At 38.6% G+C, this 72,089-nt stretch overlaps 1 protein-coding gene across 3 annotated transcripts; it reads right to left on the bottom strand.

Annotated features, from left to right (window-relative positions):
* Positions 1-20,389: 20,389 nt before the first annotated feature.
* LOC125412383 (cytochrome P450 2J4-like) lies at positions 20,390-70,345 on the bottom strand. 3 transcript variants are annotated; one of them, XM_048453117.3, is made up of 9 exons: positions 70,001-70,345; positions 38,489-38,651; positions 35,989-36,138; positions 35,446-35,606; positions 31,105-31,281; positions 28,683-28,821; positions 25,064-25,251; positions 23,045-23,183; positions 20,390-21,254 (listed from the first exon to the last, which is right to left on the bottom strand). In XM_048453117.3, the coding sequence occupies exons 1-9, from the start codon at positions 70,208-70,210 to the stop codon at positions 21,076-21,078; spliced, it is 1,506 nt and encodes a 501-aa protein (XP_048309074.3). In that variant the 5' UTR covers positions 70,211-70,345; the 3' UTR covers positions 20,390-21,075. The 3 variants fall into 3 exon arrangements, with proteins under 3 accessions (XP_048309074.3, XP_048309073.3, XP_048309075.3); XM_048453116.3 differs by lacking the exon at positions 70,001-70,345 and adding an exon at positions 45,393-45,666; XM_048453118.3 differs by lacking the exons at positions 23,045-23,183; positions 70,001-70,345 and adding an exon at positions 45,393-45,670.
* Between the last annotated feature and the right edge of the window lie 1,744 nt (positions 70,346-72,089).

Here is a 72,089-nt window from a genome sequence, read left to right as displayed (position 1 = left end):
TATTTTGCTTATCACCATAGATCCTTCATCTGGCGTTGGATGGCGATACAGACGGAGACCCACATTGGAGCACCGGACTGAGCCCCCCAAGATCCAAAGGAGGAGCAGAAGGATGAAGAAAATGACGAAGGACTGCGAGGGATGCTATCACCCACTGATACAAGGGGTCGGATCTAATGAGAGTTTACCAAGGGCAGTTGGACTGCGACTGAACGAGCACGTGATCCAACCAGATTCTCTGAACGTGGCCGGATTCTCTGAATGTGGCTGGCCTGGAGTCTTTCTGAGAAGCCATTGACAATGACACTGGGACTAGTTTCCTCTGCATATACTGGATTTTTGGAATCCAGTCTGTTTGGATACTCACCTTCCTGGACCTGGAGGGAGGGGGGAGGAACTTGAACTTCCCACAGGGCAGGAAACCCTGACTGCCCTTAGGGACAAAGAGGGAGGAGGAGAGGGAGGGGGGAGTGGGAGAGTGTTGGGAAGAGGGGCGTAAATGGAAACTTTTATAATTTAATAAAATTACTTTCAAAAAAAAAGATTCTCCTGTAAAAATCTACATATCATTACTTGTAAATTTAGGTCCCAGGATTAATGACCTGATCTGTCTGAAACCCCCTATGTGACTGTGACAAAACCACTCCTTGTCATGAAGCACAGCCTTTCTAACCTGGAAACTGTGGTAATTTGAATACTATTGTCCTCCACAAGCTCATAGAGAATTGCACTACTGAGAGGTATGGCTTTGTTATAGTAGGTGGTATGACCTTGTTGGAGGAAGTGTGTCCCTGTGGAGGTGGGTTTAGAGGTTTCATATATGCTCAAGTCACACCCAGTATCTCTGACCATTTTCTGTTGCCTGTGGGTGAAGATGTAAGAACCCTCATCTCCTTTTCAAGCACCATGTCTGTCTGCATGTTACCTTGCTTCCCACCACAACAATAATGGATTAAACCTTTGAAAGTGACCACCCCAATCAAATGTTTTGCTTTATAATAGTTGCTGTGGTCATGGTGTCTCTTCACAGCAAGAGAAACCCTAAGTAAGACAGTAATTATGTGAAACAATTTCTTTCCTCCTTCGGTGAAAGGCTGGGCAGGTGTGGATTAGTTGTTCATCATGGAGCATGTGATTTAAAGCTTGGCCTATGTGATGGATAATCTTGATTACTGTGGTGGCTGGATTGAGAATGTCCCTCATAGGCTCATATATTTGAATTCTTATTCACCATGGCATAACCCTCTTTTGAGAAGAATTAGAAGGTGTGTTTTTGTTGGAGGAGATGTGTAACTGGAAGTGGTGTTTGAGGTTTCAAAAGTCACATCAAGGTCAATCTCTCTCTCTCTCTCTCTCTCTCTCTCTCTGTGTGTGTGTGTGTGTGTGTGTGTGTGTACGTATGTGTGTTTGTGTGTGTGTTACTGTCTCAGTGTGTCTCTGTCTCTCTATCTGCCTCTTTCTTTCTATTTCTCTTTGTCTCTCTGTCTTCTTGTGGGTCAGGATATCAAATTCTCAGACACTGCTCCAGTGCCAAGTCTGACTGCTTCTTGATAATGGACTAATCCGTTGAAAGTATAAGCAAGCTCCCAATTAAATGCTTTCTTTTATAAAAGCAGTCTTGCTCCTGGTGTGTCTTCACACACACACAGTATCCAAGTCAGTGGCAATCTTGACTGAGAGATGTCTAGAAAATCAAAGCCTGTCTGTGAAGACATTTCAAAGATGACACACAAGTGGGTCATTGAACTAGAAGATATACCTGTCCTGACTAGGGCTGATAACATCTAGTTGGGTGGCACTTGCCACTTGGCAAGCCTGACTTTCTGAGCCCCTGTGACTGTGTTCCTGTGTCTGCTCATGACCTTCACACTCCAGCTCTCTCCAAGCCTGCAAGAGACTTTTGGGGATTCAGGCACAGGCTGCATCAGAGGTCCTTCTTTGGACTGGGCAGCCACTAGGTACTCACTTCTCTTCCTCTCCAACTTGCCAAAGGTTATTTTGTCATCATGTACCTGTGGCTGTGTAAATAAAATGAGTAATATTACCGCACGCTGTTGGCGCAGTCATCCATACATAATCCTGACCAGCATTGGTTCAAAGTTCATGCTTGAGAAGAAATTCTTTTTCTATTTTTCCCCTTCCTACCTTCTCTCTTTAGTTATTAATTTCTACTAAGGGCCAAATTCACTGGGGGAAGTTCTACCCTTAAGCACATGGTCCCAGGTGTTATAAAAAAGCAGAGCTGATTAAGCCATAGAAACAAGTTATTTTGCCTCTCTCCTCCAAGTTCTGTTCTTCACTCCCTGTCTCTCGGTTCCGGCCTTGGTTTTCTTCAGCCTGTGATGAGGAAGTACAAGCTAAATAAATTCTTTCCTCCTCAGGTTACGTTTGGTCATGGCTTTTATCACAGCAATAAACAGCAATCTAAGACAGGGAATTTCGAAGACTGAGGAAGATCAGAATACTAGAATAATTGTCAAGATCAAACTCCTTCACAGTCCCCCGACATTTACCCTGGGGAGTGCATTAGATGTAGCTTCACTAATATGTTTCTCATAATATCAGTGAAGAACACATTTCTTCAAGGGTGTACTGTTGGTGCTTGTGTCTGGAGACTGCAGTCACTCAGCGGGGAAGCTTGAATGATATGGCAATGCTCACCCAGATTTTGTAACTTGAGTGTATGTAGTTTGGTTTTTGTTCTTGTGCTGACAAGGACTTCATCTATAGACTTGATTGCCAATGGGGGTACTATTGGGAAGTAGTGGAAAAGTAAGTGGGTGTTTATCGAATATAGGTCATTTGAACCTGGACCCTGATGGGAGATCTGCAGTCTGGTAGCATCTTTTTCTTGCTTCTTGCCCACCATTAGGAGGCCACATTCTTCAGTCACATACTGCTAGTGAACGCTATGAATCAAACATAACTTTCTCCTAAGAAGTTGTTCATCACGGATATTGTTTTAGTGAGGGAAGGCTGACAAATACAGCCTGGTCTAATGATTGCTTTGATTCTTTTCCTTTCAATGAAAAGCAGAAAAATGACCTAGTGTGTGAAATACAAGAGTTGACAAAGGCCATCATCAATGGTCTTCAGTAACTCTGCCTTTGTGTTCCATGATGCCAGTTGTAAATTTTAAAAAATTCTCTTATTTAATATTATAACATTATTTATATCAATATAATTATATTGATTATATAAATGAATAAGAAGCTACCAATTTGCTTGCCATAACATGGGAGGACATAAATCAGGAGAAAATGTAAAATTTTAAATTAGTTTTCTATCTTCTATAATAACATACAAATAATAATTGTACAGATAGTTATCTTTTCCAAGAGAAGAGAAGCTGTCTAATATAATATCTACAGGGATATAAGTTCTATATAAGGATATAAGTCTTTATAAGTTCTAGAAATTCTGAGGGAGAGCAGCTACAGACCAAAGATAGGGTTGTGGTGGAAAATCCAGACTGCTGCTTTGCCAACCCAGAGGGCTTTTCAGGTTTGCCTCTTGTGGTCCTCACTGAGCATCTCCAGGTAACTGAATTTTATTTACCTCTATCAGAAAGAAATGTGGAAAGTAAAACATCTGACTGCCCTCCTGCCTTGGCTTCTTGTTATTTGCAATGGACTTCCCAAAGTCTGTAGGACCTTCTATCGCCTGGAATTTGTGGCTTTTATGGGACACCAGAAGTCATGGGGTGACAGCCCTTAGCCTGGAACCGACCAGGGGCATGTGCTTCAGATTTGTGTCTTGGAATCGTCAGAAACATCATTTGAATGGCCAGGATAATATGCATGGTGTGTTTGCCAAGAGCAACTGATCCACTGATCTGACCTGGAAATCTCTCAGGAAAATAAACTGTTTGTAAAGAGTATAGTTTCAGATACTTGTTGTACAACTAGATTCTAACTAACTACTGATACATAGATCATGAACTCAGGGAATCCTCAAGTGGAAGGGCCTATAACCAGGAAGATCATTTATCATAAATATAAAATAGAGAAATAACTAAAATAGGACTGAAAACTTAATCCTGACCTCTTTTGTCAATTCTTTGGGTGAATGGTTTTGAAAAAGAAAAAAAAAACCTTTTCTCTTAATTGGAGTTTGCTTGTCACATTAAATAGACATTAATACCATGTTCCTATTGGATTAATAACAACTACTTTGCCTTGATGACTGCCTGAGATAATTTGTCTGATAATGAACCATCTAATTAATGGAGAGTAATTCAACCCTCAGAAGCAGAGCACCAATGAGTTTTTAGGTCTTACTGTGTTTATTTTATAGCTGCTGTGAATAGGAGACCATTTTGAAGGTGATAAGACATGAAGACCTTTTGGGGCCAAAGTTTCCATCAGAGGCAAGGGAGAGCCTGAGCGATGAGAGTGGTTTGAAGCAGTGCTCTGTCCTGAGAACACTGGGCTACTAACAACAGCTGCACTGGATGTGGCCTTATGGAGATATTCAAATTAGTGAGAGGTCTCTATGAAGAAGAGGAGGGAAGGGATGAGGCAGGATTCTGACCTGTTTCCTCCCCATTACCACTCACCCACTGAGAATGGCAGAAAAGATTTCCTCTTCCTTAAACTGTCCATTTTCCAAAAAAATGCTCTGGATTGAAGATGTCTGGAGTGGCCCACTCTTTGGGGTCCCTATGCAGAGCAGTCAAATTGGTCAGGGTCATGGTTCCCTACAGAAGACAGCATAGAATCAAGGCTTGATGTGCAGAAGAGACCCAGATAAGGGATGGGTGTTCCCAAGCTCTCACTCTTTCCACCATCAGCACCTCCAGAAATCCTGTCCTTAGTCCAGAGAAATGATGGATTGTGTCCTCAGATTACAATGCTATTAGTCTGCTATTTATTTTAAAATGTTGGTCTGTTGGAACAGGTCAGCATGTGCCTAGGCAGAGAGCATCTGACCATTCATGGACTGATAATCAGACAGGGGTGAGTAACGATCAAACCTTCCTACAGTGAGGATCATGGAATGTCTGGAAAAGAAAGTGATGAGTCTTCCTTACTATTTTTACATTCCTAGCCCTCAGTGTGAAGGCTAGGAATCCAGTCCATCAGCATGGTTAGGAGCATATCAAGCAAGCAGAGTAATCAAGCCCAGTCCACCAGGCTCCCTGGTATGGTGTCTGGACCCCTCCAGAGTTTACCTTTACCTCATACTGAATCATCCACCCCATCAATGACCTGATCCATTCTATTAATCTCTTCTAATTTTGTAATGGCAATTACTGATCCCCCATCAGTGTTCTCATAGATCTACATCTCATCCACGGCTGACAATGAACTCTGCCATGAATAGTTAACCACAGCACAGTCCCACTTCTCAGTATGTTCCAGTCAGTCTCAGTATGAAGCGGTATTATCTGATTCTCCAGAAAGAGTTTCCCCCATTCCCTGTGCTACCATAGCTGGTATTTATTTTATCAAATACGATAGCTTCCCATTCATTCCTATCCCCTTGTAAACATGGTTTCCTTTGTCATGAACAATCTTCCTCTCCCAATATTGTCTAAGTGAAGTCTAACACTCTTTTTATTCTCTGCCCTAGCATCTTTTTCTTTAGAACCTCTCTTGTTGCTTCCCATTCTGTGCTCCTCACTCCAGCCTGCCTTCCTGTAGAAACCTAGGTATTTCTCCTTGTGCATTCTCATGATTTATAAGCTGACATTTACAAGTTTATTTTGTTCAGTATATTTTAAGGACAGAAAATCTTCAGGCTTGTAAGTAATCAAAAGTATAACTGCTATATGAAATGGAAATCTGTGCATGTATGTATGTATATATATATATATATATATATATGCATATATACATATATACTATGAGGACTGCCCATGACCTGTGCTGGGCTTCCATTACATTGTACCCATGTATAGATTAATGCTACGAGACATTAACAATTTTCTTAGAATCACACAGTTGGCAGAGATGCAGCCTCTTCTGGAACTAGGTCCATGAGAGGTCAAAGCCACAGTTTGTTGTCTCCCTTGGTGCTACATCCATGGCTGTCTTGCCAGTGTAGCAGAAATGCTGACTGGACAGGCAGGTGTTGCCGGAGGATTGGGATCTGCGCTCCACGGAGATGTGTCCCTGGCTGTCCCTTGGCAATCAGTTGTGGTTTAATGTCACCTGAGTTGCCATTTGTACTGACTTGACCTGGCTGTCCTTGGAGCCATATGTCTGTCTTTTCCCTTGTCTGTGTGTTCTTTGTGATCCTTGCATATTGCTAACAGATCAGACTATTCCAGGCAGTTGCGGATACAAACAAGACTGCTGAGGACATTTTTGAAATCTGCTCCAATATTAATTAAAGCCTTAAAAAAGTAGCCAGTTCTAAGAATTGGCAGAATCATCATTAGGACAATTCCTTGATGATGTGGAACAGAAGGAGTTAATTTTTCTAGGAAAAAACCTTAGAAGCCTTAGGCATTTGCCTGAGAAATATGTACAGTTGTAAATAGAAGGCCTATGAAACCTTTCTTATGGGAAGAAAAAGACCTAACCTAAGCTGACAATATCTGATCCTGAGAATTGAGAAAGGAGGAGAGTTGAGGTTAGTGATATAAAGTAAACTTCAGAGAGATTCAATACTATGTATTAGAAATTTCCTAGCAGAAAGCTTTCCCAGGGAGATAGTAACCTTTTTCTTTCTCACCCAGGCACACAAGGTCACTTAGCTCAAACCAGCTAGCCACCTGCAAGCTGATAAAGATGGTTTAACTCAAGGGCAATAATCTCTCTGAAGGCAAGAAAAAAGAGTTTATTTTACAAAATATGAGAGAGCAGAAGTCCTTGTGCCCAAGTCAAAGCATCTTCAAAGATTCTTTTTGTAAACTGTTTTATGCTGTTCTTTTCTGTTTTATGATTTGATGATGTATACCTTTGCCAAGTTCTTTGTTTTGTAAAAAAAATATATAATCCTGCACTGAAAAAAGTAAAGACTCAGCAGCATTTTCAAAATACATTGAGAGTGACTGTCTGTCAATTTCCTCTGCCGTATCTTGAAATCTCCTGTTCTTTGTCCTGTTCCCTCATGGTCTGAGTGGCTTCCCTGAGCCAGTCCGTAGCACCTTGGATATTATTTGGTTAGATTGTCAGTGTCTAAAGCTGCTGTTGAGTTGAAACTGTCAATACACGTTAGAAGACATAATTGAGGAGGCCTTTCTCTGGGGTTAAACAAATGAATTGTACTTGTGTTTATAGAGTAGACTCTTCTTGTTACAGCTCTGAAGACTTTTCTGGAGAACAATACATTCTGAGGATCTAAGACAAAGTATTGCAGATCCACAGAGGCTACCAGTGGCAGGTAATCTTGATTCTGAACTCCTGTAACTGATAATTGCTGAGGAGATTACAAAAAAAACACCACTGATAACAGCTGTGAGGATTTTTCCAGTGCTCATTAACTAATGGCAGTAGACTTTCTCTGACTATGTTTCACCAGCTCCCTTGCTGAAGAACTGGATGGAACAAATGGGGTGGGATTCAGCCTCCTGTAGGCTTTCTTTCTTTTCCTGGTCTGAGGACTGATCTGCTGAGTCACCCCCTTGTTGCCATGCTGAACTGAAAGCTCAGGAATTTATTTTGTCACTGCCAAGAAGTGTCTGATCTTTGTTCAGTATACAGCAAACAGAGAGAACAGAAAGGATTGTGCCTTGAACAGAAGCAATGAGATGTGGTCAGGAGCGCTCTCTGCAGAAATCCTGAGGAGATCCTAAGCTGAGCTGTGCACTTGGTCTGTGAACAGAGGGAAAACAAGACGGATCCATGGAAAAAAATGTAAGAGAGATCTTTCAGTGTCTAAGGAAGCAAGTACTAGGCAGTACAAATAACCTAAGTAGTTCTGGATCTAATGTCTTCTGAGGCTGTATATTGTAGTGGAGAGATCTTAGGTAAACTTAATTTCCAGAGTCTCAACTGTCTAGTGTTTAGAGTGGGGACCAATCATTGTGAGAAGGGTATTAAGACCTTTTACATAATAAGCGTCCTCAGCACATGATTGATTGGCAACTATCAGCTTTTATTTCTCCCTTTCATATAATTAATGCTTCACTTTGTTTCGTTGTGTGTGAGAGAGAGTTCTCAGCAATGAGAGAGTACACAAAAGCTGGAAAACACCTGTGAGCACAGATGTGGCAAAAACTCCTGATATCTGTGAAATCACGTTAGCATTGGAAGATGCTAGAATGTCTTTCAGCTAATAAAGCAAACTTTTACTTTATTTGCTAAAATCTGAGTAGATTCAAACAGGGAATCATCTGTTCTCTGCTCTCCTCTAGGCACATAAACACCATTAAGACACAATGGACGGGAGCTCCTTTTTTTTTTTTTCTCCCTAGGAACAATCTCTCCAAGTATGAGTTATTTCTTGGGGGCCTAAATACCTTTTACTTTTAATGCTTAAGTTCCTCAGAAAATGCCAAGGATGAACTATACCATCAGAAACTAGGAGTCTAAAGTTACCTTAGGCAGGTGGAATCCAGCCAGTGTGCTGACAGCTGTCACTTCCCTGGGAACATTCAAGGCGATGATGTTTCCCATCCTCTGCACCTCATGGATGACAGCATTGGTGTAGGGCATGGAGTTTTGGTCAGCTGTGCCTGGCTGCCTCCCATGACCAATCACTCTGTCAATTTCAGTGTGTACTCTTTCTGCAAGAAACGGGGACTCTGTTAGTTTAAACATTTAGTGTTCTTTTCTGAAGACAGAGAAATTGTCCTCTTACATTTCATCCAGTATTCATATAGAGAAACGCCATGTTCCTCAGCTCTTCAAAGGACTGCTTTGTAAAACTGTCAGCTGTGCAATTTTCCTTGTTTTCACAACATAGCTTAGCTTTCCACCTACCCTGAACTGATTAGCTGTATTCAGCATGGCCAATCACATAGCACTACCAAGTCAGGTTTCTCCAAGGAGATTTCTATGCTGAAAAAGATTGATCTTGTATCATGGTTGGCAAAGTTTTAATGTATCCTGGCATCATAAGGAAAAAGAATTTTCTGCTGTTTTTGCCTATTAGAATAAAAATTAAAAATCTTCTATTTTCCTATTAGTGCAAGACGGAAGTCTTTAAGAAAGCTTATAAAAGCCAGTTCTCTTCTTGTGTCCTCTGGGTGCTGGGAATAAACTACAGTTTTTAGGAAGTCCCTTTACCAGCTACCCCATCTCACGAACTTCTCCTGTATCTTTTTTTAAATGCTCGAATGTCATTCAAGGCTAATCACCTCCTAACATAACTCAATTTGTAATTATATCTCAAGAAATGAGTTTATAAGGAGGACACAGTATTCCAAACTACTGAATACCCTTGACTGTGATTACTTAAGGAGATGTGTCAGAGAGGAAGGCGGAGAGCAAGCTGTCAGTGCGTGTTGTTTGCTCTGAAGCCACTTTCATTCTTCCAGCCTCAGTGTCCTCATCTAACTACAAAGACTAAACTTCCTCATTTTAAGGATGTTTAGATAATTACATGAACTAACATAAACTTAATAAGTAATTGAAATTGCTCACTGTCCCCAAATAGTTTACCCGTTTTCTATATTAATAGTAGTTTAACTGCTGTCCAGCTAAAAACGTAACACCGTAATTTCCCAGATTTCTTTGTAATAAATGTGAGGATGTGATTATGTTCTCACCAGAAAAATGCAAGTAGACATGAAATTTTACCCAGGGACAAGGTCTGAAAAGATGGATCTATGATTCTCCTGTTTCTTTACTGTGGATACAAAGGTGGTTCTCATGGGAACCACCTTGGAGAGTGTTGATCCTCACTCCCAGTTCAGTTTGGTCACAAGCTGAAAGGGATGTGAAATAATAAGCCCATTACAGGGTCTTGTTTATACATTTTTTTCCTGTGAGGAAAAAATGTCTACTAGTGTGTTGTAGTCCATAAGACTTGAGCGGGAATGAGTATATAACAAAAATTATCACAATAGCCTAATTTGTATTTGAGGTAGACTCTTGCTTGTAGCCAAATAACCTCAATCCTTTACTACTCCTGCCTCAGACACTCAAATATTATAATCAGTTGTGTGTTCCACTAATCTCAAATCTTCAAAGCAATGTTTAAGTGTGTAAACCAATAACTATTAAGTTTGTTCATATTAGTCTGGATGTACCAAGGAATTTTCAACTGAAACTGAAACTTAATGTCTATTAAATACACTCAGGTTCCTATTCCTGATTTTTTTTGTCTAGGAAATTTGCTGTCCTAGATATCTCATTTGTACTGTAGAGGACAGTTGGCACAATTTTGCAGTTAGTCACTTAATTTAACACTGGGTCCATAGAGATTATCTATGTTACAGTAGTTATCACAACTTCTTTTCCTCATGACAGAATTGCCTCTCTAGCTTCTGTATGTTATGCTTTACCCATTCATGGTTCATCAGTTCTCTGGTTGCTATTATCACATGAATCCTGTCCATATTGCAAAATGAACATGAGTGCAATATCTGCCATTGAAGTCTAGTGATATTCTGGAGCCTCTGCTACAGGAGTCATATCTGAACCTCAATAGCATTCAAAGTTTTTAAAACTTAAATATTCAAATTAGACATTCATTTTAAATTGTAACCCAAGATGCAAGTTATAAAATTTTTAATAAAAATATTTCCCAAAAGCTGAGGCATCTGAATACTTGATACAAATCCTTGGCACTGTCCTTAGAGGTTATGGAACCTTTAGGGGGTGTAATCTTGATGGAAGAATATGTCACTTGGGTCAGCATTGAATGTTAATAGCTTTGACCCATTTCCAGGTTTTTCTATGCTTCATGTATGTAGTTGAGATGTGACATTTTAGTTCCCTCCTCTTGCTCTCTGTCCCATAGCTTCCCAACATTTATGGAATCTTTTCTTTGAACCACAAACTAAAACAAACTCTTTCTTTAATAAGTTGCTCTTGGCAATGGAATTTATCTCAGTCATAGAAGAATAACTAATACAGAATTGGGGTTACTACTGTGAAATTTTGTAATGCCTTAGGCTTTGTGTTATTTATTCTAGAGAAATGTGGAAGACTTTGCAACACTGGAGTAGAAAACTGATTCATTGCTGTAAGCAGAGATTAGTGGGTCATTTTAGTAGAAGCCCGAAAGACAAGAGTGTAGTCTTAGATCATGAGATTTCAGAAGGAAATAATGTCTTGATTAGCAACTGAGTTGTAGGCTACAAATGTGATATTTTGACCAAGGATCTGGTGGACATTTTCTCTTGGCCTAAGAACTTCCCTGAGGCTAATATAAAAAGAAATGGAGTAATTTCTTTGGCAGATAAATTTCAATTGGTTTGGTTATTACTGGTTACCACATGGTTGTCACTGGCTATTCTTTTGTCTATCTATGATTAAAATGATCAAGCTGCGTAGAATGAAACTAAAAATATACAGCTTGGAAAGAAAAGGAACACTAAAAACTTTATGTTGCCTGTCGTAGACTGTTATTTTAAGATGTATTATGTTTGCTTATGTTGTGGAACATTTGATTTAGTGATGCAAAGATGTGTTGCATTCCTTTATGCTGTGTTTGTTCAACTCTGTGAAGCTGTGATTCTTTGCTTGTCTAAAACTCATGATTGGTCTAATGAAGAGCTGAAAGTGAGACAGGAGAAAAATAGTCGTGGCTGGCAGGCAGAGAGAAGAAATAGAAGGAGAAACCTGGGGTAGGGATCAAGGAAGGAGGATCACAATCAAGGAGCAAGAAAAGAAGGGGCCAGATGTCCAGCCAGTGGAAGTAGATTACAGAAGTAAGGAAAGGAAAAGCCCAGAGGCAAAAAGTAGGTGGGATCATTTGAGTTCAGAAAAGATGACAAGAAACACTAAGGCTGTACATTTATAAGTAATAATAATCCACCCTGTGTGATTTATTTGGGAGCTGGGTAGCAGACCCCTCAAAAAAACAAAAAGCCTAAAGAGTAAAGAGTAAGACTATAAACCAACAACACTTTGGAATACCAGCATGTGTCTGTATTTCCATGTAGAGCCTCAGAAGCTGAAAAAAAAATACGACTCTTTTAAGAAGCCCTGCTGTACAGTAGAACACTTAAACAGTATTTTCCCCACTGAATAGTGTGAAATGATGGGTCACAAATGCTTGCTATATTTAGGGAAATATAGAAATATAGGATAAAAAACAGGTATTAATCTCAGATATTTTTCATTGGCATGGATTTTGCAGCTTAGATGTGATTTCTCAGCTTTCTGTTCCTGCTTCCCACTGCCGTACTTCATGCATAGCTATAGACTCTGTCAGTCAAAAGATACTCTCCCATATATAAGTTAGTTCTAGCTAAAGTATTATTATATCACAATAATAGCATACATATAAGTAAATATAGAAACAGCATTATAAATATTCTGCATCAAGTAAGAAAAAAGATTGGTTATAAAGTTAGCTTCTTTAGTAAAGTGATAGCTTTGCAAACAGGAGGGTCTGAGCTTGATCCCTAAAATTCATGTAAAAAAAATTATGGTATGGTTGCATGCACTTCCAATTCCAGTGTACTGGGAAGAACAGACAGGTAGATTCGTATGGCTCATTGACCAGGCAGTCTTGTTTACATGGTAAGTTCCAGGCCAGTGAAAGACCCTGTCTCAGACTTGGATGGGGCCCAAGAAATGATCAATTTATCTATGTGATGACACACTGTAAACACTATTCTTTGTGACATCATAGAGCAAAATAATTGACTTGAATATGTTACAGTGAATTTATGCTTCACTTATATATTCTTTTTAAATTTTTATTTATTTTTTAAATTTCACTTTACATTCCACCCACACTTTTTCCTCCCACACCTCATACATCCCCCTCATAAATACATACATGCTCCCAGAGGGTAAGGGTTCCCATGGGAAGTCAAAAAAGTCTGACACATTGAGTTGGGGCATGATTAAGCCCCTTCCCCCTACATTAAGACTGAGTATGGGAATGGGCTCCAAGAAGCCAGCTCATGCACCAGGGATAGATCCTGGGGTTCCTCAGATAATCTAAGCTTCATGTATGGAGGGCCTAATTTGGTCTCATGGAGAGTCCACAGCCATTGGTCTAGAGTTGATCTAGAGTTCATGACTTTCCACAAACTTGGTTCAGCTATCTCTGAAGATTTCTCCACCATGATCTTGATCTCCCTTGTTCACATATCCTCTCCTCCCTGTCTATGATTGGACTCCAGGAGTTTGGCATGTTGCTTGATTGTGGATCTCTGCATCTGATTCCATCAGTTACTGAGTGAAGGTTCTATGATGATAGTTGGGGTATTCACCAAAAGGGGAAGGCCAACTCAGGCACCCTCTCCACTCTTCCTTGGAGTTTTTATAGGGATCATCTTGTGGATTCTTGGGAATTTCTCTAGCACCAGGTTTCTCCCTATCTCCATAGTGGCTCTCTATCACTACTCTTCCACTCCATCCCTCTCCCTTCATCATCATCATCATCATCATCATCATCATCATCATTATTTTATTAATTAAAAATACCAATCCAAATTCCCACTCTCTCCCCTCCTCCCACTCCTTCCACAGACCCTCCCACCTCACCTCCCTCAAATCTTAAGAGAGGACCATGCACCCTGCCCTGTGGAAAGGCCAAGGCCCTCCCAACTACAACTAGGTTGACCAAGGCTTACATCCAAAGAGAATAGGATCCCAAGAAGCCAGTGCATACTGTAGAAACAAGATGTAGACTGAAGGGCCACTGATATTTATCAGTGGATTTATCTCTCTCCCTTCTTGACCATCCCATTCCCTAGTATTCTCATCACCAATCACCTCTCCTTTACTGTCCCCCTTGCTCTCAGTTTACCCAAGAGATCTCATCTAATTACCCTTACCAGGGTGATCCATGTGTCCATCTTATGGTCTTTCTTGTTAACTAGCTTTTATGAAGCTGTGGATTGTATTCTCGTTATCCTTTGCTTTACATCTAATATCCACTTATGAGTGAGTATATACCATGTTTGTCTTTCTGTGTCTGTGTTATCTCACTCAGAATGGTGCTTTTCTAGTTCCATCCATTTGCTTGCAAATTTCCTGATGTTATTGATTTTTACAACTGAGTAATACTCCATTGTGTAAATGTATTATGTTTTCTTTATCCATTCTTCAGTTGAGGGGCATCTAGGTTGTTTCCAGGTTCTGGCTATTACAAATAATTCTACTATAAACATTGTTGAACAAGAATCCTTGTGTTCTGATTGAGCATCCTTTGGGTATATGCCCAAGAGTGTCTTGAGGTAGATTGCTTCCCAATTTTCTGAGAAACTCCCATACTGATTTTCAAGTTGACTGTATAAATCTGCATTCCCACCAGCAGTAGAAGAATGTTCCCCTTACTCTACATACTCTCCAACATAAGCTGTCCTCAGTATTTTTTATCTTAGTCATTTGGACAGGTGTTAGATGGTATCTTAGCATTGTTTTAATTTGCATTTTCCTGATGGTTAAGGATGTTGAACAATTCCTTAAATGCTTTTGTGGCCATTTGGGATTCTTCTGCAAAGAATTCTGTTTATATCTGTACCCCCTTTTTAATAGGATTGTTTTGTGTTTTGATGTCTAGTTTCTTGTGTTCATTATATATTTTGGAGATCAGCCCTCAATCAGATGTGGGTTCAATGAAGATCTTTTCCCATTCTGTAAGTTGTCATTTTGCCTAATTGACCATATCCTTTGCCTTATAGAAGCCTTTTAGTTCAGGAAATCTCATTTGTTGCTTGTTGCTATCAGTGTCTGTGCTACTGGTATTATATTTATGAAATGATCTCCTATGCCATTGCATTCAAGGATACTTCCCACTTTCTCTTCTGTCAGGATCAATGTAACTGGATTTATATTGAGGTCCTGGATCCATACAAACTTGTGTTTTGTGCATGGGTAGATAAGAATATATTTGCAATCTTCTATATGTTGACATCCATTCATGCCAGAACCATTTGCTAAAGATGCTTTTCTTTTTCCATAGTACTACTTTGGCTTCTTTGTCAAAAAAGCAGGTGTTTATTGATATATGGATTAATGTCAGGATCTTCAATTTGATTTTACTTGTTCACATGCCTGTTTTTTTATGCCAGTACCAAGCTATTTTTATTATTACTCTAACTCTATAGTAGAGTTTGAGGTCAAGCATAATAATGCCTCCTGAAATTTCTTTGTTTTACAGGATTTTAGCTATTCTGGGTTTTGGGATTTTGATGGGGATTGGAATGAACCTATAGATTACTGTTGGTATATTGATCCTACCTATCCAAGAGAATGGAAGATCTTTCCATTCTGTGGTATTTTCTTCCGTTTCTTTCTTTAGAGACTTAAAGTTCTTGTCACACAGGTCTTTCACTTGTTTGGTTAGAGTTAATTCACAATATTTTATATTGTGGCTATTTTATATTGTGGTATGTTTCTCTGATTTCTTTCTCAGTAGATTTATCATTTGTATATAGAAAGGGTACTGGTTTTCTTTTTTGAATTGATCTTGTATCCCGTCACATTACTGAAGGTGTTTATCAGCTATAGGAGTTCCCTGATAGAGTTTTTTGGGGGCACTTATGTATACTACCATATTATCTGCAAATAGAGATAGTTTGACTTCTTCCTTTCAAATTTGTATCCCCTTGATCTCCTTTTGGTGTCTTAATTTCAAGTACTATAATGGATAGCTATGAAGAGAGTGAATGGCCATGTCTTGTTCCTGATTTCAGTGGAATTGCTTTCAGTTTCTCTCCATTTAATTTGATGTTAGCTGTCAGCTTGCTGTAAATTGCTTTTATTATGTTTAAATATGTTCCTTGTATCCATGATTCTCCAAGACTTTTATTATGAAGGAGTGCTGAATTTTTTTCTAAGACTTTTCAGCACTTAATGAGATGACCATTTTTTTCTTTCATCTTGTTTTTATGGTGGATTACATTGACAGATTTCTGTATACTGCATGAACCCTGCATCTCTGGGATGAAGCTTATTTGGTCACGGTGGTTGACTTTTTGATGTGTTTTGGATTTGTGAGGATTTTTTGCATCAATGTTCATGAGGGGGATTGCTCTATAGTTCTCTTTCTTTGTTGCATATTTATGTGATTTACGTTTTAGGGTAACTGTAGTCTTGTAAAAGGAGTTTGGAAATGATCCTTCTGTTATACTATTGTACGGAAGAGTTTGAGAAGTATTGGAATTAGCTCTTCTTTGAAAGTCCAGTAGAATTCTGCACTGAAATCATCTTGTCTTGGGCTCTTTTGGTTGGGAGACTTTCTATGAATGCTTCTATTTCTTTAGGTGCTGTTGGTCTATTTCTGATGGGTGGAAGTCCCTGTGGGGTCATAAGCAATGTGTAAAGCTTGGTAATGGGGCAGCTCATTGCAATTCTCAAGAAAGCTCATGGCAGCAATTTGCTAGATAGTCATTTCTTAGCAGAGTATAAACCATCTTAAGGGATAATATCTGAGAAGATTCTTCTGAAGGTTCAAGATATTGGGATAGTAAATTTTTGGTAGAGGGAAATCCCAATACCATACTTAGAGGCAAGAAAAAGAACAATGCATTGGAGAAAATATAAGTCGGGGGGGGCACTATGAAAAGAATGAGTAATTTATTCTGAACAGACAGAGATAACATCAACAGGTTGCCAGGCAGGGTATTAAGGATCTGAATGATGTTCAGGCCAAATAGGAAGGCACTGCTGGAAAGGAAGGATGGACTGAGTAGATTTTTATAAGACAGTGTAGTTCTGTGCTGGAATCTAACACAGTGACAGCAGAATTCTCTATTTACTTAAATATTGAAACTCTAAAGTTTAATTGATACTTTTATTTTGTATATAGTTACTTCACCTAAGGAGAAGGTCAAGGAAGGGCATATAGGGCCAACATCTGCCATTATGAGGACCCCATGCAAAACAGCAGTGGACCCTTTACTTCAATTGATATTTCTGGTGTATTTGCCCTGTTTTTTAATCACTGATCTACCAAAATGATCAGATCTTTCTTTAACCCATGCATGTTACTTGATAAGTTAAAATTGACTGTAGATGTGATTAATTGCAGAGAGGAATATTAGCCTGAATTATCCTTATTAGAGAGAATATCTAAATTAACAAAATCAGAAATGAAAGGGGGAGGCATAACAACAGACAGAGGAATTCCAGAGTACCATTAAGTCATATTTCAAAAATCTGTACTCCACAAAATTGAAAAACTTAAAGAAAATGGACAATTTTCTGGATAAATATCACTTACAAAAATAAAATCAAGACCAAACAAGCCAATTAAATAGGCCTATAACTGCTGAAGAAATAGAAACAATCATTAAAAGTCTCTCCCCCTCCACAAAAAAAGTCCAGGACCAGTACTGAATTCTACAAGATTTTCATAGAGGAACTAATACCAACACTCCTCTAATTGTTCCACACAATAGAAACAGAAGGAAAATTGCTAAACACTTTTTATGAGACAACAATTATCCTGATACTCAAACTACATAAAGGCATTACTAAAAAAAAGAATTACAGACCAATCTCAATCATAAACATTGATGCAAAAATACTCAATAAAATACTGACAAATTGAATCCAAGAACACATCACAAAAATATCCACCATGATCAAATCGGCTTCATCCCAGAGATGCAGGGATGGTTCAACATACAAAAATCTGTCAATGTAATCTATCATATAAACAAACTGAAAAATAAAACCACATGGCCATCTCATTAGATGCTGAAAAAGCCTTCAACAAAATACAATTTCTGTTCATGATAAAGGTCTTTGAAAGAACAAGGATTCAAGGAACATACCTAAACATAATAAAGGCAATATACAGCAAGCCAACAGCTAACATCAAAGTAAATGGAGAGAAATTCAAAGTGATCCCACTGAAATCAGAAACAAGACAAGGTTTTCCACACTCTCCATATCTATTCAATATAGTTCTTGAGGTTCTACCTAGAGTAATAAGACAACAAAAGGAAATCAAGTGGATAAAGATCAGAAAAGAAGTCAAACTCTCACTGTATGCTGATGATTTGATAGTTTATATTAGCAACCCTAAAAATTCTACCAAGAAACTTCTACAACTCATAAACACTTTCAGTAATGTAGCAGGATACAAGCCAAAAAGAAAATCAGTAGTACTCCTTTATACATATGATAAATGGGCTGAGAAAGAAATCAGAGAAAAAATCACCCTTCACAATAGCCACAAATAGCATAAAATATCTCGGAGTAACTCTAACCAAACAAGTAGAAGTTTTCACCTGTATGACAAAAACTTTAAATTTTTGAAGAAAGAAATTGAAGAAGACACCAGAAAATGGAAAGATCTCCCATGCTCTTGGGTAGGTAGAATCAACATAGTAAAAATGATAATCTTACCAAAAGCAACTGCAGATTCAATGCGATGCCCAGCAAAATTCTTCACAGACCTCAAAAGAACACTACTCAACTTTATATGGAAAAACAAAGAACACAGGATAACCAAAACAATCCTTCACAATAAAGGAACATCTGGAAGCATCAAAATTCCTGACTTCACACTTTACTTCAGAGTTACAGTACTGAAAATAGCCTGGTATTGGCAATATATAGACAGGGGGACCAATGGAACAGAATCGTAGACCCAGACATTAATCCACATACCTATGAACACCTGATTTTTGACAAGCAAGCAAAAAATATAAAATGGATAAAAAAGCATATTAAACAAATAGTGTTGGCATAACTGGATACCCACATGTAGAAGAATGAAAATAGATCCATATCTATTACCATGACCAAAACTCAAGTTCAAATGGACCAAAGACCTCAAAATAAACCAGCCACATTAAGCCTCATAGAAAAGAAAGTGGGAAGTAGACTTGAATGCATTGGCACAGGAGACTACTTCATAAATATAATCCCAGTAGCACAGACAATGAGAGAAACAATTAATAAATGGGATCTCCTGAAACTGAAAATCATATGTAAAACAAAGGACATGGTCAACAAGAGACAGAGGATTGATCTCCAAAATATATAAAGAACTCAAGATATTGGTCATCAAAAGAACAAATAATCCAATTAAAAATTAGAGTACAGAAATAAACTGAAAACTCTCAGCAGAGGAATCTAAAATGGATAAAAGACACCAAGGAAATGCTCAACATCCTTAGTCATCAGAGATGCAAATCAAACTCTGAGATTCAATCTTACAACTGTAAGAATGGCCAAGGTCAAAAACACTGATGACAACTTAAGTTGGAGAGGCTGTGGGGTAAAGGGAACAATTCTGCATTGCTGGTGGGAATGCAAGCTGGTCCAGTCCCTTTGCATCTCAATGTGGCAATTTCTCAGAAAATTAGGAAAATCCCTTCATCAAGACCACTTTTGGGTATATACCCAAAGGATGCTCAATCATACCACAAAGATATGTGCTAACTATGTTCATAGTAGCATTATTTGTTATTGTCAGAACATGGAAACATCCTAAATGCCCCTCAACTAAAGAATGGATAAGGAAAATGTGGTATATTTCCACAATGGAGTACTACATAGCAGAAAAAATCTAGGAATTTACAGGCAAATGGATGAATCTAGAAAACATCACATTCTGTGAGGTATCCCTGACCCAGAAAGACAAATATCACAAGTACTCACTCATAAGTGGCTTTTAGACATTAAACAAAGTAAACCAGCCTACAATTCACAATCCCAGGGAACCTAGACATTAATGAGGACCCCAAGAGAGATATACATGGATCTAATCTACATGAAAGTATAAAAAGACAAGATCTCCTGAATAAATTGGGAGCATGGGGGCCATGGGCAAGGGATGAAGGGGAAGGGAGAGGAAGGCAGGGTAACAGAGAAAAATGTTTAGCTTAGAAAAATGAGAGTGGCCAGATTTGTAGGGCTCAAGCACCTGTCACATAACAAACACAAATCACCACTGGGAAATGAAATAATTCCATCCTCATGAATTGCACTGTGCAGTTATGAAGGTCATAAAGGGTGTTTAGAGTCATATGTATTTTTAAATTTTTGTTTTGAACATTTATTCTCAATTTGGGAACACTAATGCCAATTTATTTGAGGATTTAAAATTTTTTGTCCCAATTGCATCAAGAATAGAATATCTGCTCTTAAATGGTAAGGCCTGCAGCTTCTCATATTCACCACTGATATATGATGAATAATATTCTACTGATAAATAGCAATAAATATTGAATATATTGTCATGATCCTTGATTTCAAAATCCAGTTACATCTGTTCTTACCAAGTAGAGAAATTGATTCCTATCATTTGGCTTCCACATTTACAGAGACACCGTGAGTATTATAAGCATTAGGAAAATAATACAATTTTACCAAGTAAGAAACAACAGGCTGCAGCCTACAGAGAGGGAAAAGGTTTTACAAGCTCCATATTTAATAGAAGACCAATATTCAAGATGTATAAAGAACTCTACAAAATCAATGTCAAAAAATCTAAAAACCTAATTTAAAAATGGGGTACAGATCTAAACAAAGATGTCTCAAGACAGGAAATTCAAACAGCTGGTTCCCAGGCCTAGTTGGAGGTAGAGTTATATAATTGGAGACACATCTGTTATTTGGGACAGTCTTCATGGCCTCTTAGTATAGATGCAACCAGAAAGTCAGTTCTGATACTTCTTTTCTCCTTGTACCACTTTAGACCAATATCTCAATGTGCCGGAAACTAATGCATGTCTACAACATGAGGAAGGAGGCAATTTGGAGGCACAAGTCTTGAGGTGTGACTCTGATGCACTTAGCATTTTTAATTCAGCAATTCGTTTTCAGTGCATTTTCCTTATAGGAGGAATCGTCATTCCCCTTGCAACTTTTAGATGAAAAGATATCCCATTGAGATCATAAATGATTTTCCCACCACCAAATTAGAGGTCAACAGTCCAGAAATTTGATTCAATGTTTTTAGTTCAATTCCCTCACTATTTCTTGAGTCCCCTTCTTTCTCTGACATCACTCTCCTCTCATAGGAGCAAGGCCCGCAAGTTTCAGGACATCCACCATTTCTTCCTGTACTCTTTTTCTCCTTTCTCCTCCAGCATCACAGTCTGGGGACAGCACAGAGGCGGTGACTGACTGGAGTGACTGTGAGGCCCATTCTGAACTTCAGGCTCAGCTTCTCATTGACTGGGGGCTTGAAGGTAAAGTTTTGCAAAAGAGCAGTGAAGAAAATGAACAGCTCAGACCTGGCCAATTGTTCTCCCAGACAAGCTCTCTTTCCTGTGGGACCAAAACAGAAGATGAGTCATTTTCTCAGCTGGTTTTAGTGCATGGAGGGACTGATGTCCACAACTTCCTACTGTAACTACTGAGCTGGCCATGAGTTTTGTGTTCATCTGATTATGTCTAACACCTTCCTGATTTGGCTATTAGCACCCCATTCAAGGTGGCATTTTCTGATCTTGACCCAACAATATGTCCCAGACTTGTATATTAATCTTGCCATTTTCCCAGGTGTCCTGGTTCCTTGCATTGACTAATGTTAAGGAAAGACTTAGACAAGAGGCATTGTCACAACTCTGGAAGCCATTTTCTAGGTCGCTTCACACCATGCATAATGAGCTGAGTTCATTAATCAAATTGTGTGTATAGACACATGTATTTACATGTCAGTCTCTCTAGTGAATTTCTGAGTTCTCACCATTCTTCTTAGATGGCCCAGGACAACCCTAGCATGCCACTGTTCTCTCCCTCAGTGAACATTCTCACCATGTATCCCAACAGCACTGCAGATATCTACACAGTCTCTAATGCATCTTTAATCCCACATTTAAGTAGATGTGCTTGTGCATATGTGTGTCTATTTGTGTGTACACACGTGTGCACATCTATATAGAAGTTAGTGGTCAGTTATGGGCGTTTATCCCCAAGTGCCATCCACTTTATTTATTCATGTATTTATTTATGTATGTATTTATTTTGGAGACAATTTCCCTGACAGTCAGGCTAATCTGGCTGGCTGGTGAGTACCAGGGTCATCCTCTTGTCTCTGACCATCGAGCAGAAAGAGTACAAGCATATGCTGACATCCTCAGCTTTCTGTAAGGCTTCTGGTGATCAAATCAGGACATTATGCTCATAAAACAAGAAATTTACCAGCTGAGCTACCATGTCAGGTACATCAAGTAATTTGCTAATAGCTTCCTTTATTTCTAAATAATACATGTTAACTGAAAAAAAATAAGAGGAAAAGAGTAATAATTAAATTCCAAAGCAAAACCCAAAGCCTCAGAATAGTTGTGCTAAATAAATAGAAGTATACTGAGATGTGCACACTGGCCATGGGCAAATTCTTTTCTTGTTTGGCATTAATTTTCAATTTTTTTCTACTCTCCAACTTGTCAAGGCCATCTTGGCACTCTGAGTCACTGTGAATCACACTAATACTAGTAGCACATGCTGTGTACAAAGTCTGATTGTTTTACTTTATTTCCTCTTCACCTTTCATTTCCTATCCATTTCTTTCTTCGTGCCTTCCCCTCCTCACTTGTTGAGTTTCTTTCTCTTCCTAGAACTGCTGAGTCTAGGGTCTTGAATATTCTAGAAAGCATAATGTTTCTGAGATACACCCCTGTTTATATAACTGTTAACTATTTCATTTGGAATAGGATCTCTCCAGTTTTCCCAGGATGCATTTCTCCTCACCATTGCCTTTTAAATTAAGTCTTTTTTCTGTAAGAGGGTATCCCTCATCATAACTTGGGAATCTGAAAAATCTTATAAGGTTTTCACATGTCCACCTTAGTGAAGAGTCTGTATATATGGGTCTCCATTCTTAGTGTTTTGAGAAAAAAAAAACTGAGGCAAGCTAAAATACCCGGGTAAATCAAGGCAGAGTGAGAAATAGGGTGGGTCTTAAGTAGTGCCAAGGCTAGGGAATTCTAGATAGCAACCAAACACAAAATTAAGTCAACTTGGGCCATCTGGAGAAGTTTTCATTAAAGTTTACGCAATGAGAGGAGGCAATGGCTGGGCGGAGCTCTGAACTCTGTCCTCTCATGACAACTCACCCATTGAGAAAGGCAGGAAGGATTCTCTTTTCTTAAACTGTCCATTCTCCAAAAAGTGCTCTGGATTGAAGGTTTCTGGAGTGGCCCACTCTTTGGGGTCACTGTGTAGTGCAGTCAGGTTGGTTAGAATCACGGTGCCCTAGAAATGGCAGCAAAGAGTCAAGGCTTGATATACAGAACAGACCTGCAGGAGGTAAAGGTAGATAGTTCTTGAGTTCTCATGCATGACTCTCCCCACTTAGTGCCTTCTCCTTTGTCAACATAACTTTGCATTGTCTGTGAGTGCCTTCTGGGGATATTCTAGTCCACTTGGTTGCTCTTTAATGCTGGATACAAGTCTATAGGAAGAAGTCTGTACAGGCCTATGGAGAGACATGTTAGCATCCAAAGGGGAATAAATCAACCTCCTCCTACCTTAAGGACTTGGGCAGGTTTATGAAGTGAAATGATGAGCCTTCCATCTCTGCTTTTCCATTTTTAGCCCTCACTGTGGAGGACTCTGAACCCAGTCCTCAGGGTTAGGAGCACATCAAGAAAGCAGAGTAAGCAATCTCAGTTCACTGGGATCCTTGGCACCATGCACACTCTCAAGAGTGTGCCTTTACCTCACACTGAATCGTATATCCTATCAGGGATTTTACCCATCCTTCCTATCTCTCTAGAATTTGTCATGTCCATCCCTGATTCCAAAAACCACCTTCGTACAGGCTGCCCCTTGCTATCTTAGTCCCACATTTGCTGCACAGCTAACAGTGCAGTGTGCCATGAATCTGAACACTGTGTCACCTCCCATGATATTATTACACACTCTGTAGTATGTTTTAATCATCTTATGCTAGTATGAAAACATTTCCAGAGTTAATCGAGAAATGGTAGCAGAATTTCCCTGACTGTGGGTAGCTCTCTCCCACAAGCTGACAAGCTGGATGGAATAAAAATGGTGGAAATGGGGTGAAAAACTTTTTGTAAGGTTTCACTCTGGTTTCCAGCCCCATGATGTGATCTGATTGGGCCCTTTCACCTCTTCTTGTCATGCTAAACCAAAACCTTGTGTATTTGGTCACAAGTCAAGAAAATTTTGCGATCTGATAATCCATGGTGAAAAGAAAAAGAGAAGAAACTATAACTGTTTGGGGGCATGCAGCGTATAAGATTCAAGAAACTCTATTCAGAGATCTTGAAAGCACTGGGAGATGTGATGGGGATTCTTTCTGTAAAGAGGGGATATTTCACAGGGACTCATGGAGAGACATCAGAGGGGATCCTTTTAATATCAAAATGTTACAAGTCCCATGGAGAAAGCATATATTGATTAGAATTATCAGAAAATGTTTGCTCCTGGATTCCCCACTCTCTTTAATAGTAGAGAGATTTTATACAAACCTAATTTCCATCGGCCACACCATTCTAATCTCAAAAATGAAATGGAGAGTTATTCTGGCAAGTTGATAAGACTTCTTGAAGATTAGAGTCAACAGCACACAAATATCATTTAGTAACAGCACTCTGTCCCTTTCAAATACTGAATTTTTGGAAAGGTTTCCCTCATGAGACAGAAATCATTTGTATGTAAGTTATAAGCTTGTGGTTCACTGAATTAGAAACAACAGTCTCACTATAATGGTGGTACAGGGCCTTCACATTTCTAACTCAACACTTCAAGGACTGTGTAGCAGCATTTTCTAGCCCACGCCTGCAGTCTCTTTCTCTTGAGAGCTGCTCTCTCGGGTACCATCTAGCAGAGAACTGCTGGCTGTGTTAGCCCACATTAGCGAGGGTCGTTGCTAGGATGCCTTTAGCCAACAAAGCCAGGCTTGGCCTAAACTTTGGCAAAGAGTCTTCTTTCCCCACTGTATATGTAGATATCTGTTTAGAGGCATGGAGGAAAACTAGTATTTTAGCATACTATCTTTCTGCCCAATTTAAATGATCTCTTGATGAAGGAATATACGTCACTGTATGTTAGGTTTTTAAGATGAGGTCAAAAATAGATATCTGAGACTGGGAACACATAGTTACCTTCGGCAAGTGGAATCCATCCAAATTTGTGTCCTTTGACACTTCCCTGGGAACATTAAAGGGGACAATGTTGCCCAGTCTCTGTGCCTCATGGATGACAGCATTGGTGTAGGGCATGGACTCTCGGTCAGCCAGGCTTGCTTGTCTCATCTGGCCAACCACTCTGTCAATCTCAGCCTGTACTTTTTCTGAAAGAAAACAGGAGATCTTAATAATTTTGAAATTTAGTTATTCTTCATAACAATATAGAAGTTGTCTTTATTTCATTCTGGTATCCTAGCTGTAAAGACATTTCATTAACCTTTTAAAAGATTGACTTAAAGGAGAAATCAACAATTCAGTGATTTTTCTGTGAGCCCTCAACATAATCTTAACTTTCCCAAACTGAATAGCTATGATCAGCATGGCTAACCTTAGCGCAGTACCTAGACTGGTGTAAGTAAGTTCCCTAGTCTGGTATGAGTAAGTTCCTTTCCCAAAGAGCATTATAAACAATTCACATTCATGTGTCATTGTCCTAGAGCCTGGGGGTGCTTAGTGCAGGGCACCAAGATGTTTCTTATCTGGTAGGAACAATTTTCTGTCTCCTAGATTAGGAAGCTTCACTGGGTTCCCATCTCAAAGGGAGAAATAAGGCTCTCTAATACTTCCTTTAAAAAAGATAATACTTTTTAGGACAGTATATTTCTGTCGGGGGAGGGTGTCTCATGGCACAAGAGTGGAGGTCAGAGGACAGCTGGGGGAGTTATTTCTCTTCTCCTACCATGTGGTTTTTGGAAGCTCATTCATGACAATGGTGAAGTAGCAAGATCCTTTACTTCCGGAGCTGTCTCTCTGGCTTCTCTGCTATTTTTTTTAAGGTAATGTTCCCCTTCGTAGGACCAATCACCTCCTAATACCATACCACTGGTAATTAAATGCAACAAGTAGATTCATAAAGAACACATGAACATTCAAACCAAAGCACGTCTGTAGGCTCCCATTTCACAAGGAGATACATCAGCATGGGCAATGAATAGCAAGAAGTTGCTGCACAACTTTGCTTATGAAATCCTTTAGATTTCAATTTCCACATCTGATTAATAAGAATAACTGAGCTTTATCCTAAGGATGTCTTTAAATATACATGAACAGATAGAATCATAATAACAAATAATAATGGTTGCTAGCTCTTTTCCAATATGCTCATAGAGATTAACAAGTTATCCAAATAAAACCTCTGTCTCCTGGCTTCTTTTGTCAGTCAATGACAGGGGCTAAGTTCTGCCAAGTAAAATACAGACAGCCAGTCATGGTGACTCATGCCCTAAATTCCAGGCCTAGGAAGGTAGAGACAGTCAGATTTCTGAGTTCAAGGAGAGCTTGGTTTACTGAATAAATTTCTGGAGTAACCTAGGTTACACAGAGAAACCCTGTCTTGAAGAACCCAAAACAAAGCAAAACAAAAATTGCAAATAAACATGAGTTTTATCTTTGGAACAAATCCACTTAAGACTGCATCTGCTTCTTTCCTTTTTTTTCTATCCAGGGGAAAAATGTCCTGAGGAGGACTCACTTAGGGAGAGCTGAGTCTCACTCTAGTTTTAACTCAACAACAATTTGAAGGGAGTTTGTAGCAACAAGCCCGAGACAAGGTCTGTTTTAGAGATTTCTAGTGAGGGAAAAATACATGTGTATCACTTGCATTACTGTCTCTAAAAACTGATTGGGAATTAAATACATTTAAAAGAAAGCTTGTCACAATAACAACTTTGGAAGTATGTTTTTCATATAGCCACCAAATACATCAAATCTGTAACAATCCTGACTCAGACTCTAAAATATTTTGACTGATGTTGTATGCCATGAATCATAACTGTTGTTAGCGATTTTAATTCTACAGTTTAATAGTATTAAGTGTGTTCATTTCGTTGTGTAAGCAATGGCCAGAACCGTTTCCATCATGTCAAACTGAAATTCTGGGACATTAAACAATTTCTGTTTCTCCCATCTTCCATCCAGCCATCTTTGTGTAGAGATTTAGTTCTTCGACCTATCTCATTTGAGTTGGGTAGGACAGTCATGTCATTTTGGAATTGGTTATGTAACTTAGAACAATATCCTGATTGTTCATGCGTGATTTGGTTTCATGACAGCTTCTTTTCTCCCAGCAGAAGAGCAGCTATAGCTCACGTATCTATTTATGCTTAGGGATCAGTTTAACCAGTCCTGTCACTTGACTATTATGCATATTTCAAAAGCAACGTGTACAATTTTCATTTAAATCTATTGCCATTTTGCGATATTTTGAAGCTATTATTTGAAAGGTCAAGTATGTATTCTAAGTCAGTAACTTTAAAACTTAAAAAGATTATTCTCCAAGCACAAACATATTTTCACTGAAACTCAAGACACATATACATAAATAGAGGTACACATATGAATTTTGAATTGAATAGAAAAAATATCTGGGGATGGAAAATAGTTCAAGTAGTAAAGTGATTGCCTTATAAGCAAGAGAACCCAAGTCTTATAATTTATGTAAAAAACTGGGTATGGTGACATGGACTTCTAATCCCAGGGCACTAGGGAGGTGGTGGCAGACAGATTCCTGTGAGTTAGTGGTTAGGCAGTGTAGGCTATTTGAATAGTTCCAGGTACATGAGAGATTCCATCTCAAAAAGTGGATGGTTTCTGAGGAATGATGCTAACAGCTGTTTGCAGCTGTGCTATGGCTTCCACGATGCATGTACACACACACACACACACACACACACACACACACACACACACACAAACATGGGTAGTTCTTTAAACAAATATTTCTTTACCTTATGTGAAGTACTCTGATTTTCTCCATCTACATTTCATCTTAAGGCAAAAAAAGTTGGCCAGTATCTTCTAAATTGATTTTATACCTCATGAATAAACTGTTACCCACAATTTGAAAAAACAAAACAAACAAGAAAAAACTGTGTTCAATGAAAGTAAAAATGGATCTAGCCTCAAATCATTAAACTTTTCTAGAATCTGCAGGAATACACATAATAGCATGGATTACTCTCCCTGATGAATGTCAGTCACAGGAGAAAGGAACAATGCATTCAGCAGAGACATGGAAGAGTATCTGGTCATCTCTAGAGGAAAACAACAGTAATTCTCCAGTTATCAAACTCATAAAGAGATTTGAAATTACTTCAAGAGGTAGTACCTGAGAAGATTCTTCTAGAATAGGTAAAAACTATGATAGAACACTTGATATCATGTCTTAGGGGCAAGAACTAGAAGAATAAGGGCAAGGCCAGGAGAGGACATAGAGTGTAAGAAGGGCACCACCCAGGTTGAGGCTGTAAAGGTGGAAAGGTGACAAGACCAGAATAGAGTTTGGCAGAATTCAGTAGAAAATGGGAAGGCCTACTGACATTGGAAGAGGGGCATGAATGGATGCACTTTGTAAACGTCTGCATGCTTGGGATCCATCTCAGTTTTGAGCAAACATGTAGAGGACATGCCCGTTACCCAGGGCACATTGCCTCACAGCTACAGCCCTTTTTCTCACTCCAACATGTTCTCTTCTGGTGCCATCTAAGCCATGGCTTCCAGAATTCTGCTCTGTCCAGTGAGGTCACCACATGTTCACCTTGAACTTCTGGGTAGAGAGCCATGTAGAGCAGAGCCCAGCGCAGGGTCGTGGATGTTGTCTCAGTTCCAGCAAGGAAGAGGTCCAGAGTTGTCCAGATGAGATTTTCTTCGTTGAAACTTGTAGTCTTCTCTGGGTACTGGAAAAGATAGTGTACATTTGTTTAATCAGAAGATATGTGATTATCTCTATACCTGCTTTCTGACGCTAGGGAACACATATAAAACAGGCATTTAAAGTGATTTCCCCTTGACCTTCTGAGCAAACAGCTTTATCAAGAGCAATATCGTGTCCCTAAGGCAAGGAGAGTAACACTGGCACACAAGGTCTTCATCACCCTGGGGTATGAGTTCAATAAGAGTCATTAGAATTGATATTCTGTGATCTCCTCAGAAAACATTTCCTGCTCCAAGTGCTGGAGGCTAATGTTTTTGGGAAAGATTTAGTAGGAGTCACAGAACAGGATAAACACACACACACACACACACACACACACACACACACACACACATTTGGCTTTCAGTATCAGCCACATCTCTAGATCACTCTCTGACCTAAGAGGTTCACATCACGTTTATCTGATTATAAAAAAAGAAAACAATATGTATATTTTAAGAAGCCATATCAGCTGTAGGAGATAGCGCAGGCACATATCAAGTACTGTGCAGACATTTTTGCTGATCTCAGAAGGAATCAAGTGCATTCTCTGTGTTTAATGATTCTTTGATCTTCCCTTTAATTTTTAACAGGCAAAATCTTGCTGATCCCATTAATTATTCTCTGGGATATAAATTTATCTTTCCTAACTTCCTGTAGAATTGTCATTCTTCATACCGCTCATAATGTTGATAGCTCACACCTGCAATATAAAATCAATAATTTGCCCTTTATTTCTGGGAATAATATGTTGCTTTAATTGATACTATACCAGGAGGATGAAACATGTTATAACAAGTGAAAAAGTTTACTATTGGGCCCCTGATCAGAGAAGGAATCCATCATCTAATGAGTCAAATCTCGTAAGAAGGATTCAGCGATGTGTATTTGCCAGGAGTCGAAGTCAGAGCATTAAAATTAGTGTTATGGTTTGATTTTTAAGCTGATTTATATAGGCTCAAGTTTTAAATGTTTGGTTCCTAGTTACTGGAACAATTTTAGGATGTTGTGGAACCTTGGCAGGTGCTTCTCAGCTGCAGGAATTCAGTCGTAGGAAGTGGGATTCCTCTGGTGGTGTCAAAGCCCTGGGTCCTGGCTATTTTCTGCTCTCTGGTCTTCCATTACACAAACAGGCTCCACCAGCTCCTATTCCCATGTGTACTCTTCCATGATGGACCCACACCCCTTGAAAATATGTGACAAAATAAACCTCCAGCCTCTTAAATTGTTTCTGCTTGTTATTGAAACAAGATACAAAAGTATTAAATATATTCATCCAGCCACTCTCTGTCTGCTTGGGTATGGTTGGACAGTGTTTATAAGACATCATGGGAAGGCAGTTGCCACACCCAGACCTTACAAGTTATCTCTAACATTCAGCTGAACTTTGCCTGTGTCTTATAGTTGGGGCTGAGAGTGAATAATTGGCCTTAGACAAACTCATTAAAAACAGAGCTCTAATGTTTAACTGCTATTTTCACTTTGTATTCAATTTCTTCATTAATAAAGGGCAAATAAAGGATAAAAGACAAGGAGGGGCATGAAAGGGAAGTATCTGCCATGTACAGGCAGGGAACCCTTTATTTCTAATAATGCTCCAGATTTAATATTACTACTAATTTTACTCACACCAGGTATGTGAAACATTGAACTACAAAGATGTCTATATTTTCATTTTTGGAACCTTCATATGCTATTTGATAACCTAAAATATGCTTTGTAGATTTGATTAGTATGAGAGGGGACAGTTATCCTTAATTATCCTTATGAGAAGGTGCTTGGAGATCACAAGCAAATATCAGGGGAAAAGGGATGCTACAGTTTGGGGATTGAAGACAGAAAAAGAAATCACAGCAAAAGATGTCATTGCCCTCATAGTCTGGTGTGGTGGTGCTCATCTTTAATCCCAGAATTCAAAAGGAAGAGGCAGTTGGACCTCTGTTAAGACCAGCGTGATCTACATACAGATTGAGATTCAGGACTGTCATGGCTACACACAAAAAAAAACTTTTCTTGAAAATCAACCAATCAATCAATCAATCAATTAAACAACCAAACGAAATGCTATCAGCTCTAGGAGCTTGGAAAGACAGGGCATATAGAACCTGATGTGGCCAACAGGAAGAAAATATCATGAGAGCGGTAAGAAAATAAAGCTGTGTCATCTTAAAGCACTAACATTTTGGTAGCCTGCTGCATGATCTCTAAAAAACTATTAAAACACTACTTTGTCTTTAAGAAGAAGAGACAGAGGCACCTTCCCGACCTTTGTCATTTCCGTGAGGAAAGCATCAATGAAGTCTCTCGGCTCATCAGGGTTCCAGTCTCTGCGGTGATTGTCAATCATAGAAGAAACAAACGATTTCAGTTTTTCCCAGTTTCTGAAAACTGTTTGGTGTGATCCAGGAAGATATTTCATTATCCATGGAAAAATATTGTAGAGCTGATTGGGAAAAACAAGGCAGTCAATGGGACACCTTGGTGCCACTTTACAATGCTTAAAGCTATAGTCTTGGGTTTCCCTTTGCTTCTTACTGTGAAATTGTGGGGCCAGCTTTTCTCGTCCCTCTCACCTACTTCCAAACATTTCAGCTCTGATGTGCAGAGTGTATTCAGCTTCAGAACACTTCCCATAGCCCACGCTGCCTGTTCCCTGCCCCACAACACCACTATTTCTGGATGTTGGGACAGACAGCATTCAACACTTATATCAGATATACTATCAATGCCATTACAAATTATTTTGCATGCTGTTTTCAGAAAGAATATTTATTAATACAATCACATTCATGACCCTGTGACTTTCAATATTCGGGGACTGCTCATAGACTCAAAGTCAGAGATAGTACTATTTACTTGTAAGCCCTACAGAGATGGACCCTCCCTCCAGATCTTCATGATTGTCCCAGTTTCTCTAGGCACTCCATTCACAGCAACCTAAGTGATCACACTGAAGGCAATTCTGTGTTAGTCTCTGGTAGGTGCTTCTCATTATGCCTAAAAATGCCCCTGAAATTGTTGTCACTGGGTCCCTCACTTCATGAAGGCACTGATTGAAGTCTCCTTGGAGATCCCTTATTCTTAAAGTGACAAACATTTATTCACCTTTCTAATTCTCTGTCATGACTTATTTTCCTTTTGGGAAATTACCAGTAACATGTATTGTGCAGGTAACGGTTCATTCTGGTGTTCTCACAGTGATTTAATCCCCATAGTGTAAGACTTTAATCTTTGCTGAAGTAAAGCTAATGGTGAGTGATATTTCAATAAAATCTGTAGTGAACAGATAGAAAAACACTGTTGAGGGAAGGCCACTTTTCCCAGCTTCTCAGCCCTGAAATAATCACACAGTATGCTAATGGGGTCTCCCTATATCCAAGCACTGAATAGCATGAGATACTGAAAGCATGCCACAGATGTCTGGTGGACTACTCTCTATCTTTGTTTAGATATCTCTGTGCGTACTTGCAGATAGCATATTGCATCATTTTATATGTAGAGGATCATGGTGAAAAATCAGTGAACTTTTGCAGCTGTGTCTGATGCAATTAGTCATCCCAAGAGTGTTTATTATCACTCAGTCATATTTTGCTCCCTTCTAAGACTTTTTTTCCTTTTGATACCCAGACCTTGAAGTGAGTCTAGTGCTCACTGGGCTACCCTGACTTACTTTACTCACCTTATTTGAAACAAATAATGGAACTGCTCAGTTTGGACTACCATGACTGAGAGTTAAATATAGAATATGAAATAGTGTAGGCAATATGGACAACTGCTCTCATTCTTCATGTCTATTTTCCTACTTGTAAGTCAGGCTAATTAATTGCTCAGTATTTAGTGAGGGAAGTCCTGAACATAAGGGGAAAATGGCTGTGGGGATAAATGAAAATAAATCCACTTTGGACTGCATTATAGAGAAGTCGATGCATAGAAACAGAAAGTCTTATATAGAAAATGAGCTTTTGAAGGACCAGTATCTGTGCTTCAGATTCATTCTTTCTGGAAGCAGTATGTACTCACAGTATGGTAAAGTCAAAACATCCACAACTGCTATTTGCACACACTCCAGAAGAGTGCCCAAGAGAGCACACGGTGTGGCACAGAAACACAAGAAATATGGAAATACGAGCCAGGTGGATGCCACTAAAAATCATGAACTCCTGAATCAAGGAATTGACAGGTACTGAAACAAATACAAAACTACATAAAACCTGTAACAATATTCTAGTTAAATTCATCAGTATCTTGGAGTATAATATGCAAGCAGATTGATTCAATAAAGGACCTGGAGAGGAAAGTCAACATTAGAAAGGGAAAAGTGAGTAAAATGGATGAGACAATCAGCAATGGGGCTGAAAAGATCAGCAAAATAAAAGACACATGCAGCAAGGAAAGTGCAGTTTTGATAAAAAGTGAAAATGTTGAAAATGAATAGTTCAAGTTTTCAACAAAACACAGTAAAAACCATTAGCAACATACTAAGCTATGGAGAAGACTATCTATCAGGAATGGAGCCCAATGTTGAGGACACATTTTGTCTAAATACCCATTAGGGAATAATTAGCATGACTACAATGTTTAAGAACTCAGTGATACAATGAGAAACTAGATCTATGTGATCACAGGATTGCAGGGTCACAGATAAGAAAGATCTGGGATAAACATTAAGTGCATAGAGAATCATTGAATGAACTTATAGCAGACATTTCCCCAAATGTAGAGAAAGAAATAGATTTTCAAATCTAAGAGGTTTTTAGACCCCTAAAATAAACAGACCAGAGAAAAACACCTTAGTGTTATATTAAAGATGTAAAAAACAAACAAACAAACAAACAAACAAACAGAAACCTGTAAGGAAAACACCAACTCACATACAAAGTCATAAAAAAGAGAGTATCAAATTGTACATCATCAGCCCCCAAGTCAAGAAAGCATTAGATAGCACAGTTTTTGCATTGAATGTAAATAAATATCAACTCTGAACTTTATTGACAGAATTGGTATCTTTTAAAATTTACGGAGTAAAAAGCATATTTCAGGAAAAGTACAAATCGAAGCATTTCAGGAGCACTAATCCCACAAGACTGAAGATGTTTAAAGGAGTATTATACACAGAATAAAAGAATGCCAACTATGAGAACACAGGAAAAAACTTTCATGAGAAAGATGGTTGAGCAGATGAGAGCGAGGGAAACATCCATCGTGTCTAACACAGAAAAGAAGCAATCCTCAGTAGTAATAGGGAAGAAGGTAAAGCATAAATAATCTAGCTTGGAAGAGAAACAACAAAATCACAGTAGTCAGTTTGTGTGGTTCAGTAATCATGTTAAATGTAATTGGCTCTATCAAGCCAGAAAGAGACACAGACTAGCTGACCAATTAAAATCTTGGAACAAAGTTTGTATTGTCTCTGTGAAACAAATCTTACTGGTAAAGATAGCCACAAATTAAGAACCAGAGAAAGGAAAGCAATTTATAAAACAAACAGAAGTGAAACACGCTGACATGGCTATTCTGAGTTCAGGTAAAACAGATATTAAATCCAATAGTCAAAAGTGATAATGTCATTGCATGAGGGCAACAGTTAATAAATCATAACAATTGTAAAAAAAGTTATACACAAGCACACTCTTTTACATTACTGATACACACATAATGGAAGGAGAGAACCTATTCCTGAAAGTAGTTCTCTGACTTGTGTGCATCCACACATGTAACAAATGTACATATGTGCCTGCACACACACTATATACAATGCCAGGAAAATGTTTTAAAAACACACAAGCATTCTCCAATATGTACACACCACAGTAGTGTGGGACTACTGTATCAGTCTTAGCAGAAGGAAACACCTTTAGAAAAAAAATCCAGCCCTTGTGCGTAGCTTCACCATACAACTGTTTTCCATAATCATGAACGTGACTGACAGATGTGGAGAGTACTTGAGTGACTATAAGGAATAGACATAGAAAATGGGACAAAGTTGGGGGTGATATTTGAACCCTAGAAGTTTATATTTTCTATCATTAGACTGATTGCATCATGTCAATGGGAATGGGGACAGTGCATTTTTAGTTATCTTCTATGTCCAGAGGCAAAAATAGGACAAATGATAGTTTCACATTGACACCGATATCGAACTTTTATTCTTAACACCCTAAACCTAGGTATAATTCATTTATCTAACTATAGATAAACCAACAACAATTCAGACAGTGCACTACTAGTGTGAAGGTCACAAGTAACAGTATATAAACAAGAATCTCAATACAAGGAGGTGCTAGAAAGTTCCTTCTGAAGGTTACTCTGAGGAAGGAAGAGAGTGGCATGGAAAAGAGAATCCAAGTAAGCAACAGTGTTTCCATTCTCTGAAAGATACCAGCGTTCCCATAGGCATGTCTAAAGACAAATATAAATATCAAAATAGTTCAGATAAATGGTAGAAATGTTTTGTATATATTAAGTTTCTTGTGTGAAGAAAAAACATTACAGTCAAGAGGAGGACTTAAAAGATATTTAGATAAAATTCAATATTTCAAATGTTACATATTAGCTGCAAAATGCTACTTGCAATACCCTTAAAAGACATGCAAAGAAGAGGGCTTACCTGGCACATCATTGATGCCTCCAAACATATGGCCTCATCCAGTAGCCTCAGCATCTCCTGAAACCGACTGTCATGGTACTCAAAGCGCTCCCCGAAGGTAACAGAGCAAATGATATTGGAAACTGCATTGTTGATACTGAAGTGAGGGTTGAAAGGCTGTCCTGGGGGTGGAGAGAGGGAGGGATGAGTCCTTCAAAGTTATTCATTTGTTTCTATTTCCTACACTAAATTAACTTGATATGACAGAGGAACACACATTGCAAAGAACCATGGAAGAGGCTCTGGTTAGAGCATACTGCATAAGGACTGACATGGTCCAGAGACTCTGCAAATACATTGGAAGCCCTACTGATGACCAGGCCTTCGGTGCAACTAATGACCATCTGTGTGCTTACCTGCAGAATTCCCAGGGCAAGGTCAAGGCTACATGTTCACTGCCTAATCCTCAGTTTGCCCAAGGGCGTGAACATAGACATTTAGAAAGAACATGCTCAATGAATGAGAGGGCCACAGTCTCCCACCCCTGCCCTGTGGAATGCCCACCTTTCTCCTCTTTTATGGCCTCCACAAGACAGCTGACCTCCTCCTGCATGCGCTGCTCTAAACTCTTCTTTCCTAACCCAAAATTCCTCAGTGTCATCAGGGCAAACCTTCTTTGCTCCTTCCATGTCTGGCCACTGGAGAAAAGCACTCCTGGAAAGAAGACATTCAAAGTTATGACACTGAAATTCTGGTGTAGAATATCCTCATGAACTCTATGACATGTGAAATGGAAAAGAGAAGGGCTAAAAAAGGGGTTTGGTAACTGTCTACAGAGAATACCCCAAAGCAAGAGGCATGATGACTCACGTCCTTGTAATCTGCAGCATTACACACTGGAATTTTTTATGTATTGTGTAATCTACTCTTTAAGGAACTCTTCGTGTTTATTACCAACCAGCAACAGGTCCATTCCCACTGCTGCAAAGAAAGGAGGAATACATAAAAAATTAAAGTTTTCAAGGGAGGATAATTGTTTGACACTCAGGTGTTCAAATTCACATCACCTTGTTTCCAAGGCTGATCCAAAATCTACTTAGTTGTGTTAAGTTGAATAACAGGAATGGACTAAAGGATAACACAACACACATAAATTAAAGCAGTATGGAAGGCTCTATTAGAGAATTCTTAGTCAATACAAGCTTTGAAAGACGAAAAAAATTAATCAGTATGGTTAGAAGTATCAGTATTCCACACAGAAAGAACAAGAGACAAACATTCCAGTCTGTTCAGCATCTACCACCTATTTCATGGTGCATGCAATGTCATGTACAAGTCATTTCTTAGCTTTCAGAGAAATCATCAGCTTTTTAGACATAAGCCGGATCTCTCTAGTCCCCTCAGATCATCAGGTGGCCCTTTCCACATCATCAGCCTGCTCGTTCAGCAATTCAGACACTTCCTTCCTGAAAACTTTTGCCAGTAGCAAAATCCTGTCATTTCAGTGTTTCAACCTAATTGTTTGCCAGAAATTTCCCACAATTTTTGCCAGCTTGTTTCTTCTGCCAACTTTTGAAACTGGAATTATTCAAAACCTCTCTGCTTGCTGCATAATAGCCCCTGTTGTCAGTTATTGGTGTACACTCTAGAACCATGTATATACTGCTTGCCTTTGCAAGTTACCAGCATTGAGACTCAGCACACCTGGGGCAGCTAATATTATTGGTATTTCTGAAACGCCCAAAAGAAGCTACACCATTAAAATACCTTGTCACTGTCATTTTTCCTCGTTGCATCACCCATTCCTGTGGAAGCCATTTTGTTGGCAGTCCCACATGAGACTCATTCTCTTTCCAGCCCTCTAGGTTACTATGTCACATGGTTTTGCTCTTGAATGACTTCAGTCCATGTGTCTTCAGTGTCACCATCATGGTCTAAACAGCTGTCATTTTTACTTAATTTTCAAAGCCCCACCTTCTTTAACCTACAATGGTATTTACAATCTGTTTTCTCCCCAAGAGCCTAGAGGTGCCTCAGAATGTGCAGTGTGTGATCATCTCTACTCAGAATCACTCTTGCTGTTAGGATGCAAACCAAGATCTCAGCTCTTCCTAAACAAGGTAATCACCTTGTACCCTGTTAGTTATCCTTTCCTTACTATGCTTGCCACACTGGACATCTTTCGGTTTCATGAGGCCCTGGTCTTTCTTTTGTTTCACAGATATTCTGTGCCTGTTGAATATATTTCAATGTTACAAAATTAGTGTCCTTATTTACAGAATTTTCCACTGAATACCAGTAGAACTTTGATGCTACTGATAACTGCCTTGTCCCCTTAACATTGTAGTTCTGTGTGATTTTAATTAGCTAATTGGCTCAGCGTTTTTCATTTAATGGAGTCTATGTTATGTAAAGATGGAGTTTTCATCTATTATATGCACCATGAATCACTTATGCTTAGCACCGTGCTCTTTATAACAAACAATGTAGGTAATTACATACAATTAATGATTGGTTGCCTCAAGGAGTAATTAGAAAAAGTCTAAAACTGACACTCTGATACATCAATACACTTGATGTTCTGCTTTCAATTTTGAAACATTAAACCTGATATAATGGCAATATTGAGTATTCATGTTATTCTAGTCTAACCCTGTCTAGAAGGCTGGAGGTACCTGTGGTGCATGACATTAGTAATGGAATAAAGGAAGCCATAAACAAGAAGAGCAGCAGAAGGAAAAGGTTCATTTACACCTGTTTTCCTAGGACAGAGTGAGGGCATGTGAAGAGGGAAGGAATAACACAGTGTGTCTGGCTGTGTCTGGATGGTGTGGTTCCTTCTCACCAACATATTTAAAATTAGATCTTTTCAATGTCTATTAGGGATGACACTGTTATGTCATCTGATGGAAGCTTTCATTCAGAAAATATGGTACCCCTCTTCCTTTAAACATGGCAGTTCATGATGGGACTGGTTTATGGGAATGTTGGAAAGTTAGATACAGGTACTTTTAACACTGCATAAGCACTATAATACACACTCCATGTTGCTCATTAAACTTACCATTGTTCTTAGAGATACGTTCTTGTACAAGATTGACAGGGCGTTTCAAAATGTCTTGTTCCATGTGAGTAAAGACTTTTTTGATTAAGGGGAGTCCAGTTATGACCACTGAAGCCACGTTACCAAAATTCAGGCTAAGAATGTTCCCATATTTCTTCACAAACTGAAAAATATACCAAGAATTATTGTTACATGTGGCTGTGTCTCTGTATCCAGGGATGGCAGGCAAGAGTGTAGCTAATGGTACTCATGTTGAGAGGTTTCTGTGAGTTGGGAGATGTACCATTGTCTATGGAAATGTTTCTGAAATTGTGGTTTCCTCTACTTCACTAAACTAAAATACACATCAGAAAAGAAATGTTCTATAAAAGTTAATATGTTTGTATGGATTGAGTATGCATCGACCATATGTCACCCAAAGGAAAGCATGAGGATATAAGTTTCAGCAAAGAAACAAAATTGCTGCTCTGAAGCATCCCGAAATCTAACGAATGAAGAACATGTGATACATTTGACCTGACAAAGGTCAATGAGGGTGCATATAGGTGTGATGTTGGTGCAGAATGTATGGATTTCCTGGGAGATTAAAGTGATTCATCAGAAAAAAATGGCAATACTCAACACATGTTAGACATGGAATGTACATGTGTGATGAATGGGACAAACACTAAGGGAACTCTCTGAATCTGTATATGGAAGAGGGTCCTTAATGTGATAAGAATGATCTTGTTTTCACCAAACTTCAACTAATTTCAGGATTAGAAATTTCCTCATAATTCTTTCATTCATATGTCTAGCCAAAATGAATGAAATGAGCATCAACTTATTCCTAGACTAACTCGTTCAAAGACATCAAAGGGTGAAACTGAAACATTTTGATATCCAGTGAGACAGAGAATAAAGGACATCAGTCCAGAGAAAAATTAAGATGTATGTGTATGAGGCTGCTATAGCAACCATGGAATCCTTACTTAAGCACAATATCCAGCATCTATTTAGGCAAAAGAGAATGTGCCCTCACCAAACCTTGCTAGATATGAACTGTACAATAAAGGTCCGAGGATAGCAGTGTAGACATCACTGTAGATCTGGAGTGATGTAATCATGTAGGGTCTGTGGTTCACTACCTGGGATCTTGAGGGAGGTGCTGTCTTCCAAGTCTCAGACTCTCAGCTATGATAGAGTAAAAATTAGTCCCCCCCTCAATGAGTTCTGTGGGGGAGGATGAGAGTGGTACTGTGAGAAGTTTTCTGTTTAGTTCCAGGTACCAAGCCATCGACTGTATCTCTGATAAATGAATGAACTCTGTGTTCAAAGCCCTGGGGATACAAATACATGGTGAGAGCAAGAACAATAACTCACCAGTCCCAGATAGCTGCCCTCACTGAGTGGGTACTCAGTATATTTTATGCTTTACTTCATTCTTTATAACTGTTCTACCATAGGTAGAATTTTCATCATCTTTCTAAAGAGGAAATCAATTTCTAAGGAAGGAATGTAGCCTAGGAAAAGTCTCTTGCCTGGTGGAGGGACTCTGCCAGATGTTATGGACATCTGAAGAGAAATATGACCTTTGGATCTCTATAAGACTTAGAGTTTGGTGGCTGGTATAATGGGGACCATGCATGAGCAGGTGAGTGACAGAGATTAGCAGGGCAATAAGAGGCACTTGGAGAGAATGAGAGAAATGCAGAAAACACAAGGTGTTGCAAAACTTGATGAGAGTTTGTGATCGTTTTCAAAAATGCTTCCATCTCTGTGTTCACAAATCTGCCCCCTGTTGACCCAGCTCTGCTTTTGTCATAGTGAGTCTTGCTAGTAGTACCAAAAAGGAGAGTATAATATTCCAGGTATCCATGGTCTCCTTCCCTACTCTTACCTTCACTGATTTGTGCCCTATCTTATCAATCACAAAACCTTGGACCTTTGTGGACCCTGTCCAAACAAACATTGTGATTTTATCTGATTCCAGTATCTTGTACCTGTATTATAGATTGAGTCATAAACTCTGTACTTTCTTGGTTCTTTATCCAGAGTCCTTGCTAACTTCATTGGGTTGTAGCACAATAGGTCTTGTCTGGTCCATAAGGCAGAACAAACAAGTATATGTCTTTTTCTTTAAGAGTTGCCAGTAATAGATGTGTACAAACGAGGAAAAAGTTAAATTCATCTTGATCAGTGTGTGGGTGAGTTTTTAGGCTGTATGAAAATTTATGGACTAAATTTATTAACTAACTTTCAATATCAACAATGAAGTTGAGGGAACAATTTAAAAAATATAAGGCTTACATGCCTCTTAACTAGCAGTGTGTATCACATAGATTCTCTCCTTGTACTGGAGAGGTATCCAGCATCTGAGACTAGGCACTAGGGTCAATGTCATCTTTACCAGCTCTGTGCTCATATATGTTTTTAGTTCAATGCAAGTGATTCAAAAGTTTTATCTTGTGAAATGAATGATAATGGGCAGGTCCTGATCATTTTGATTCTCAACTGTGTCAGGTCTGTGTGCTGATTAATTTATCAATGTATGAAATGACCCAGAAGATACTTGGGTTTATGTCATAAGGCAGGCAGAGCACAGTTTTCACTGCACATTTAGTAATCCACTTGAAAAATTGAAACAAAAGTGTTTTTCTTAAAGGTGGTTCAGAGGGGGTAATACAGAGCTAAAATTAAAAATAAGAATAGGAAAACCAACAATGGATTAAAATAAGAGATATAAAATTTAGCAAAAGAAATAGAAGACTGTAACACGAAGGGATCTTCTTGTTGGGGTATCTGTCCTGCCTGGTACCCCACAGCCAGCAAGCCCCAAAGAAATCACACAGAGATCTCCATAAACTATAAAACTGATTGGCCCATTAGCGCAGGCTTCTTGTTAACTCTTGTAGCTTATATTAACCCATTGTTCTTATCTACGTTAGCCACATGTCTCAGTACCTTTCTCAACCAGCAGGTTACATCTTGCTTCTCAGTGGTCTGGGCAGGAATGGGAGGAATGGCTTTCCTCCTTCCTAGCCTTCTCCTGTTCTCATTGCCCTGCCTCTACTTCTTGCGTGGTTGACCTGCCTCTACTTCCTGCCTGGCCATCAGCATTTTATTAAAATCCATGATTGACAGAATACAGATAATTCTCCCGCACCAGAAGACTGAAAATTTAATAGTAGAAGTAAATCTCCAAGTGGATATTTGAAGAACCAAGTTGGGTGGGATGTATATCTTGAGTAAAGGGAAAGTAAAAGCTGAGGATTAGTGAGATAAATGATCCATGAAGACAAATAACACATTGATTTTATTGAAGTTCTGTGGAAGCAACAGAAAAGGACATCCAGGGGAAAAAAGAAGAAGAAAAATGCATTAAATTTCTACTCTCATTAGCAGTATATGATAAGGTCTGTTAATTTGAATCCTTACAGCTCTGTGTAATGAGCTATGAGCTGTGTGCCTGTGTGCATGCATGCTTTTCCAATTGGTATGAGAAAAGAAACTTCAAATTCTTTGTTACTTTCAAATTTAGCAGTTTTCTTTTGTTTGTGTGTGCGTGTTTGTATGCGGCTGTGTGTGTGTGTGTCTGAATTTCAGCGGTCAAACTCAGGTATCATTTTCAGTAGCTGCCCACCTTGTTTGTTTGTGTAAACCCTTTCTTCCAAAATTGCTCTGGTTAGTGTTTCATCACAACAGAAAGCAAACTAGGGCATGTACGTACTAAAAGAAACACATAAGAATTAAGCAAAAGAAACAAAGGATTACTTCTTTACACACCAAACCACACACATATGTACACCATAAAAATACATCTCCCACTAAGAAATAGTATCATATAACTTGTTCATATGTATCCAGATTTGATCATAATAAAAATAAAGTTATAGTTTCACTGTTTATTGAACTTCTTTATATTATAACATGTCTGTATTAAAGAAATCTGTAATAAACTCAGAGACAGAAAGGAAAAGATAGTCAAAACTCTAGAGTTCACCAACCAGCCTGCTGTGCCACTTCAGTGCTAAAGAAGTGGGGTCATGTGCTTGGCACAAGAGGCTCTGCCATGCTGGGCTGGGCAGTGTAAACCCCCAGCACCTGTATTTGACCTAGAATTGTCACAGCTTCCATTCTTAAGCTCTTACCATTTTAAAAGCTCTGGACAGTAAAGAATTAGAAGTTCACAATAGGACAGATTCAGACATAATTCACCTCTAAATGGGTCACAGTGTTATATAAATGTATGTAGGCTTAGGAGAGAAAAGATAGAATATACAGAGTCATAAAATAAAGTTAATGCTTTTAAACAAAGGGTAAAGTCTTTAAAGAGACAGAGTACAGATAACCATAGATTAAAGGGAATAAAGAAAAACAAATCACATAAAAATAAAAAATTCACAGAGAGTCTGGATTCTGTGCATTATTGTGTTTTCTTTGAATTTTTTGACTGTGAAGGTGTAAGTACAAAAACACATTTCATTGTATGGGCTGTTAAGCTAAACCAGCATGTATATTATAAAAGTATCTTGACTTTAAAATTTGAGTCTAAGGATATGGTGCTTTGGAAAAGAGGTTCTTTTTTAGTTTGCTCAGAAGATGAGAACCTGTAGATTGCTGCTACACCAATATGGTTTCATGGAACAAGATCCCCTGAAAGGTTGCTGTGAACACCCCCACAAAGAAAATGCTTCACCCAACTTCTGACTGAGATAAACCTAGCACACAGGATACACCATGAAGGACCTGATTAACATCACCCACATACAGCACAAAGCAGTTTGGAGAGAAAAAACTATGCCCATGTTCCCAAATATTGTTTATAAATGTTCTTTTACATTTAAAGAGGAATATGATATAGATATGGATAATTAACATTTGTATGGATCATGCTTTATTGATATAAATTTAAGGTCAGTTTTGTTATATGAATATGTATTTCTGATCTTGATTAAGGTATTGTGATTGTGTAGCTCATTTAAAAATGTAATGTATTTTTTTTAGAAATTAAGAAATATAGGTTAATAAATAATCTCTATACCAGTAAAGTTTATAGTCACATTAGTTAGATTTTCTAGATGTGCATTTCAGATGGATAGGTGTTCTTCACGTCTTTCAAAGACTACAGAATATGGCATTTAAAAAGTTTGAATAACTTAGGACTTTTCAGGACAACGAGACACATCTGCTCCTGGCAGCACAAAGCTTCTTCGAGAGGAAGATGGGCATAAAAGAGTCTCTTTAGCCATTTGGGTGAGAAACTGCTCTTTCCTGGACTGTTTCACGGGACATGCATGACCTGCAGCAAAATGACTGCTGAACTTGCCTGAAGGTGAGATGATCCTTCGGGGTTCCTGCTTCATAAAAGAGTCTGTGAGACATTCTGCAGGATACAGAAAAAAGTGATTGAACTGTCTATGAATTTTCCTGCTTCATGAAAAATCTGATGGGTACTATGAGCCTATAGGCTGAAGATGGATGCCCTAATGGTACAGAAAACTTTGGGTAAATGTCCAGGCAGTGAGATGTCTCTGTCAATTCTAGAGATTTGGAAGTTGTTTATAATGCACTTCTTGTTTATTTAGGTAATATTATATTCTTCTGGAGTCTTTTATGGAGTTGAAGAATAGATAGATAGTTATAGTTTTCCTTTGTTATGCTCAAAGATAAAATAGATATAAATATTGTAACTGTAATTCTTGCTTGATGCCTATTTTGTTATATGTAATTTTACTGTGTTAAAGTTAAAACCTTCCTTTTCTTTTTAAATAGAAAAGGGGAAATGGTGTAGGAGGTTCTTCTGTTTATGTGTTGCTTTCATTGGTTAATCAATAAAGAAACTGCTTGGTCTGATAGGGCAGAACTTAGGTAGGCAGGGAAGGCAGAACTAAATTCTGGGAGGAAGAAAACAGAGTTGGAGAGCCGCCATGGAGCCACCAGGTCAAACATGCTAAATCTTTCCCAGTAAGCCATGACCTCATGGTGATATACAGATCATTAGAAATGGGTTAAATCAAGATGAGAAAATTAGACAATAAGAGGCTAAAAAAGCAGTGTTTCAATGAATACAGTTTCTGTGTGTGATTATTTTGGTTGTAAGATAGCTCTGTGGTCAGGGCGACAAGCAGCCTGCTCCTCTTGTTACAACTCAGTATGAGAGAGATAACACCTATTCAAAATTCCAGTCAAGAGAAATAGAACACACACACACACACACACACACACACACACACACACACACACATCACTTTTTATTTTTTTCTTGCAGAAACACGTTAAGGAACTAAGCTGAGGCCAGGGATTTACACACACACTTCTTAAAGCAGCAGGACGTATCTGTCTCTATCACAATTTACTATTAGGTCATCAAACAGATCTGGACATATTAAAAGAATTCAAATCATACAGTGTCTTCTCTAACCACAATGGAATCACCCTGAAAGTATATTATACAAAGATAAGAAATTCTCCAATATTTGTGTCTTTCTCTACTATTTTTTCTTCCTCCCTACTCTCCCTCTCTCCTTCCCTCTCTCCCTCTCTCCCTCCATCCCTCCCTCTCTCTCTTTCTCCCTCACTTCCTACCTCTGTCTCTCCCACCCTCCCTCCTTCCCTCTTTTTCACTCTCCCCCTCTGTCCTATTTCTTACAAACAGGATTTCTCTATGTGGCCATGGCTGCCCTGGAACTAGGCCTGTAGAATAGGCTGACATCAAACTCAGAGAGATCTGCCACCACTGCTCTGCTAAGCTTCTTATTTCTTAAAAGCACAAGTTTAGAAGTTAACTCTTTGGTCTGGGATTGGCAACTGTGAGCAGAAGCCTTGGAGCCATTCCTGCCCCCATGGCCTGTTCTCAAAAGTCCCAGATTCAGCAGCTCAGGACTAGGTCAGGGCAAATTCAGGAACCATCCTCCATTCCTACCTGCTGAATCGTTACGTGTGGTTGCCCCATGTCCAACTGCAATATGTTGCCCACAAAGGGCAGACATCGTGGTCCTGGAGGAAAGTTCTTGGGGCGCCGGCGTTTGAGGTAGTCAGCCAGGAGCAAAAACGTGACAGCAGCCAGCAGCAGAGTCCAGAGATGGAGCCCTGCCCAGAGGTTGGCCACAAGGTAGCCCGTGGCTGAGAGCATGATTGGTATCCCAGCAGACTCTTCAGAGGAATGAGAGTCTGAGCTGAGGCTCAGGGTTGCTAATCTTATAGGGCTCTCAGATAATCTATTCCTCTTCACTTCCGTACACACCCCTCCAATTCCCTAAGAGACTCTAGGACCAAGGGAGCACAGACACCCCGCCCTTACAGCCCCACCCCTCCCTCTCTAAGCAGAGATCTTAGCCACTCCTTCAAGTTGGAGCAGGTCCTACCCCTAATGATCAGAGTTCTCTGCCCTGCCCTGTCACAAGCTTAACTAGATAGACCTTTGGAGTTGTGGCTTTTTCTTTCAAATGACAGTTACACTAGGAGCTGAAAAGAATTTGTGTTTAATTTGGTAATTACAATTTGCACTCACTTATAAACTACTTTGGTACAATGAACAAGATATAAAAACCCATGTAGCTGTAGACAGTCCATAGATGCACATAACTGTAACTGAATATGGATTCTTTGTTGTAAAATCTTATTTTTGTAGCTTTTATTTAGATCTGTAATTTACCAGTTTTAAAGTTAAACCATTTGGTTTTATTTTCATAGCTCTAAGCAACTGCTCATTGCAAATTTATTCTCTAAAATGTTTGAGCTAATGTTAAGCAGAAAACTTGACTTTTAAGGACACAGAACTTAGGACAAGCAGTGATGAGGATTTAGGCAGGTTGAGCAGTCATTGATAGGTTTGTTTGAAAATAATGTTTTTTCCCCTTTGGTTTAAATTAAAAGAAATAAGAACTTTAAAATATTAAGGCTTTGAATGTGAGTGTTTGCTGAGATTCTGTCTCCATCCCAAAATCCTAATCATAAAAAGCCACAAGTTCAAGTAAGAAGATCTTTGAAAATAAATTTGTCCTTTACATATTACAGCACAGTAACAGCCTTCCTTAGCATTTTCATTTATATATTAAGACTATTTTTGAAAATAATTTATTTTAATAAGGATTTTAGGATAAATTTCAGAGGTATTTGATTAACATAAAGCACTTTATGCCATACAAATATTATTTTCCCCATGACTATTGACTTAATTGAAATATAACCTTAATAATTTTTTTTCTATAGAACCCATTTTGGAAGAATATTCTCATTTAAATCTATGTGCATGACATTAAATTTTATAGCTTTTGAAACAGTAGTTCTTCAATTCTTATGAATGGTGTTTATATAAACAAATGACATTTTAGGTTTTTTATAAAACCCTTAATAGACCCCAAAATACTTTTAAATAAGTTTTAAGAGCTTTAGCCTACATGTATAAATCAATATAAACTTATCAAGTCTTTAATAAATAACTCAAACACTCACATGTTAAAAATATGTTAGTGTGTAATTTAATTGGGTATCCTATACATATGCATATATATGACATATGTGATTACAGAAACACATATGTATATCAGTACTCAATGCAAATAAAAAAAATTGAAATGGTCACTGTATTCATCACGAAGGTTTTGTGGGGGACATAAAACAGCATGTGGAAATAAATATCTTAGACAGACACAATTATATGCAATGCAGGTGTGCCCAATAAGATAAACAAGCAGAAAGCTCAGATATTCTTATCTCTTTATGGCATGAGGAAGGTTGAGTAAAATGAACAAAAGGTCAAGTTTATCATGTGGACTTAAGACAACATCCTTTTCTATTTTTAGAAATAACACTCTGAAGAAGAAACGTCATTACAGATAAATCTATCACCCTCAATGTTACTTTAGGTTAAAAAAAATGTCTCTATTTGATTTGTAGTAGTACTGAAGTCCATTTCCCATGCCTTCCTGCATATCTATATAAAAGAAGGGGAACTAACTTGAAGTGTGGCATTATGGATTGGCATTCAGCTCCCTGCTTACTATGACTCTAACCTGTATTGTATCTTGGAATACTTAAACATGATCTGTCCCATATTTACCTGGCATTTAGTCATCACCAATGCTTAGGTGGTTACTTTTTCCTCTAGATATCCTGAGTGGCCCCATAGATCAGAAAAGATTCTAACTATTGATAATCTGGGGAACATATGCTAAATTCCCCACCATGATAAGATCCTAATGCCCATCTAGTATAAAGTCAAAAGGCTGCTGAAGTATGACCCTCTTAAGAAATCAAAATGCTTATGTACAATATCATATCATCTGCAAATGATGAAAGTTTAACTTCATCCTTTCCAATTTGAATCCCCGTGATCCCTTCATGTTGTCTTATTGCTATTGCTAGAACTTCAAGCACTATATTGAAGAGATATGGAGAGAGTGGACAGCCTTATCTTTTCCTGATTTTAGTGGAATGGCTTTGAGTTTCTCTCCGTTCAATCTGATGTTAGCTGTCGGCTTGCTGTATATTGCTTTTCTTATATTTAGGTATGATCCTCATATACCCAATATCTTCAACACCTTTATTATAAAGGGGTGTTGAATTTTGTCAAATGTTTTTTCAGCATCCAATGAAATGATCATATGGTTTTTTTCTTTCAGTTTATTTATACATAAGCGACCCCAAAAACTCTACCAAAGAACTCCTACAGCTGATAAACACCTTTAATAATGTGGCAGGATACAAGATCAACTCCAAAAAAATCAGTTGCCCTCCTATACACAAAGGATAAAGAAGCAGAGAGGGAAATCAGAGAAACATCACCTTTCACGATAGCCACAAATAGCATAAAATATCTCGGGGTAACTCCAACCAAGGAAGTGAAGGACCTATTTGACAAGAACTTTAAGTCTTTGAAGAAAGAAATTGAGGAGGATACCAGAAAATGGAAAGATCTCCCTTGCTCTTGGATTGGGAGGATCAACATACTAAAAATGGCAATTCTACCAAAAGCAATCTATAGATTCAATGCAATCCCCATCAAAATCCCATCAAAATTCTTCACAGACCTTGAGAGAACAATAATCAAGTTGATATGGCAAAACAAAAAACCCAGGATAGCCAAAACAATCTTATACAATAAAGGAACTTCTGGATGCATTACCAACCCTGACTTCAAACTCTATTACAGAGCAACAGTATTGTAAACAGCTTGGTATTGGCATAACAACAGAGAAGTCAACCTATGCAATCCAATAGAAGACCCGGGTATTAACCCACAAACCTATGAACACCTGATTTTCGACAAGGAAGCTAAAGGTATGCAATGGAAGAAGGAAAGCATCTTTAACAAATGGTGCTGGCATAACTGGATGTCAACCTGTAGAAGAATGAAAATATATCCATATCTATCACCATGCAGAAAACTCAAGTCCAAATGGATTAAAGACATCAACATTAATCTGACCACTTTGAACCTGGTAGAAGAGAAAGTGGGAAGTAGTCTACAAGACATAGGCACAGGAGACCACTTCCTAAGTAGAACCCCAGTAGCACAGGCAATAAGAGCAACAATGAATAAATGGGACCTCCTGAAACTGAGAAGCTTCTGTAAAGCAAAGGACACCGTCAGTAAGGCTACCTTCTGACTGGGACAAGATCTTCACTAACCCCTCATCAGACAAAGGTCTGATCTCAAAAATAAACAAAGAACTCAAGAAACTAGACACTAAAACTCTAATTAACCCAATTAAAAATGGGGTACTGAACTGAACAGAGAATTCACAACAGATGAACTTCGAATGGCCAAAAGACACTTAAGGTCATGCTCAACCTCCTTAGCGATCAGGGAAATGCAAATCAAAATAACTTTGAGATACCATCTTACACCTGTCAGAAGAGCCAAACTCAAAAACACCAATGATAGCCTATGCTGGAGAGGAGGTGGAGTGAGGGGAACACTCATCCATTGTTGGTGGGAATGCAAACTTGTGAGCCACTGTGGAAATCAGTGTGGCGGTTTCTCAGGAAACTGGGAGTCAACCTCCCTCAGGACCCAGCAATTCCACTCTTGGGAATATACCAGAGAGAGGCCCTATACTACAAAAGCATTTGTTCAACTATGTTCATAGCTGCACTATTTGTAATAGCCAGAACCTGGAAACAACCTAGGTGCCCCTCAATAGAAGAGTGGTTAAAAAAGGTGTGGAGCATATATACATTAGAGTTTTACACAACGGTAAAAAACAATGACATCTTGAATTTTGCATGCAAATGGATGGAAATAGAAAACGCTTTACTGAGTGAGGTAACCCAGACCCAAAAAGAGGAATATGGTATGTACTCACTCATAAGTGGATTCTAGCCTTAATTAAAAGTCTTTGAGCCTATAATTCGTGATCCTAGAGAAGCTAAATAAGAAGGTGAACCTGAAGAAAATCATATAGTTATCCTCCTGGATATTGGAATTAGACAAGATTGCCAGGCAAACTTGGGTGCTCCTGGTGTGGGGGGGTGGAAGTAAGGGGAGATGGTTGGAGAGAAGGGAGAGGGGGAGGATTGAGGATGGCTTGGGGGAATGGGATGGGTGGAGGGAGGAAGGATGAATGTGGGAGCGGGGAGGTGTGTATCTCAGCTAAGGGAGCCATTTTGGAGTTTGCAAGAGACTTGATTCTGGAGGGGTTCCCAGGCCCAAGAAGAGGTTCCCAGATTGTTCCCTGGGCAGCGGAGGAGAGGGTGCCTGAACTGGCCTTAGCCCATAACCATACTGATGAATATTTTGCATATCACCATAGAACCTTCATCTGGCGATGGATGGAGATAGAGACAGAGACACATTGGAACACTGGACTTAATTCCCTAGGTCCAAATGAGAAGTAGATGGAGTGAGAGGGTGAGCAAGAAAGGCAGGATTGGAGGGAACCTTCATCCGACGATGTATGGAGATAGAGACGAAGACAAACATTGGAGCACTGGACTGAGCTCCCAAGGTCCAAATAAGGAGCAGAAGCGGGGAGAACATGAAAAAGGAAGTCAGGATCGCAAGGGGTTCGTTCATCCACTGATACAAGGGGACTGGTCTGGTGGGATCAGGGCCAGCTTGACTGGGACTGAACGAGCTTGTGATCGGGCCGGATTCTCTGAATGTGGCTGACATGGGGACTGACTGGGAGGCCATTAACAATGGCCCTGGGTCTTGTTTCGTCTGCATGTGCTGGCTTTCTGGGATCCTGGTCTGTTTGGATGTTCACCTTCCTGGACCTGGAGGGAGGGGGGAGGAACTTGGACTTCCTGCAGGATAGGAGGCCCTGACTGCTCTTGTGACTGGAGAAGGAGGAGGGGAGGGAGTGGGGGAAGTGGGAGGGTATTGGGAGGAGGGGAGGAACTTGGACTTCCCATGGGGCAGAGAGCCCTGACTGCTCTTGGGACTGGAGAGGGAGGAGGAGAGGGAGTGGGGGGGGGGGATGGGAGTGTATTGGGAGGAGGGGAGGAAGTGGAAATTTTTTATAAATAAATGAATAAATAAATAATAATAATAAAAGAAATCAGAATGCATTGCGTCTGATTTCTCCTATGTTGGCCTTAAATGTTTGAATCAGCTCCTCAGAAAGTCATGGGGTGGGGAAGCAGACAGAGACTTCCTTATCTAAGCAATTAACCTTCCACAAAACAGAAAAGACATGAAGGGAAGAGAAGGAACAGAAAGTGCCTTGGATAATTAAGAGGAGACATAACCACCCTAATGTCATTTGAATCAAAATGTGCTGCTTTCTCAAGCAGCCTCCATTGTGTCTCAGGATGCTCTCTTGTATGGCAGATAGTGGCTTAGGACATTTGTGAGCATTACCTTTATGAAGATGTCTCATAGGAAAGTCACATATTAATTCATTTACTCAGGAATAGGGTTCAGATGAGTCTAGATTTCTATCTTTGGTACTAAGTGCTCTAAGTGGGAACCTAAGGTAACTTTTAAGCCATGCTTAGCAACGAAGATAAGCTGAGGGGTGGTCAGGCAAACTCGCCAATAATATTTCAGGATGGAGTCTGGCATGAGCATCTACAAAACTTGGGACAGAGACATAGCTGTACATTGTCATCTACAGCAGTTAAGAGAGTTCCCCAAGACTTTTCAGGGCGGAAGTCACTAATCTGTTCTATTAATATATCCCAAAGTTTTCACTTTAGGTCATATACAAAGGTAGGTTATTAGTGACCATGAAGGGCTCTAAAGATCATCTGTATTTGGCCTTGGGCCTGAAGCACTTTAACCTCTCCACAATCATTGCAGTTCTAATCAGTTAATCAGCCTTGCAGAAGAGGCAGAGAGGAAAGTTCTTTACAGGAACACCCATTCACCAGTACATTGAGGAAATCTCTAGTGACATTTATGTAACCATAGAAAATATTGCTTTTTTTCCCTGTCTTGGCACCCTTGAATTATAACAGATTAGATTTTGTAAACTTGGGGTGATTCCTAAGATAATTTGGGTGAAAAAAAAATCCTCCCTTAGAGTTCCTTCAAAAACAAACAACACTCTAGCCACTGATTGCTGCATTTATTTTTGAAAATATTGTTAAAATTGCTATTTTTGGCACACCTGATTGAAAGTGTGTGTGTGTGTGTGTGTGTGTGTGTGTGTGTGTGTGTGTGTGTGTGTGAATGCTTTTGAGTACTTTAGGACGCTTGCTAGAATAAGTAAGTCACTCCAGGTGGATTTGAGTTAATTTAGCTAGACCTCACTTCCTGTTTTTTCTCTCAGCTTCCTTTGTGAAATGAAATAAGTTCCGGTAGGCTCCCTGTTGCCCAGTGGTTGAGCCTCACATTCCCGGTGCAATGCCTTCACTCTTATAACAAACTCTATCCCTGGAAGCATAAGGTAAAACAAATCCTTTTCTAAGTCAATGTTTTAGAGGGTCAGAGTATTCTGTCTCAGCAAAAGAAATTGAAGGAATGTAATTTCTAAAATGTTTACTGCTTGGCAAACTTAATATGCAAATTTTAAAGTGAAATTTTAGAATCACCCTGTGTGTAGAAAGACCTTCATATTATTTCTGGGCTCTTGTCTAGATGAGCTGGACACATGTCTTGTCTGTATTAATACATATTTTGTCTGTATTACATTATTACATGAGACAATTACTAATTTAGAATGTATTTTTATTGTAAGTAATCATATGCATCAATAATTTATTATCTAGCTTGATGTACAAATTGTAATATTACTACGATAAAACGAGTATTAAAAATGCAGTGTTAGGTTCTCTGTTTCATTGCATCATTAAAAAATGTTGTGTTTGCAACTGAAAATGTTCTTGTAATATATGTAGTATTTTATATGTTTATATAAATATATGCAAGTATATATCTATATACAAATATATTATATATATATATAAAATATCATACAAAATAATCTGTGTAATGGTGACAGATGTAGGATGACAAAATGTAAAAAGTTTTTCCCTTTAGGTTTTCAGATAAGTTTCTACTGAATACACAACGGTATACCTATAAATGCCATTCACTATTTGTCTGGTATAAAGAAAGAAATTAATAAGGCTTATAGAAAAATAAATCTTAAAATAATAGAATTATACGTAAATAGATTGACCACACCAAAAATTGCTATATATAAGGAATTTCCTTTACTTAATATTTAAAGCAATTAGACTTGAAATATTGGTTTTCTTTTAATTAAATAGGTAAAGGACTATCTTTAAAAGAGAATTTAGAGGCTAGGAAGTTGGCTCAGCAGTGAAGGCACTTGCTTCTAAGTTTGACAACCTAAATTGGATCCCTGAGACCTAAGTGGAAGAAATTATTCACATATATGAATACAGGCACACAGAAAGAGAGAGATAGAGAGAGAGAGAGAGAGAGAGAGAGAGACAGACAGACAGACAGACAGACAGACAAACAGACAGACACAGAGAGAGACAGAGAGATGCAAACATACCACTCAACAAGTCAAAAATAAAATCTATTTAATACTCTTTGTACTTCTAATTTTATCAGACGTTGAATAAATCAAGGCTTATTTAAGTATTAGCTTATATTAAAATATTGTAAATTGCAAGTATTTAGCTGTCTGATGAAATATATGGAACATAAATGAAACCCTCTTAAGCACTTCGGACTATACAGTTCAGTAATTTTAAATGCATTTACATTTTTAATATTGAAAATACATACAATGTACTCTAGTGATAATTTCCCTTTTCTGTCTCCTTCCAGAACCTCCTCATCTCCCACATATCTGACTCCATGCTTTTTTTTTATCTTTAGGAAACAAACAGGCAACTATAAAAAGAAAACAAAACAAAATTTTTTAAAAAAAAAAAGTTTAAAAATCTCAAGAAACGTACTCATCATCATCATCATCATTATCATTTATGTCCTGGCAATGCTTAAGCATGCATGGGCAGCTTATTTACGGTGGTTCTCCTGATGTTCCTATCCTGTGCAGTCCTAGATGCTTGTGTTATTGTCATATACAAGGTTCCACAGACTTCCTTTAAGCTGTCTATTCAGCATTTTATTGGGTCTTCCTCTTTGCCTAACCCCATGTACTCCTCCAATCAGTGCTGCCTTGGGTATCTGCCATCATTCATTCTCATAACAAGGTCAAAGTACCCTTACTGTATCCTGTAGTTTATTTCCTTCTGTAGATGGAGATATTTCTTAATGTCATCATGGTTGCACAGCCTGTCTCTTCATGTGACGCCTAGAATCCTCCTGAGTCATGCCGTCTCAAACACATTCAGTCGCTGTTCTGAGGAGTGTATCATTATCCAGGTTTCAGGGTTGTAAAGAAGGCAGCTCAAGACAAGAGTCTCATATAGTTGTAATTTGGTTGTTGTTGTGATGTCTCTTGCTGACCAAACCTTTCCTAGTGCCTAGAATGCAACCTCACTATCTCTCTCTGCCTCTAGACACCTGAAATAGTTACCTCCTTTGAATTGAGGTTTCCTCCCATATAGACAAAGTTGACTGTTTGGTTGAGGTTCTGAGTCTTTACTACAATCTTAGAATCCTTGTGTAACTTCCCATGTGTTATATCTGAGACTTCTCGATGTTTACTTTCATACCGAGGTTTTCACTGACTTCCACCACTCTATTTACCGTGGCTTACAGCTCCTTGGGACTTTCAGCCAGTAGTGCTGTATCATCAGTGAAACACAAGTTATTGATATGCACACCACCCATCAGGATACCCTTGCATCAGTCAAAGTCTGTAGAGAACTAAGTGATTAGTTTAAGACAATTGTAGGTGTGTTGCAGGAATGTATGCTCTCACCACTATACACACACACACACACACACACACACACACACACACACACACATACTCCATAAAAAATCAGAAACCAATATACAAGCAAAACAGAAGGAACACAAAAACTGCCTCAAAAAGCACTATGAGACAAAAGCATTCTATAAAAACACCATTGAGCTCATTTTTTGCTAGATGAAATAGTCCAGAAATAAGTATAAAATGTAGTTTAAAGAGTAAAAGAACATTAAGAAGCTGAATGTTAGGGTCAAGGCATGTGCTCAAAGAGAGGTTATAATAGTTATAACTATATAGTTATAATAGTTAGCACTCTTAAAGAGAGACTTGTTGCTCTGTGCTGTAACAAGAGGAATGGTGTTGAAGAGCACTGGCCCACCTAATCAACCTGAATAAGGAGAAAGACTAAGGGGCTGTTTGTCCCCAAAAGGCAATTGGTTAACATAGGAATACTGGTGTGGGAGATAATTCCCACCACACTAACACCAGAAGCAATCAGACCTGCCCCTAGGAATAACACAGTCATGGAATGGAAGGAAGAAGCTGCAAACTCAGGAAGAAAGAAATTAAAAAAGATACTAGACATTGGAAGGATCTTCATGTTCATGAGCTAGAATAGTAAGTGTTTTGAAACTTGTTATATTACCAAAATCAATCTGTGTGAACTCCTGGAAAATTCTAATAATACCCATATGGATATAGGGAAAAACATAAAATCCTATGGAAGCACAAAAGGCTCCAGTATGTCAAACCAATCCTGAATAGAAAAGCACTTGATGAAGGTATCATAGTACAATTAAACTACTGAGCCATAGCAGCATAATAAGCATGATTTGGCACAAAATATATTTGTAGAAGATAGGATAGGATAGAATAGAATAGAATAGAATAGAATAGAATAGAATAGAATAGAATAGAATAGAATAGAATACTCAAAAAATAAATCCACACCACTACAGGTGAATGATGGCATGTGCCCTAAAATGCTACAGCTGACTACATATCCTGGTTAAGTCAGTTAAACAAACCAATTAGTACTAAAAAAACAAGCCATGTGGTGTCACATGCCTTTAATCCCAGCACTTCAGAGTCAAAGGCAGGTGAATCTTTGTGAGTGCAGGTCCAGTCTAATCTAAAAAGTGAGTGGCAGAACAATCAAAGCCATCACACAGAGAAACATGTCTATAAGACAAAAAAGTAAGCAAGCATTCAAAATAGCAACAAATGGGGGGTGAAGAGCAGAAAACATGAGATTTATTTAATTTGGTAACAATGAAAAGAGGGACAGAGAGATCTAGGCAACTCCTACTCTATACTCATTATTGATGTCCTGAAACGAAAATAATGTTTAAATATGAAGCAAGATACATGGTAACTAAGCATTTAGCCATAATATAGTTCCACCCATCATTGTCAGAGATCGAAGTCTCTCAGTAAGTTAAACTGACAAGTTGTGAACCTTTCTCCAGGAGATAAGATCCTTTTCTGGAAGATAAGTTTCTCCCCTGGACAGTTTCCAGAGATTTGTCTTACCTTGTGGGAGATTCCTGGATTAATTCTAATGTTCTGAGGTTCATGATTTCAATAATCTAATATTTAAAGAGAGAAGCATAAAGGTCTCTTTTGAATATATTTATTACTGGCAGACAAAATGGTAGAGTGTGCAACAAAAGAGATAACTAACCAGAGAAGGAAAAGTGTAGGGGAAAAAACCGCTTTGTCTGCTATTCATTTAACAGGGGGTTAATGACCAGACTATATAAAGTATTAACGAACAGACAAGCAACCTAACAATCAGGCAAATAAACTGAACAAGTGTGTCTCAGAAGAAGAAATACAAATGCTTAATAAATATATGGAAAAATTTTTCAACATTTTGTCCCTAGAAAATACAAATTACAGCTCTACTGAGACACCATCTTGTCCAAGTCAGAAAGTCTGCCATCTCCAAAATAAAAGCAGCCTATGCTGGTGATGAGATGTCAGTGGATTTGTTAGCACTGGAGTTTTGTCAACCTTAAGAGACAATTAAGAAAACATGCAAAGAAAGGAGATCCATTCAATGTATCCATGGTGGTAAAAAGAGTAAATAGGTCCAATGATCATCCAAATACATCTTTGTTCCTAACATCAGGTTGAGGTTTAAGTGGAAGACAAGAAGTTCTCAGAACTAAGCAGGCCTTGCTTTAATACCACCTATCATTAAGTGTGGTTTTCTGGACCAGTGTCTTCTGTGAAGTAGTCAGAAGTGGTATAAGCTTCTCTTCATCCGTCTGCTTCTCCCTGCATGACTTTTCTTGGGGAAATGCCAATCCACTGGGGACAATTATCTCAATAGTTTAAAAACCAATCTAATTGTGTGTGCATTTTGCCCCATTAGATGATCTTCCTGTGACCACAGTTCCAGAAGCTTTAATTATTGTTGGTGATAATGAATGTAAATGATTAATATACCCTATATGATCACAGGTATAGAAGATCCTTGAAAAGCTAAAAATAGAACTTCTGTGTAGTCTAGCTGTCCCATTCCTAGGTATACCCAGAAGAATAAAAGTCAGCATACAATAAAGATTAATGCATATCCATTTTTATTGAAGCACAATATACTAAAAATAGTACATAAAGGGCAGCAATTAGAGAACAAAGTACTGCTCTACTAAAGCCACACTTGTCAAATCAATGTGTTGACTGGGTTTAGTCACAGAGTGTAGGTGAACCATACCTTATATTGAACTTTCTGCAAGGCTGATCATCTGATAATGTTGTCAATGACTATTTCCATATTAGATTAGAAAATTGCAAGTCCAGAGACCAATTACAATTCATATCATGCTTTCTTTAACCATGTTAATAGGTCTTTCTTCTTTATTTGTTCTTCTATAACCAACATAGGTTTACCTACATGGATGGTATCATCTGCCTGGTTATACACTGAAAACAGGCGTTGATAAAAGACTGAAAGTAGTTTTGCTTTCTTAGAGTGTTTTAGAGATAGAACAATTGATTCCCAAGGATTTTCTTCTGTAGCATTTAAAAGTTGTAGGGCCAAGAGTATGTGATAGTTGGCACTCACAATCAAGGAGAAACAAAATGATAGAACTAGTTGCTTTTATCCAGGTCTAACCTAAGATCATCTCTGACTAGTGTGGATCTAAGGAACAGCCTTTGAAAGGTCACACCCACCACCAAACTATCTACAAACAGTGATGCATAATCTAAAATCTTAAATCCTGAGTGCCTTCCCTGCTACAGAAAAGTAATAGGATGATTGATATTTTCCATTAGGAGACCCGTTGATCCTCCACTCCCAGATTAGTCCAGACTACAGTGCAGAAACACTGCATGTATTTCCTTTTTAAGGTTTAGGTCAAACTGAAACAGTCTATGGGTATATTGTTTCCCATCTGTATGACTGAAGAAACATATGTTGGATCATTTTCAAAATCTCCTTCTTTAATACACTTGACAAAGATGAACATAGTGGGTAAGGTCACACCTTACTAGGACAGCTTGCATTTGCACATCCTTGTGTCTCTAGTTAAATTTTAATCTTCTGACAAGACCCTTAGGGGTTTTCTGGATCACTTTGTCTCTTTTCCCAATATGGTCAAATTAAATAAATAACCTTTTAATGTTTTCCACATTTAACATAACTCTGTTTTATTGGCCGATTTAGATAGGGTGGTCAGGCTTGGCTTGTATCACAGATGGTAACCCACAATTTCAATAACACATTGTTGTCTGCTCCAGAGAACACCCAGGATCTTTCCTTTTCCATCCTCCCCTTATGAATAATAAAGAACAAATCTTTTGGACTAATTCCTCTTATTCATGGAGAGCTGAATTCCTCCATATTCAGGAAGGAAGTATCTGAGCTGCTGAATGATCAGTTTGTTCAGCATCTACCACCTAGTTCATGGCTCATGCGATGTCATGTGCAAGTCAATTTCTTAAGTTTCAGAGAAATCATCAGCTCTTGAAACATAAGCCCTGGTCTTTAAGTTCCAAACATCACTACGTGGCCCTTTCCACATCATCAGCCTGGTCATTCAGCAGCTCAGATACTTCCTTCCTGAAACAATTTCTCTGTAGCACCTGGGATCTTTCCATTCCAGAGTTTCATCTAAATTCTTTGCCAGAAATTTCCCACAACTTTTGCCATCTTGTTTTTTTCTGCCAACTTTTGAAACTGGAATTATTCAAAACCTCTCTGCTTGCTGCATATTTAGGAAACCTTATCATTTCTACAATTTAAATAGCCCCTGTTGTCAGTTACTGGTGTACACTCCAGAACCATGTATGTATATGACTACTTGCCTTTGCAAATTGCCAGCATTGAGACTCAGCACACCTGGGACAGCTAATATTATTGGTATTTTTTAAATTCCCAAAAGAAGCTACACCATTAAAATACCTTGTCACTGTCATTTTTCCCCTTTGCGTCACCCATTCCTGCAGAAGCCATTTTGTTGCCATATGAGTCTCATTCTCTTGCCAGCCCTCTAGGTTATTATGTCACATGGTTCTGCTCTTGAATGACTTCATTCCATGTGTCTTCAGTGTCACCATCACAGTCTAATTAGCTGTCATTTTTTTGACTGCATTTTCAGATCCTCACTTTCTTTAACCTACAGTGATATTTTCAACCTCTTTTCTCCCTGAGAGCCTAGAGGCACCTCAGAATGTGCAGTGTGTGATCATCTCTACTCAGAATCACTCTTGTTGTTAGGATGCAAACCAAGACCTCGGCTCTTCCTAGGCAAGGTAATCAGTTTGTACCAACTTAGTTATCCTTTCCTTACTATGCTTGCCACACTGGACATCTTTTGGTTTCATGAGGCCCTAGTCTTTCTTCTTATTTCATGGGTATTCTGTGCCTGTTGACTATATTTCAATGTTAATAAATTAGTGTCCTCCTTGGCCCAGGAACAGTTCCTGCTCTTTCACTGAGGCTTTCCACCCAGAGAAGTAAAGTCTCAGGAAGGGAGTGTAGGGTACCTCCTGGTCCCGCTACTGAGGCTTCTTTGTTCCACAGGACCTTGCCCCAACCAAGTTCACCCTTTGGTCTGCAGGGGGGGTGTCCTTGGACTACCAGAAGTCCCTGTTCCTGTGCTGAGAAGTTCTATCCAGAAAGGTGAGTGTGCGCCATCTCTGGGCAGACATTCTAAGAACAGAGCACAGGGCCTCTCCAACTTCTGCTGCAGGGGTTTCATTGTTCTACATGACCCTGCCTCCCACAAGCCTGCCTTATTGACAGTGAGGTCCTTGGCCCAGGAACAGTTCCTGCTCCTGCACTGAGGAGATTCACCCAGAGAGTCAGTCACAACATAGATTGGACCAAAATACCAAGACTCTCTTAACTGCATTTGAAGGAAAAGATAGGCAGGTGCCAATGCAAGAATTCCTTCAACAACCTGAAAGGCAACATGAAAACACGAGAATCCAGGGATCACGCAACAAGAAGACTTGAACATCCTATTCCAGAAGAAGTAGAAGAAATCAAATTTAAACGTAACATTATGAAAATAATGGAGGACCTTAAACAGGAGGTGCTTTAAAGAAATGGAGAAGACAAACAAAAAAGTAGAAGAAATGAATAACTCTCTCAAAGATATCCAAGAAAACCAAGAAAAAGCAATCAAACAGTAATGGAAACAGTTCAAGACTTGAAAAATGAAATGGAGGTAATGAAGAAAACACAAACCGAGGGAAGACTGGATATGGAAAATCTGGGTAAACAAACAGGAACTACAGAGACAAGTATAACCAACAGAATACAAGAGATAGAAGAAAGAATCTCAGACACTGAAGATACTATAGAGGAATTAAACTCATTGATTATAGAGTTTGATTGATTAACAAATCCAACAAAATCTTAACTCAAAATATTCAGGAAATCTGGGACACCATGAGAAGACCAAACCTAAGAATAATAGGAGTAGAAGAAGGAGAAGAATTACAGCTCAAAGGCCCAGAAAAATATATTCAACAAAATTATAGAAGAAAACTTTCCCAATCTAAAAAAGGATATTCCTATGAAGGTACAAGAAGCATTCAGAACACCAAATAGACTGGATCAAAAAAAAAAAAAAAACCTCGCCATATTATAATATATAAAAACACAAAACATATAGAATAAAAAACGAATGTTAAGAGCTGCAAGGGAAAAAGGACAAGTAACATATAAAGGGAAACCTATCAGAATTATACCTGACTTTTCAGTGGAAACTATGAAAGCCAGAAGAACTTGGATAGTTGTTCTGCAGACACTAAGAGACCATGGATGCAAGCCCAGGCTACTATACCCAGCAAAGACTACATACAACATCGGTATGCCAGGACAAAACCAGATTTAAACAATACATAACCACAAACTCAGCCTTACAGAAAATACTAAAAGGAAAACCACAAACCAAGGAAGCCAACAACACCCATAATAACACAAGCATCTGACAACCCTCCACCAGCACAACTAAAAGAAGGGAAACACACAAACACTACCACCAGAAAAAATAAATGGAGTTAACAACTACTGGTCATGAATATTGCTTAATATCAATTGACTCAATTTCCTTATAAAAAGACACAGGGTAGGAGAATGGATAAAAAAACAATATCCAGCATTCTGCTGTTTACAAGAAACACATTTCGACCTCAAAGACAGACATTACCTCAGAGTAAAGGGTTGGGAAAAGGTTTTCCAATCAAATGGACCAAAGAAACAAGCGGGTGTGACTATGCTAATATCTAACAAAATTGATTTCAAACTAAAATCAATAAGAAGAGATGGTGAAGGACACTTTATACTTATAACAAGAACAATTCATCAGGAGGAAGTCTCAATCCTGAATATCTATGCCCCAAATACAAAAGCGCCCACATATGTAAAAGAAACATTACTAGAACTCAAAGCATACATCAAACCCCACACTCTAATAGTAGGAGATTTCAACACTCTTCTCTCACCAATGAACAGGTCAACTAGACAGAAACTTAACGGAGAAATAAGAGAACTAACAGATGTAATGAACCAAATGGACTTAATAGACATATATAGAACATTCCACCCAAACAGAAAAGAATATACCTCCTTTCCAGCATCTCTCAGAACCTTCTCAAAAATTGATCATATAATTGGTAGCAAAGCAAACATTCATAGGTACAAAGAAATTGTAGTAACCAATGCTATACTTTGGGATCACTATGGAATAAAGTTAGAATTCAACAACAATTCTACCCCCCAGAAACCCTACAAGCTCATGGAAACTGAACAGTCAACTACTGAACAACTCCTGGATCAAGGAAGAAATAATGAAAGAAATTAAAGTCTTCCTTGAATTCAACAAAAATAAAGACGCAACATACCCAAACTTATGGGACACTGTAAAAGCAGTGCTAAGAGGAAAGTTCATAGCACTAAGTGTCCACATAAAGAAAATGGAGAAAGCACACATTAGAGATTTAACAGCACACCTGAAATCTCTAGAAAAAAAAAGAAGCAGATTCACCCAGACTCACCCAGGATGGGTAGAAGACTGGAAATAATCAAACTGAGAGCTCAAATCAACAAAATAGAAACACAGAAAACAATCCAAACAATCAATGAAACAAAAAGCTGGGTCTTGGAGAAAATCAACAAGATTGACAAGCCCCTATCCAAACTAATCAAAAGGCAGAAAGAGAACACGCAAATTTACAAGTCAGAAATGAAAAGGTGAACATAACCACAGACTCAGAGGAAATTCGGAAAATCATTAGATCTTACTATAAAAGCCTGTATGCTACAAAATTGGAAAAAGTGAAAGAAATGGACTTTTTTTATAGATAAGTATCATATACCAAAATTAAATCATGATTAGGTGAACAATTTAAATAGACCTGTAAATCATGAAGAGTTAGAAGCTGTCATCAAAAACCTCCCTACCAAATAAAGCCCTGGACCAGATGGTTTCAATGCAGAATTCTACCAGAACTTCCAAGAAGAGCTAATATGTATACTTCTTAATGTGTTTCACAAAATAGAAACAGAAAAGTCATTGCCTAACTCCTTTTATGAAGCTACAGTTACCCTGATACCGAAACCACACAAAGCCTCAACCAAAAACGAGAATTACAGACCAATCTCACTCTTGAACATTGACGCAAAAATTCTCAATAAAATACTGGCAAACCAAATCCAAGAACACATCAAGAAATTATACATTATGATCAAGTAGGTTTCATCCCAGAGATGCAGAAATGGTTCAACATACAAAAATCTATCAATGTAATCCATAATATAAATAAACTAAAAGAAAAAACCTTATAATCATTTCATTAGATGCTGAAAAAGCATTTGACAAAATTCAACACCCCTTTATGATAAAGGTCTTGGGAGAGATGAGGGATACAAGGTTCATACCTAAATATAATAAAAGCAATATACAGCAAGCTGACAACTAACATCAAATCAAATGGAGAGAAACTCAAAGCCATTCCACTAAAATCAGGAAAAGATAAGGCTGTCCACTCTATCCATATCTCTTCAATATAGTGCTTGAAGTTCTAGCAATAGCAATAAGACAACATAAGGGGATTAAGGGGATTCGAATTGGAAAGGAAAAAGTAAAACTTTCATTATTTGCAGATGATATGATAGTGTACATAAACGCTTCCAAAAACTGTACCAAAGAACTCCTACAGCTGATAAACACTTTCAGTGATGTGGCAAAATACAAGATCAACTCCAAAAAATCAGTTGCCCTTCTATACACAAAGAACAAAGAAGCAGAGAGGAAAATCAGAGAAACATCACCTTTCACGATAGCCACAAATAGCATAAAGTATCTTGGGGTAACTATAATCAAGGAAGTGAAAGATCTATTTGACAAGAACTTTAAGTCTTTGAAGAAAGAAATTAAAGATGATATCAGAAAATAAAAGAATCTCAATGCTCTTGGATTGGCAGGATCAACATAGTAAAAATGGCAATTCTACCAAAAGCAATCTATAGATTCAATGCAATCCTCATCAAAATCCCATCAAAATTTTTCACAGACCATGAGAGAACAATAATCAAGGTTATATGGCAAAACAAAAAACCCAGGATAGCCAAAACAATCTTATACAATAAAAGTACTTCTGGAGGCATTACCATCCTTGACTTCAAACTCTGTTACAGAGCTACAGTAAAGAAAACAGCTTGGTATTGACACAAAGTAGAGATGTTAACCAATGGAATCAAATCAAAGACCCAGATATTAATCCACAAACCAATGAACACCTGATTTTCGAAAAAGGAGCTAAAACTATACAATGGAAGAAAGAAAGCATCTTTAACAAATGGTGTTAGCATAACTAGATGTCAACCTGTAGAAGAATGAAAATAGATCCGTATCTATCACTATGCACAAAACTCATGTCCAAATGGATTAAAGACCTCAATATAAATCTGACCACACTGAACCTAATAGAAGAGAAAGTGGGAAGTAGTCTGCAACACATGGGCACAGGAGACCACTTCCTAGGTAGAACCCCAGTAGCACAGGCAATAAGAGCAACAATGAATAAATGGGACCTCCTGAAACTGAGAAGCTTTTGTAATGCATAGGATACTCTTATTAAGACAAAAAAGTAACCTACTGAATGGGAGATGATCTTCACCAACCCCTCATCAGACAAAGGTCTGATCTCAAAAATGTATAAAGAACTCAAGAAACTAAACGTTAAAACTCTTATTAACCCAATTAAAAAATGGGGTACTGAACTGAACAGAGAATTTTCAACAGATGAACTTCGAAAGGCCAAAAGACACTTAAGGTCATCCTCAACCTCCTTAGCGATCAGGGAAATGCAAATCAAAACAACTTTGAGATACCATCTTACACCTGTCAGAATGACTAAAATCAAAAACACCAATGATAGCCTATGCTGGAGAGGATGTGGAGTAAGGGGAACACGCATCCATTGCTGGTGGGAATGCAGACATGTGCAACCACTTGGAAATCAGTGTGGCGGTTTCTTGGAAAACTGGGAGTCAATCTATCTCAGGATCCAGCAGTTCCACTTTTAGGAATATACCCAAGAGATGCCCAATCATACTACAAAAGCATTTGTTCAACTATGTTCATAGAAGCACTATTTGCAATAGCCAGAACCTGGAAACAACCTAGGTGCCCCTCAATAGAAGAATGGTTTAAAAAGGTGTGGAACATATACACTTTAGAGTTTTACTCAGCGGTAAAAAAAAATGACATCTTGAATTTTGCATGTAAATGGATGGAAATAGAAAACTCTTTACTGAACGAGATAACCCAGACCCAAAAAGATGACTATGGTATGTAGTCACTCATAAATGGATTCTAGCCATAAACAAAAGCCATTGAGCCTATAATTCGTGATCCTAGAGAAGATAAATAAGAAGGTGAACCCCAAGAAAAACATATTTATTTTGGGGGATATTTGAAGTATACAAGATTGCCAGGCAAAAGTTGGGAATATGGGGATAGGGGTGCATTGGTGTGAAGGGGAGATGGGAAAGAGAAGGGAGAAGGGGAGGATTGGGGAGAGCTTGGGGGAATGGGATGGTAGAGATAGAAGAAGGGTGGATATGGAAGCAACGAAGAAGATATCTTAACTAAGGGAGCCATTTTAGGGTTGGCAAGATACTTGGCTCTAGAGGGGTTCCCAGGTGTCCAAGGGGATTTCCCCAGCTAGGTCCTTGGGCAGCAGAGGAAAGGGAGCCTTAACTGGCCTTCTCCCATAGACAGATGAATATCTTACATATCACCATAGAGCCTTCATCTGACGTTGGATGGAGATATAGACACAGACCCACATTGGAGAACTGGACTGAGCTCCCAAGGACCAAATGAGGAGCAGAAGGAGGGAGAATATGAGCAAGGAAGTCAGGACCACTAGGGGTTCATCCACCCACAGAGATGGTGGAACACATCTAATAGGAGCTCACCAAGGCCAGCTGGAGTGGGACTGAACGAGCATGTGATCAAACCGGATTCTCTGAATGTGGCTGACAATGAGGGCTGACTGAGATGCCAGTGATAATGACACCGAGTTTTGATTCTACTGCATGTAGTGGCTTTTAGGGAACCTTGTCTATTTAGATGCACACCTTCCTAGACCTGGATGGAGGCAAAAGGACCTTGGACTTCACACAGGGCAGAGCACCCTGACTTCTCTTAGGACTGGAGAGGGAGGGAGAGGGGGAGTGGAGGGAGTGGGAGGGAAATGGGCAGATGGGAGGAGGTGGAAATTTTTAATAAATAAAAAAAGAAAATTAATAAAAATTATCAATACTAAAAAAGTTAATAAATTAGTGTCCTTACTTACAGAATTTTCCCCTGAATAGCAGTAGAACTTTGATACTACTGAAAAATGTCTTTCCCCTTAACATTGTAGTTCCATGTGATTTTAATTAGCTAACTGACTCAATGTTTTTCATTTAATGGAGTAAATGCTATGTAAAGATGGAGTTTTCATCTATTATATGTATCATGAATCACTTATGCTTAGCACTGTGCTCTTTATAACAAACAATGTAGGTAATTATGTACAATTAATGATTGCTTGCCTCAAGGAGTAATTAGAAAATGTCTAAAACTGACACTCTGATACATCAATACACTTGAAGTTCTGCTTTCAATTTTTAAACAAGCAACCTGATATAATGGTAATATTGAGTATTCATGTTATTCTAGTCTAACCCTGTCTAGAAGGCTGGAGGTACCTGTGGTGCATGACGTTAGTAATGGAATATAAGAAGCCATGAACAAGAAAAGCAGCAGAAGGAAAAGGTTCATTTACACCTGTTTTCCTAGGACAGAGTGTGGGCATGTGAAGAGGGAAGGAAGAACACAGTGTGTCTGGCTGTGTCTGAATGGTGTGGTTCCTTCTCACCAACATATTTAAAATTAGATCTTTTCAATGTCTATTAGGGATGACACTGTTATGTCCTCTGATGAGTGCTTTCATTCAGAAAATGTGGCACCCCTCTTCCTTTAAACATGGCAGTTCATGATGGGACTGGTTTATGGGAATGTTGACTCTTGATGAGGCAGGGGAAAAAGAACATCTGCCCACAGTAAGATTGAAATGCATGTGTACAAGGCTGCTATAACAACCATGGAATCCTTAGTTAAGCACAATATCCAGCATCTATTTACGCAAAGGAGAATATACCTTCCCCCAACCTTACTGGATATGAACTGTACAATAAATAGCTGAGGAGAGCAGTGGAGACATCACTGTAGATCTGGAGTGATGTAATCATGTAGGGTTTATGGTTTGCTACCTGGGCTCTTGAGGGAGGTGCTGTCTTCCAAGTCTCAGTCTCTCAGCTATGATAGAGTAAAAATTACTCCCCCCTCCATGAGTTCTGTGGGGAAGGATGAGAGTGGTACTGTGAAAAGCACTCTGATTAGTTCCACGAACCTAACCATGTACTACATCTCTGAGAAATGAATAAACTCTGTGTTCAAAGACCTGGGGATACAAATGCATGGTCAGAGCCAGGACAATAACTCACCAGTCCCAGATAGCTACACTCACTGAGTGGGTACTCAGTATGTTTTATGCTTTACTTCATTCTTTATAACTGTTCGACCATAGAATTTTCATCATCTTTCTAAAGAGGAAATCAATTTCTAAGGAAGGAATGTAGCCTAGGAAAAGTCTCTTGCCTGGTGGAGGGACTCTGCCAGATGTTATGTACATCTGCATGGAAATATGACCTTTGGATCTCTATGAGACTTGAAGTTTAGTGACTGGTATTGTGGGGACCATGCATGAGTGGGTGGGTGACAGAGTTTAGCGGGGGCAAAAAGAGGCACTTGGAGAGAATGAGAGAAATGCAGAAAACACAAAGTGTTCCAAAGCTGAATGAGAGCATGTGATCATTTTCAAAGATGCGTCTATCTATGTGCTCACAAATCTGTCCCCTGTTGACCCAGTTCTGCTTTTGTCATCCTGAGTCTTGCCAGTAGTACCAAACAAGAGGGAAAAATTCCCCCAGGTATCCATAATCTCCTTTCCTACTCTTACCTTCTTTTATTTGTGCCCTATCTTATCAATCACAAAACCTTGGATCATTGTGGACCCAGTCAAAACAAATGTAGTGATTTGATCTGATTCCAATATTTTGTACCTGTATTATAGATCTGAGCCTTAGACTCTGTACGTCCTTAGTTTTTTTATCCAGAGTCCTTGCTAACTTTATTGGGTTGTAGCACAATCTGTCTTGTCTGGTTTGTAAGGCAGAGCCAACAAATGTATGCCTTTTCTTTTAAGAGTTGCCAGTAATAGATGTGTACAAATGAGGAAAAAGCAAAATTCATCTTGATCAGCATGTGGATGAGCTTTTAGGCTATATGAGAATTTATTGACTAAATTTATTAGCTAACTTTTAATATCAACCGTGAAGTTTGGAACAACTTAAATAGTATATCTAAAGTGTTTCCTAACAAGTAATATGTACCGGATAGATTCCCTCCTTGTACTGGAGAGGCATCCAGTATCTGAGACTAAGCACTAGGGTCAATGTTCTTTCACCTTCACAAGCTCTGTGCCCATGTATGTTTCTAGTTCAAAAGAAGTGATTCAAAAATTTTATCTTGTTGTAATAAAAGTGAAGATGGGCAAGTCCTGATCCTTACAGGATTTCTCAACTGTGCCAGGTCTTTCTGCCAATTAATGTAATAATGTATGAAATGACCAAGAAGACCCCTGGGTATATGTCATAATGCAGGCAGAGAACAGTTATCACTGCACACTGTAAGCAATTTGAAAAATTAAAACGAAAGTGGTTTTTTTCTTAAAGGTGGCTCAGAGGGTTAAAACAGAGTTAAAATTAAAAATAACAATAAGAAAATCAACAATGAATTAGAATAAAGAAACAGAATAAATCTATAGACATAACATAGAAAACTTAGTAACAGTAGTTTTTAGACTTTATAGAGGAGCACAGTTTGCTTTGAAATTTCAGAGTGTATATCTGCGCTTCACTACAATGCCGTGCACATGAACTCTTTAAGCACAACTGTGTACACTCCTTGGTACTCTTCAGGGTAACATTCTCATTGACCATCTTCTCAGAGAGCCTTAGAGAGCAGGAAAATGTACAATGTACAGCCTAAGACGACATCTACTATAGTCCTGTTAGAAACTGAGATGAAGACAAAGTCAACAAAGGGAAATGGTACTGGAACTAATTCTTAAATGGTGAAGTTATCAGCAAAACATATTTAGTGTGTATGAAGTGAACTGATTTCAGTCAAGAAGTTTGAAAGGATTTTTCTAAGAAAGATGACTCAGTGGGGCTCAAGACATTGATTTGGGGAGGTATCTGACCTGCTTTAATCTGAATTCTCATTCTTATCATATTTATGATTTAGAAGAAAATTGATGATACTTTCTGTAACTATTTCCAAATCTATGTATCTTAGGTTCACTGTCATAAGTAAACATGTTAACAGATCAACTAACAAATTAATCATAACAATTTATAAATTAGGAGTCTTTCTTAGTAACTGATAACATCAGTAGGTGAGCAGTCAGCAAGGATACAGAAAAACTAAGGCTCAATAAGAGAGAAATAACACTTATACAAAACTCCAGTCAAGAGGAGTAGAACACACACACACACACACACACACACACACACACACACACACACCACACTTCATATATTTTCCTGGAAAAGCACTTTAACTAGCTAAGCTGAGGCCAGGGATTTACACACATATCTTAAAGCAGCAGTACATATCTGACTCTATCATAATTTACTATTAGGTCATCAGACAGACCTGGACATATTTAAAGAATTCAACTCATACAGTGTGTTCTCTAACCACAATGGAATCACCCTGGAAAGATAAGAAATTCTCCAATTATTTGTCTTCTTCTTCTCTTTTTCCTTTATCTCTCCATCCTTCCCTCCATTTTTCTCTCTCCCTCCCTTCCTCCCTTCATCCATCCCTTTTTTCCCCTCTCCGTCTATCTTTCTTCTTACAAACAGGATTTCTCTATGTGGCAATGGCTGCCCTGAAACTCGGTCCTCAGACTAAGCTTACATCAAACTCACAGAGATCTGCCACCACTGCCCTACTGAGCTTCATATTTCTTAAGAGCACACGTTTAGAAGTTAACTCTTTGGCCTGGGATTAGCAACTGTGAGCAGGAGTCTTGGAGCCATCCCAGCCCCCATCGCCTGTTCTCAGAAATCCCAGATTCTGCAGCTCAGGATTAGGTTAGGGCAAATTCAGGCACCATGTTCGGTTCCTACCTGCTGGACTCCCAGGTGTGGCTGTTTTATGTCCAACTGCAGTAAATTGCCCACGAAGGGCAGACGCTGTGGCCCTGGTGGAAAGTTCTTGGGGCGCCGGCTTCTGAGGTAGTCAGTCAGGAACAAAAAGGTGATAGCAGCCAGCAGCAGAGTCCAGAGATGGAGCCCTGCCCAGAGGCTGGCTACAAGGTAGCCCGTAGCTGAGAGCATGGTTGTTATCCCTGCAGACTCTTCAGAGGAATGAGAGTCTGAGCTGAGGCTCAGGGTTGCGAATCTTACAGGGCTCTCAGATAATCTATTCCTCTCCACTTCCGTACACTCCCCTCCATTTTCGTCAGAGACTCTAGGACTCAGAGAGCACAGACACCCCGCCCTTACAACCCCACCCCTCTCTCTCTAAGCAGAAGTCTTAGCCACTCCTTCCTGTTAGTACAGGACCTACCACTAACAGTCAGAGCTCTCTGCCCTGCCCTGTCACAAGCTTAACTAGAGAGACCTTTGGAGTTGTGGTTTTTTTCTTCAAACGTCAGTTACACTAGGTGCTGAAAAGAATTTGGGTTTAATTTGGTAATTATACTTCGCACTCACTTGCTTTGTTACTATGTCCAGGATATAAAAACCCAAGTAGCTTTAGACAGTCCATAGATGCACATAGCTGTAAATGAAGGCGGAATCTTTGTTGTAAAGTCTGATTTTCGTAGCTTTTATTTAGATCTGTAACTTGCCAGTTCTAAAGTTACACCATTTAGTTCCATTTTCATAGCTCCAAACAACTGCTAATTGCAAATTTATCCTCTTAAGGGTATGAGCTAATGTTAAGCAGAGAACTTGACTTTTAAAGACACAGATCTTAGCCTGAGCAGTGATGAGGCTTTAGGCAGGTTGAGCAGTCACTGACAGGTTGGTTTGAAATAATGTTTTTCCCCCCTTTGGTTTAAATTGGAAGAGATAAGAACTTTAAAATGCTAAGGTTTTGAATGTGACTGTTGGGATTCTGTCTCCATTCCGAAATCCTAATCATGAAAAGCCACGTGTTCAAATAAGAAGATCTTTGAAAATAAATTTGTCCTTTACGTATTACAGTTCAGTAACAGCCTTCCTTAGCATTTTCATTTATACATTAAGACTATTTTTGAAAATAATTTATTTTAATAAGGATTTTAAGGTACGTTTCAGAGCATTTGATTAACATAAAGCATTTTATGCCATACAATTCTTATTTTTCCCATGACTATTGACTTAATTGAAATATAACCTTAATATTTTTTTTTCTGTAGAACCATTTTGGAAGAAAATCCTCAGTTAAATCTATATGCATGATATTAAATTTTATAGCTTAATGAAACGGTAGTTCTCCAATTCTTATGAATAGTATTTTATTAAACAAATTACATTTCAGGTTTTTATAAAACTCTTAATACACCCAAAATAACATTTTAATAAGTTTTAAGAGCTTTAGCCTACCTGTATAAGGCAGTATATACTTATCAAGCCTTTTGATAAATAACTCAAACACTCACATTTAAAAATATGTGCTGTATAATTTAATTGTGCATTCTATACATATGCATATATGTGACATATGTGATTATACACACACGTGCGCACACACACACGCGCGCGCACACACACACACATATATATATATTAGGACTCTATGTAAATAAAAATTCAATTGGTCACTGCATTTGTCACTGAGTTTTTGTGGGGGAACATGTGGAAATATGTATCATAGACTAGTCACAATTACACACAGTGTAGCTATGGCCAATATAATAACCAAGTAGAAAGCTCAGATATCCTTATCTCTTTATGTCATGAGGAAAGCTGAGTAAAATGAGCAAAAGATCAAGTTTATCATGTGGACTTAAGGCAACATCCTTTTCTATTTTTAGAAAGAACCTTCTGAGAATGAAAGGTCATTACAGATGAAACAATCACCCTCAGTGTTACTTTAGGTTAAAAAAAATCTCTATTAATTTGTAGTAGGGCTGAACTACATTTCCCATGCCTACATGCATATCTACATGAAAGAAGGGGAACTAACTTGAAGTATAGCATCATGGATTAGCATTCAGCTCCCTGCTTA

This window comes from Myodes glareolus, chromosome 3 (genome assembly GCF_982192425.1).
Source record: "Myodes glareolus chromosome 3, mMyoGla1.1, whole genome shotgun sequence".
Lineage (NCBI taxonomy): Eukaryota > Metazoa > Chordata > Mammalia > Rodentia > Cricetidae > Myodes > Myodes glareolus.
Note: the sequence above shows the minus strand (reverse complement) of the source record. Positions and strands in the feature narration are given on the sequence as shown.

Bases quoted from the DNA above. Each gene is read 5' to 3' on its own strand.
- LOC125412383 (XM_048453117.3), bottom strand. From the start codon at position 70,210: ATGCTCTCAGCTACGGGCTACCTTGTAGCCAGCCTCTGGGCAGGGCTC. The intron at 31,282-35,445 runs GTAAGCCCTCTT...TTTCCCAATCAG, and splicing joins AGGCATCAATGATGTGCCAG to CTCTACAATATTTTTCCATG. The intron at 21,255-23,044 runs GTGAGTTGTCAT...TTGGTCCCACAG, and splicing joins CTTCCTGCCTTTCTCAATGG to GAAAGAGAGCTTGTCTGGGA.